Source organism: Nicotiana tomentosiformis, chromosome 1, assembly GCF_000390325.3.
Source record: "Nicotiana tomentosiformis chromosome 1, ASM39032v3, whole genome shotgun sequence".
NCBI lineage: Eukaryota > Viridiplantae > Streptophyta > Magnoliopsida > Solanales > Solanaceae > Nicotiana > Nicotiana tomentosiformis.
In genome coordinates, this window is record NC_090812.1 from 27,423,947 (window position 1) to 27,496,035 (window position 72,089).

Genomic DNA, 72,089 nt, shown 5'->3' on the forward strand with positions numbered 1-72,089 from the left:
AACAAATTTAACTAATTAATTCGAAGCTAAAGCGTGAAATAAGGAAAAACGCCCAAAATGTCTTCGCGGGCCCACGTCTCGGAACCGAGTAAAAATTACAAATTTTGAACACTCATTTACTAGGTGAGAAAATACATGGGAAAGCAAGATTATTGATCAAAAATAGCACGAGGGACTTACCTCAAGAAATGCCTCGAAAATGCTCTCAAAAATTGCCCTAAATCGAGTTTGCAAAGTCAAAAATGACAAAAATCGCAAAGCCCTTCGATTTTAACCACTGCCCAAGTATTTCTGCACCTGCGGAACCCGGGCTCGCACCTGCGGGTGCGCTTGTGTGGAAAAAGTGCGCATCTGTGCAATTCACTTGCCCCCCTGCCTTCCCACCTGCGACAAAAGGGCCTCACCTGCATGTGCGCGCCTGCGGAAATCCCCTCCGCTTCTGTGTAACTTGCGCACTTGCGAACAGTCTTGCGCATTTGCAGGCATCGCAGATGCGGCCTTTTCCCATGCACCTGCGACCCCTGACCAATCCGCCCAACTCCTCTTCTACGCCAATTTTCTCGCACCTGCGGGCAGCCTTGCGCATGTGCGATTACAGCAAAACTAGCAAAAGCACCAGATTTTTCCAAATTCATTGCGTTAAGCATCCGAAACACACCCGAGGCCCCCGGGACCTCAACCAAACCTACCAACAAATCTTATAACACCATACGAACTTAGTCGAGCCTTCAAACCACATCGAACAACACCAAATCATGAATTAAGCACGGATTCAAGCCTAAGAATTTAAAATTTTCCAAATTCTACAAACGACGCTGAACCACATCAAATCTAGTCCGAATGATCTCAAATTGTACACACAAGTCACAAATGACACTACGAACCTACAACCACCTTCGGAATTCCATTCCGAGCTTGATATCAAAATTTCCACTATCGGCCGAAATCACCAAAAAACTAACTTTCGCCAATTCAAGCCTAAATCTACTACAGACCTCCAAAACACATTATGGACACGCTCCTAACCCTAAAATCCCTCAACGGAGCTGACGGAGTCGACGGAATTCCATTCTGGATCTGTCATCACACAGTTCTGACTACGGTCCAAACTCTAAGGCTTAAACTAACTAGGGACTAAGTGTCCCAAAACTCTTTGAATTCCATAACCAATCACTCCGGCAAGTCTCAACAGCGAAAACAAACGTGGGGAAAATAGTTATTAGGGGATCGGGGCTTAAATTCTCAAAACGACCGACCGGGTCGTTACATTCTCCCCCTCTTAAAACAATCGTTCATCCTCGAACGAGTATAAAGACATATCTAAAACTGTGAAAAGATGAGGGTACTGGTTGCGCATATCCTGCTCGGTCTCCCAAGTCGCCTCCTTGGCTGACCTCTCCACTGGACATTTACTGAAGCAATATTCTTTGACCTGAGCTTTCTGACCTACCTGTCCAAAATGGCTACTGGCTCCTCAACATAAGATAGATCCTTGTCCAGCTGAAATCCAATATATGAGTCGGATCACTGTGATACTTTCGGAGCATAGACACGTGGAATACCGGGTGAACTCCTGCTATGCTGGGAGGCAAGGCAAGCTCAAAAGCAACCTCCCCAACTCACTGCAATATCTCAAAAGGACCAATGAACCTCGGGCTCAGCTTTCCCTTCTTCCCAAACCTCATGACGCCCTTCATAGGCGATACCCGAAGCAAGACCCGCTCACCAACCATAAATGCCAAATCACGAACCTTCCGGTCTACATAACTCTTCTGCCTGGAGTGGGCTGTGCGAAGTCTCTCCTGAATTACCTTCACCTTATCCAGGGCATCCTGGACCAAGTCGGTACCCAACAATCGGGCCTCGCCTGGCTCAAACCATCCCACTGGGGACTGGCACCGCCTACCATACAAAGCCTCATACGGTGTCATCTGAATGTTGGACTGGTAACTGTTGTTGTAAGCAAACTATGCAAGTGGCAAGTATTGGTCCCCTGACCCTCCGAACTCCATCACACAGGCACAGAGCATATCCTCAAGAATCTGAATCGTTCGCTCGGACTGCCCGTCCGTCTGAGGGTGAAAGGTTGTGCTCAGCTTCACCCTAGTACCCAACTCCTATTGTACGGCTCTCCAAAATCGTGATGTGAATTGTGTACCTCTATCTGAAATGATAGATACTGGAATACCATGAAGGCATACAATCTCTCTGATATAAATCTCAGCCAACCTCTCAGAAGAATAAGTGGTCAACACTGGAATAAAATGAGCTGACTTGGTCAGCCGATCCACGATCACCCAAATAGCATCGAACCTTTTCAAAGTCCATGGAGGTCCAACTATAAAGTTTATGGTGATCCGCTCCCACTTCCACTCTGGGATCTCTAACCTCTGAAGTAATCCACCCGGCCTCTAGCGCTCATATTTGACCTGCTGACAGTTGAGACACTTGGCTACAAACCCAACTATATCCTTCTTCATCCTCCTCCACCAGTAGTACTGTCTCAAATCTTGGTACATCTTCGCGGCACCGGGATGAATGGAGTACCGCGAGCTGTGGGCCTCCTCGAGAATCAACTCCCGAAGCCCATCTATATTGGGCACATAGATCTGGCCCTGCATCCTCATCACACCGTCATCACCTATAGTCACATCTCTGGCATCACCTCGCCGAACCCTGTCCTGAAGAACTAGAAGATGGGGATCATCATACTGGCGCTCCCTAATACTGTCAAAAAGAGAAGACCGAGCAACACACAAGCTAAAACCCGGCTAGGCTCTGAAATATCCAACCTCACGAATTGACTGGCTAAGGCCTGAACATCTAAGGCTAAGGGCCTCTCAGCTACCAGAAGATATGCCAAACTCCCCAAACTCTCTGCCCGGTGACTCAAGGCGTCGGCCACTACATTGGCCTTCCCCGGGTGGTACAATATAGTGATATCATAGTCTTTAAGTAGCTCCAACCACCTCCGTTGACGCAAATTAAGGTCGTTCTACCTGAGCAAGTGTTGCAAACTCTGGTAATCAGTGTAGATCTCACAAGGAACATCATACAAATAATGACGCCAGATCTTCAGGGCGTGAACAATAGCTGCTAACTCGAGATCATGGACCGGATAATTTTTCTCATGCACCTATAACTGTCTAGATGTGTAGGCAATCACCCTACCATCCTACATCAATATCTCTCCAAGGCCAATCCTTGAGGCATCATAATAGACAGTGCAGGACCTCGAACCTGTAGGCAATACTAGTACTGGGGCTATGGTCAAAGTTGTCTTGAGCTTCTGAAAGCTCTCCTCACACTCCCCGGTCCACCTGAACGGAGCACCCTTCTGGGTCAGTCTGGTCATAGGCGCTGCAATTAATGAAAATTCCCCCACAAAGCGACGGTAATACCCTAACAAACCAAGGAAACTACAGATCTCCGTAGCTGATGACGGTCTGGGCCAACTCTGTACTGCCTCCACCTTCTTCAGATCTACCTTGATCCCATCACAAGACACTATGTGGCCCAAGAATGCCACTGAATCAAGCCAGAATTTGTACTTAGAAAATTTTGCATACAATTTCTTCTCCCTCAAAGTCTAAAGCACGGTCCTCAGGTGTTGCTTATGATCTTCCCGAGACTGGGAATATACCAGGATATCGTCAATAAACACAATGATGAAGGAATCAAGATAAGGCCGGAACACACTGTGCATCAAATGCATAAAGGCTGCTGGGGCATTGGTCAGCCCAAATGACATGACAAGAAACTCATAGTGACCATATCTGGTCCTGAAAGTAGTCTTTGGGATGTCCGGCTCCCGAATCTTCAACTGATGATAGCCAGAATGCAAGTCAATCTTGGAAAACACCCTGGCACCCTGTAACTAATCAAATAAATCATCGATGCAAGGCAAAGGATACATGTTTTTCACTGTAACCTTGTTCAACTACCGATAATCAATACACATACGCATAGAACCATCCTTCTTCTTCGCAAATAAGACCAGAGCACCCCAAGGTGATACACTGGGCCTGATGAAACCCTTATCAAGTAACTCCTGCAACTACTCCTTCAACTCCTTCAACTCAGGAGGAGCCATACGATAAGGAGGAATAGATATGGGCTGAGTGCCCGGCAACAAATCAATGCCGAAATTAATATCTCTGTCAGGCGGGATGCCCAGAAGGTCAGCTGGAAACACATCTGGAAAGTCCCTAACTACTGGAGCTGACTCAACTGTAGGGGTATCAATACTGACATCTCTCACATAGGCCAAATACGCATCACACCCCTTCTCAACCATTCGCTGAGCCCTAAGAAATGAAATGACCCTGCGAGGAGTATACTCTAAGGTACCTCTCCACTCTAATCTCAGCAAACCTGGCATAGCCAGTGTCACGGTCTTAGCGTGACAATCAAGAATAGTATAATGGGGCGACAACTAGTCCATGCCCAAGATAACATCAAAATCTACCATACTGAGTAATAACAAATCGGCTCTGGTCTCAAAACCACTAAGAGCAATCAAACATGACAGATACACGCGGTCCACAACGAGAGAATCTCCCACGGGAGTAGATACATAAATGGGGAAACTCAAAGAATCCCGAGATATCCCCAAATGTGGAGCAAAATAAGAAGACACATGTGAATACATAGAACCTGGGTCAAATAATACTGATGCATCCCTATGACAGACAGGGACGATACCTGTGATGACTGAATCTGAAGCAACGGCCTCTGAACGGGCTGGAAAGGCATAGTACCTGGCCTGGCCTCCCCCTCTAGGGTGACCCCAACCTCCCCGACCTCCACCTCGAGCTGGCTGAGGAGGTGGGGTGGCAGCTGGTGCTGGAAGAATGGCCGGAGGACCCGGTGGAGCATGTGGAGGATGATAAGTCTGTAAAGGTGTACCCCTCCTGGCTCTGGGGCAGTCTCTAACCATGTGACGAATTCACCATACTCAAAACAACCTCTCGGAGGACGCGGTGTCTGAGACTGACTCGGACCTGTCCTGTTGGACTGGCCAGTAATAGCACCTCGAGTAGGAGGCATACTGGATACTGGCTGTGCATAATAGGGCTCCTGAGGTCTAGGAGGAGCTGGAATACTACTGGCTGCTGGAAGAGCTGAATGAACAGGGTGACTCACAAAACCCCTACCATAGTGTGCTGCTGGCGCACGAGCTCCTGAATAATGACCAGTCTTTCGATACCTCTTGGCCTCTCTCTCCTCTCTGTCCCGGGTGAACATGCCCTCTACTCTCCTGGAAATGCTCACTGACTGCTGATAAGTGATGTCCATCTCCAACTCCCTGGCCATACTGGTCCGAATACTGGGGTGGAGTCCCTCAATGAAGCGACGAACCCTCTCTCTGACTATAGCAACCAGAGCCAGTGCATGGTGAGCTAACTCACTAAAATGGACTGCATACTCCGACACAGTCATAGCACCTTGACGCAACTACTCAACTCAGCATGCCAAGCATCTCTGAGGATCTGAGGAATATACTCACGCAAGAACATCTCTGAAAACTGAGTCCAAGTGAGTGAGGACACCTCGTCCGGACTACTCAACTCATAGGCACGCCACTACTGATATGCCGCTCCCCTCAGATGGAAAGCGGTGAAAGAAACCCCACTCGTCTCCATAATGCCCATAGTGCGAAGAATACGATGACACACCTCAAGAAGACCCATAGCATCATTTGAATCTAGTCCGCTGAAAGTAGGTGGGTGGTACTTCTTGTACCTCTCAAATCTGAGCTGCTCTGCGTCAGAAGCAACTACCCTGGTCTCATGCTGAACCGGAGCCACTGGGGGCATAGGAATATACTCTAGGGCCTGATCAACCTGGACCCTCTGCTCAGGAGTGCGGGCTGCGGGAGTCTGTGCCCCTCCCCCGGCCTGAGATGTAGCGGGAGCTATCAGAAATAGTCCAGCCTGAGCCAGAGTGCTGAACATGCTCATGAACAGAGCTAAAGTTTCCTGGAGGGCTGGAGTAGCAATAGGGATCTCCGGTGCTGGCCCTCCAGCTGAAGCTGCTAGGGGCTCCTCTGACACAGCTCTCGCAAGTGCTCGGGCTGCACCGCGTGGTCGTCCTCTACCCCGACCCCGGCCTCTGACGACTCTGAAAGGGGGCTTGGGTGCCTGATCGTTGGTCCTCCCGGTACGGGTCCTCACCATCTGTGAGAAAGAATAGAATAGAATTTTAGAATTTTTGATGTCAATAACTCGCACGACAAGGAGATCAAAGAAATATGATTGTTCTTAATAGTTACATATCCTCATGAAGATAAGTACGGACGTCTCCGCACCGATCTGCGAGATTCTAATAAACCGGTTTGTGAATCACGACACCTATGAGCCTAGAGCTCTAATACCAACTTGTCACGACCCAATTTCCCCTCCGTGTGACGTCATGACGGCACCTAGTCTCTACAACTAGGTAAACCTAACATTTTGCAGAATAATGAAATAAAAATATAGATTTAACCAACTATTCAAAAATACACAACAAATCCCAAAACCCGAAACATCGTGAATCATAAACTACAGAAGGAAAGATCTAGTGTCTCTATACATCAGAGTCTAATAAGGAAAAATACAGAAGATAATGGACATGGGAAAGAGTAAAAGGGGACTCCGAGGTCTGCGGACGTGGCAGATATACCTTAAGGTCTCCAAAACTGTCCCAGCTCACTGATAGTGCGGCTGATAAGGTGCACCTGGATCTGCACACGAAAAACAACATGTGCAGAGAGTAGCATGAGTACACCACAATGGTACCCAGTAAGTGCCAAGCCTAATCTCGGTCAAGTAGTGACGAGGTTAGGTCAAGGCCCTACCGGAGTAAATATAATAAATTAAACAGTAAAAGATATAAATAAAATTTACAGTAACACAGTTAAAGAAATTCTCGAAAATTTAACAATTAAGAGAGTCATCGGCTCAGAACAAGGTAAACACAATGGGAAATCTCCTGAGATACCGTCCCGTAGTTCCGAATGAATATGCAGTACAGGGGGATCTCCCAGAATATATCTGTAGTCCCAAAGTAAATATGCAGTGCTGGGGGATCTCCCGGAATACGTCTGTAGTCTCAAAGTAAATATGCAGTGCTGGGGGATCTCCCGGAATACGTCCGTAGTCCAAAAATAAATATGCAAGATAGGGGGATCTCCCGTAATACGTCTGTAGTCCCAATTTAAATATTCAACGCAAGATGAAATGGCAGGTAAGGCATCGAATTATACAGTTCATACAGAACACAGATAAGGAAAGTAGGGACTTAACTAAGTATGGCGCCCAGAATGTCAGATAGGCAGTTAAAACACGTAAGCATGCTTCTCTAGTCTAAGCTGAACAATTAAGCGAATTAGTACAATTTAATAAGGGAAAGACAGTTTATGATTTAGAAAGGAAAAACGGAATTTTTACAATAATAGCCCGTGTACGTATTCGTCACCTCACGTACACGGCACCCACACCTCAATTAATATCAAACATCCTAAGGGGAAAGTCCCCAACACAAGGTTAGGCAAGCCACTTACCTCGAACCAAGCTCAATCAATCGGTCACAATGCCTTTCCCACGAAGATCCGGCTCCGAATGGCCCAAATCGACCCAAAAGCAATTACATATCATAAATACAACAATAATAGACTCTTCTAATTAATGAAATCAACATTTTAACAAAAATTTTGAAATTAACTAAAAACTCGCCCGTGGGACCCATGTCTCAGAATCGGGTAAAAGTCACAAAAATACAAAGACCCATTCGCTCACGAGTCTAACCATATAAAGTTTGCTCAAATCCTACCACAAATCCCCTTCAAAACTCGAAATCTTTGTTGAAGAAGTTCTTCCAAATATTTTCCCAATTTCAACCCCAAAAAAACGAAATTAAAGAGGAAATTAATGATAGATTAGTGGGATATAACCATAAAGGAGTTAAGAATCGTTACCCAATCGATATCTCTGAAAATCCCGCAAAATTTCATCCAAATCCGAGCTCCCTATCTCAAGTTTTTAGTAAAATGGAAAAACCCCTGTTTTTGGAAACTTTAACACTGCCCAGCGATTCCTTAATCGTGATCGCGGAAATAGCCTCGCGATCGCAAAGAACAACTTTGCTGCCCCAGAAATTACTCTACGCGATCGCGTAAAACACCACATGAACATGATGCTCTGGCTCCCCTACTCAGGTGATCACGAATATCTGCACGCATTCGCGATGAGCACAGCGCGTGGTCTAGCTTTGGTACACTTAACCCTACGCGATCGTGACCTTGTCTCTGTGTTCGCGAAGCACCACCTCACATCACTACGCGTTCGCATGCCTATGTCCGCGAATGCGAAGAACAATTCCATCCTCTGCCCAGCTAAGCCTACGCGATCACGGATCACCCCACGCAATCGCGTATAAGGAAACCAGAACTCACACACCAGAAAACTTCGGCAACGTCCTAAGTCCAAAAATCGATCCGTTGGGCGTCCGAAACTCACCCGAGGCCCCCGGGACCTCGACCAAACATACCAACCAATCCTAAAATACCATATGAACTTAGTCGAGCTCTCAAATCACATCAAAACAATGCTAAAATCATGAATCACACTCCAATTCAAACTTAAAGAACTTGAAACTTCAAAATTCTACAACCGATGCTAAAATCTATTAAATCACGTCCGATTGACCTCAAATTTTGCGCACAAGTCATAATCAACATTACGGACCTACTCTAACTTCCGAAATTGGAAAACGATCCCAATATCAAAAATTCCACTACCGGCCCAAAACTCCAAAAATTCGACTTTCACCATTTCAAGCCTAAATGAGCTACGGACCTCCAAAACACAATCCAGACACGCCCCTAGACCCAAACTCACCTAACGGAGCTGACAGAATTCCATTCCGGAGTTGTCTTCACACAGTTCCAATTACGGTCCAAATCCTAAGGCTTAAGCTCTCATTTAGGGACTAAGTGTCCCAAAATAATCCGAAACTCAAAACCAATTATCCTGAAAAGTCACAATAGCAGAAATAGATATGAGGAAAGCAGTTAATAGGGGTTCAGGACTCTAACTCTCAAAACGACTGACCGGGTCGTTACATCATATTTCTCCGGCACTTCGTGCCTACATTTCTTTCATAACCGCACGGACAACTCACGTGTCAATAATATAAACCGCTCAGCAATAGCCACAGACTCACAATTTCAACATGAATCAGACTATTATCAAGTTTCCCGAAACAAAAAGACAAGTTGCACAAGAGATAAAAATAAACACAAGGAAAATCACAACATCACATGAAAATCACTAGCACAATAACCCCACCTCATCACATAAAAATTACCAACACAATAACTCAATATCATCACATATCATCCCTGACAATAGTCACCCTTATCTCTCTGATAGCTACCCTTATCACTCCTATAAGAGCCTCCCTTATCCCTCCGCCCTGATAATATCAATAGCTACCTTTATCGCTCCTATATCCACTCTTATCGCTCATATAGCCACCCTTATCACTCCTATAATAGCCACCCTTATCACTCCTATAATAGTCTCCCTTATCACTCTGTTTAATAGCCTCCCTTATTACTCTGCCCAGACAATATCCCAACACACATAACAACAGTGAAATGCCACTCTTATACCCCACAATATCCCACATAACAATATCTCAAATCACCCAACAATTTACACGGACTATTATCACAAAAACACAACACAATCAACTCATATCACAAATTTCCCATGGCCACAACCAATTCCAAAAATGCAACAAAATTAATAAATTTCACAAAAAATATCTCAAGGCTCCACACAACATATATAAAACCTCCAAAAATAACAACAGAGATGGAAAAGTAACTCAGCGTAGGACAACGCCATCTTTAATCCAAATTTTTGATAAATATATTAATGCCTCAATTTAATTTTTTTAATTAATTATTTGCATATGGAAAATCCATAATGTGATTATTTCCAAGAAATATCAAATCAACAAATATACGAAAAGCACATAAAAATCCAAGTGGCAATCACCCCAAATTATCATATAAAATACAAACTCGACAAACAAGGAATGAGGTATGACAAATCAAGGATTTACTAAGTTCCAACAATTTTCCAATTTAATACATAAGGGCATCTACGAATTTCAACCGATATAATTTGCACATATAAACCAAGTACGTACTCGTCACCTTGCGTACATAGTTTTCAATTACATAATTTTCACATAAGACTCAATGCTTAAGGAGAAATTCTTCCACACAAGATTAGGCAAGATACTTACCTTTACGGAGTTAGGTCGATATTCCAAAATAGCCTTCTTGATTGAATTGATCTTCGAACAGCTCAAATCTATCCAAATTAATTGTATAATTTCATTAATATTCATCGGAGATAATTCCGGATAATATAACGTCAACTTAAAAATTGACATAAAAAAGTCAACAAAAGTCAACGCGGGGCTCGCCTCTAGGAACCCGACAGAACTTTCACGAATTCTGAATACCCATTTCGATACGAGTTCAACCATACCAAATTTACCAAATTCCGATAAGAACTCGACCTCCTAATCTTAAATTTTCGTTCTTGAAAAATTTTGTAAAAATCTTGATTTCTTCCATTTAAATCCGAAATAAATGATGAATATAACCATAGAATCATGAAGTATAATCATTTTCGGATATAGAACACTTACCCCAATCCATACGGTGAAAAATTGCCTCAAAAATTGCTTCAATCCGAACTCAATAGCTCCAAATATGTTAAAATGGCCGAAACCCCCGTTTTTAGAATCTGTCCAGGTAAGTTGCATTTTTCATTTGAGACTTATAAATCGCATTTGACACATGCAATTTTTGCCTCAGTCCCATAAAAAATAGCATTTCCAACCTTTGGTAAATTAATCATACCTTTCTGTACAAATTTCGCAAATGATGAATGGTTTACCTTTCTGGAAACTAGACACCAAGGGCTACAACTTTCATGTTTTGATAATTTTCAGATTCCTTATAGATTTCGAGATATAATCTTCCAAAATTAGCTATTCGCATCAGTAATCTCGTGATGCACACTGCTGTAGCCAAAATATGCAGTACCAGCCTTCAGTCAGTCAATAATAACTTTCTATATTAATGTCCAAATAACGAATGATTTATCCTTCTAGAAAATAGAATCAAAGGGCTACAGCTTTCATGTTTTGAATATTTCCATATTCCTTTTAGATTTCAAGATATAATCTTCCAAAGTCAGCCCTGCGCATCAGAAATCTGGCAATGCACACTGTTGTAGCCAAAATCTGCAGTACCAGCCTTCAGTCAGTCGATCATAACTTTTTATAACTTATCTGGAATATTAACTTTTTATCATAACTAGAATCAAAGGCTAAAACTTTCATGTTTTAAAACTTTCCATATTCCTTATAGATTTCAAAATATAAGCTTCCAAGGTCCCAACGCGATTGCACCAGTTGCTGCCAAAAACAGCTTCTGCCAACAGAAACTCCAGCAGCTTCAACAAGGCGCCAAACGATCTGAAACTCATCCGAGCTACTCGGGACCTTGTCCAAATATATCAATAAGACTCGTAACATAACACGGACCTGATCGAGGCCTCAAATCACATCAAACAATATCAAAACTATGAATCGTACCTCGAATCGAATTATGAGTTTATGAATTTTCCAAATTCTATAATTTGCGCCGAAACGTATCGAATCAATCCGGAATGACTTCTAACTTTGTACGCGAGTCTTAAATGATATAGTGGAGATTTTTCAATTTCTAGAATCGAATTTCGACCTCGATATCAATAAAGTCAACTCCCGATCAAACTTTCCAAAAATCTTTTATTTTCCAACTTTCGCCAAAATATGTCAAATTATCCTACGGACTTCTAAATCCAAATTTGAGCATACACCCAAGTCCGAAATCACCATACGAAACTATTGAAATCATCAAAATTCAATTCCGGAATCGTTTGCTCTAAAGTCAAACTCCGGTCAACTCTTTTCATTTAAGCTTCAAAAATAAGAGTTGTTCTTACAATTAAATTTCGCATCTTCCGAAAATCAAACTCGATCACACACACAAGTCATAATACATATTACGAAGTTGCTCGGGACCTTAAGTCGCTGAACGGGGCATAAATTCTTAAAATGACAAGTCGGGTCGTTGCATTCTTGTAATGACCCGACCGGTCGTTTTGAGCTCTAGCACGCCATTCAGCGGTTTGAGACCTTGAGTAGCTTCACTATAGGTATTATGACTTGTGCATATGGTTGGAATTGAATTTCAGGAAGTTCAGAGTTAGTTTGGGAAGAAAATTCTAAATTCGGAAGCTTTAAGTTGGAAGAATTGACTAAAATTTGATTTTGCATAAATGACCTCGGAATCAGGATTTGAAGGTTCCAACAGGTTCGTATGATGATTTTGGACTTGGGCGTATGTCCAGATCGAGTTTTGGATGGCCCGGGAGTATTTCAGCGCCTATTGTGGAAGGCTGGCATTTTGAAAGAATTTCATAAATTTGGGATGAAGTGTATTTCAATTTTATCGATGTACGTTTGGGATTCCGAGTGTGGGAATAGCTCTATATGATAATTCTGGTATTAGGAGCGCATCCGGAAGTCGATTCGGAGGTCCTAGGTCATTTTGGGGTCATTTGGCGGAAGTTAGAAATTTGAAGGTTTTTGAGAAGTTTGACTAGGAGTGGACTTTTTGATATCAAGGTTGGATTCTGATTCAGAAAGTTGGAATAGGTCTGTATTGTCGAATGTGACTTGTTTGCAAAATTTGATGTCAATCGGACATGATTTGATAGGTTTCGGCATCAAATGTAGAAATTTGAAGTTCTAAAGTATATTAAGCTTGAATTGGGGTGCGATTCATGATTTCGATGTTATTTGATATGATTTGAGGCATCGAGCGGGTCTGTATTATGTTAGGGGACTGGTTTGTGTGATTGGAAGGGGTCCCGGGGGCCTCGGGTGTGTTTCGGGGTGGTTTCGGACCAAATTGGAGCTGTTTTGGACTCCTGTTGCTGGTGCCTGGTTTCCTTCTTCGCGAACGTGAAGGAAGTCCCGCGTTCGCAAAGAGGAATTTATGGGGCTGCTGGGTTTGGCCTTCGCGAATGCGAGCCAGTGGACGCTAACGTGAGGCAAGAATTGGGCAAGCCTTCACGAGCGCGGCTAAGGCGACGCGAACGCGAAGAGGAAAGGAGGGAGTTGGGCCTAAGGCCATTTGTCCTACGCGAATGCGAAGAGGGGTGCGCGAACACAAACGCAAAGGGGCGGGTCAGCTGGCCTTCGCGAACGCGATCAAAGGGTCGCGAACGGGAAGAGAGATTTCTGGGCAGTGAGTTGTTTTAAAACGGGATTTTGGCCATTTCCACTTCATTTTCTCCATGGGAGCCGGTCTTGGAGCGATTTTGGAGGTCCATCTTCATCAGCCATGTCAAGGTAAGTGATTCCCACCTATTGCAAGTTAAATACTCGGATTATATATGGATTTAGAAATGAAAATTTATAGAAATTTGGGATTTTGAAGAAAAACCTAGAAATTGGTATTTTTGGAATTTGACCACGAAATTGGACATGAAATTTAGAATAAATTGTATATTTGAGTTCATGGTGATATGGGTAAGGTTTATCTTCGAAAAGTTTTGGAATCCGGGCCCGTGGGGCCGTGGGTAATTTTATCGACTTTTCAAGCGAAGTTAGGAATTGTTATAAATTGGATTATAATAAGTAATAGAGTGTGTATTTATGGATTTTCACATTTATTGTCTAGTTTTGGAGTGTTGGGCTTCGGTTTGAGATATTGGAAGGGCTTGGGAACCGGTTATGGAATTTCAGAGCGAAGTAAGTCTCCTTTCTAACCTTGTAAGAGGGAATTAACCCCATAGGTGAACTAAATTATGATGTGCTTCTATTTGTGGGGACTACGTACGTACGAGGTGACGAGAGTCCGTACGTAGCTACTAGCTATGCCTATGTCCGGGTAATTTTAGGCTTATATCATGCCTTGTGGGTATTGTTATTGACTTATGTTTATTGTTTGTCTTGAGAAGGAGCGGGATTGAGTTTGCTTATTAAATGTTTTGAAAGGAGTTGAAATTGAGGAAAAATTGGGATCTTAAAAGTTTTCATTTGAATTTCGTATTTTGAAAAGAATGCAAGAGTACTATAATAACTTAAGAAATCTATGTGTAACCGCGTCGCAAGTATGATCCGTGAGCGGGGTAATTCCTTAAATTTATATTTGACCATATCGCATGTATGATCAGCGAGCGGGGTAATAGATGCATCTATGGTTCGCGATGTTCGACCCTCGGCATTGCACAATTTACATTTATGTTGGATCGGGCCGAATGTCCTCGGTGGTATTTGTGTGTGATAATAGAACATGAAGTTCCTTTTATAATTGGTATAAATTCTTTATTTGAAAGATCATTTGTTTTAAATGAAGGAAGGGATTTGGGTTCTTAAATATGGTGATGAATTGTTTAGTTATTTCTTGTTCTGAGATTTTAGTGTTATGTATATCTTGCCTAATTAGACTTTCATATTATCATATTGTTGGCCCTTAGTAAGTGTCGAAGACGATCCCTCGTCACAACTTCTTCGAGGTTAGGCGGGATACTTACTGGGTACGCGTTGATTTACGTACTCATGCTACACTTGGTGCACATTTTTGTGCAAGTGTATATATGTCTAGTGGCCTTGTGGGCGCAGAGGCGCGGTATTGCGGTGACTTAGGTGAGCTGCATTCCACGTTACGAGTCCGCAGCCAGCAGAGTCTCCTTCAGAGTATTTATAGTTTCCTGTCTAATTTGTATCCCGGATAGATGTTGTATTTTATTTTATATTCATAGTTGATGCCCATGCACTTGTGACACCGGGTTTTGGGCGATTATGGGTTGTACTGTACTGAAACTTTTAAAGATATTATTATTTATTTTGTAAACTTCATCTTTTACTATTTAATTAAAGGAAATATGATTTCAGAAATATTAGAAATGAGAACCAAATTAAGTATTTATTTTTAGCTTGACTGACAACGGTGTCTGGCGCCATCACGACCCTTATGAAATTTTGGGTCGTGACAACATGGTATCAGAGCACTAGGTTCACTTAGGTCTCATGAGTCATGAGCGAGTCTAGTAGAGTCTTGCAGATAGGTACGGAGACATCTGTACTTATCTTTAAGAGGCTACATAACTGTTAGGAGCACTTCCCTTCATGATTCCTCATAGTGCGATTCGATTCCTTTGAGGCTTATGCCTTCATTCCCTTCCTATTCAGTCTTATGCGACGTGAAGCACTTGTTATAAATTGGGAATCGAAGAATTTTAATGGTACTACAGATGTGGTGCAGGATGTTTCTCCCTGTGTATTTATTTGGGCTATTATCGTCGCCTCGCAGAAGGCCAGTCTACCGTTGCAGCTCAGTATCAGCATTACCTAAGGTTTCGAGATTTGTCATTGATTGTTATGATGATTCGTGCATTGCTATCGCACCGTGTTTGTGTAATGGAGGGATGCTTGTCTATGCGTCGAAGCAGTGAATGACTTGGAAGGAGGTTTACTCAGTGCAAGATTCAGAGATCCAGTATTTTATTTCCGGCGAATGAAAGGCAATCAGACTATGAATGTTTAGGTTTGGGTTGACGGAGTAACGAGACTTGGTATTTCGAGCATGGTGGAATTTTCATCTGCGATGTGGTGTCGTCTCCCTGGATTGAATGTGTTAAGTTCGCCGGTGTTATGGTCTTCATCAATTTGCCTTCGGGCAGGGTGGTATGAAACAGTGCCGGGGAAGTGGTTGTCAGAGATCTCAGTGTGCGGTGGTTCGGGACTTAATCGGTTGTCCGGGTGTTGATGGCTCAAGGAAGATGATTTTCGAAAAAGTTTAAAGTTGGTAGCGATCTGTTGGGTTCAGGTGCTACAAAAATGGATTTTTGATTTAATACAACAACTGGGCAGCGAAGGATGAGGAAGAATATGTGGGAGGTGTCTTGCGGTGGTTAAACTTCTAGAAGGCCAAGTGTGAGAAACAGAAGTCGGGTAGTTGCTTAAAGGAGAGTGTCACGCCTCAACCTCGGGGAGCGCGACCGGCGCTCAACCGAGTGAACCCGGTCGAGCAATCCTAGTAAACCTTTCCTACCCGACTCATTCATGACCCAAAAAGGGATGCGTCACTATTTGTAAAACAGGGGAGAGATCAGTTATATAAATATATAAACGTTGCTAGTTCATTTTTCATTATATGCATTATGCCATAGTTAAGTTTTCAAAATACAACTCGATCCAACGACTGCCCCAACATACATACATGACCCACAAAAAAAAATCTACGGAGCCTCTAAGGATACAAAAGAGCAACATGACAATGCCGGCAACAAGACCCCGGTAATAAGACCCCGGCTATACCTCAAAATGTGAAAACTTATACAAAGAAGGACTACATGACCCCTGGGAGAAATGGGGCTCACCAAAACTGCTGTGAGGAGATAATGAGAGCACCACTATCTGCGATCGGCACTATCTGCAATGGAACCACCTACATCCATTCAAAGATGTAGCGCCCCCAGCAAAAGCGACGTTAGTACTGTCGAATAGTACTAGTATGTAAGGAAAACACTAATCTTAGTAGAATGAATAGTGAAACAAAGAGAAGGCAGTCATAATAATCGATAAGTACTTCATAGAAATGCAAAGAAAATACCAAGTAAGGATCACGTAGTTTCCAATTCAATCTTTCTATATTTTTAGATTAATAATCTTTAATGCCAAGCCACAACTCACAATGCCATCGTGTTTTTACACGGAGTCCGGTCTCGGCCCGACCAGCTAAGCCATCTCAAGTGAGACATATCCATATCCACAATGTAATTCAATAATTCCAATACAAATGCCATCATGTGTACAGCATGGCGTCCGATCTCGGCCCGATCGGCTAAGCCATCTCACTTGAGACATAACCTCTTTCAACTGTCCACTCAATTCACATTTCTTTCCCATCTTCATCACATGGCACAAACAATTTTATTTATTAAGTAGTTCTTGGCACTTGAGCACATTTTACAATTCAAGTCTTTCCCTTTTTATTTGTTCAAATAACATCATCATTCATGTCGATAAGTACCATCACATAAGGCATTTCACACATAAGGGAAGGAGCTTGGAAAATCATAATTACGTTCTCAAATAGCATGATGACATGGTAACCATCTAAAACAACGAGGGAACATGAATCTTTCAATCAATCGCACTAAGGCAAACAATTCTAGTATAATCAAGTTGGAACTTACACCAATTATTCGGACACCGGGAGTTCGATTCTAAGAAGAAGAGAGTTATCCATACATACCTCAATTGCACTTCTTTAGACTCTACAATTATCCGGAACCCTTAGCAACCTCAATCTATTTTTGTAATATACAAATTGAACCCATAATTAGGAAAAATGTTCATAGTTCTAGTTCACTTTTTATTTTTCCCACACTCTTTATAACATACATGCAAGATGAACCACTCTCATACCCATAAAGTATTACCCTAGTACCCCATTATAGCTATGTTTGAAATTAAGAGCCGGGGTGATGAAATCTTACCTTTTTGGATGAAGGAATTGGGTGCTCTACTTGAGTATTTCCATGATTCGGGGTGATGGTTGAAGATTGATTGATGAAAATTAGGCCCTCCCTCTTGAACCCTCTCTCTCTCACTCTAGACGTATCAGAAAATGAGCTCAAAATAGACCTAAGGGTTGTTTTAACGGAATGGGGGTCGGGTTTTAAATTAAGAAAAATGGTGCCCTGACACAGGTCTACGGTCGCATATGCGACCGCATAATGGTTATGCGGTCCGCAAAGTGACCGCAGAAATGGCCCTCAAGGGCCTAAACTTTCGGCTCAGATATGCGACCAGTATGCGGTCCGCGTACTTGTTCTGCGGTCGCATAATGCACCGCAAAACTCCCTCCGCAGAAACCCAAGAGGAATTATGCGACCAATATGCGGTCCGCATATCGATTATGCGGTCGCATAATCGACCGCAAAACTGACCTCAATTTGGCCAAACTTACTGCTTCACTCTACGGCCATTATGCGATCCGCAGAATGATTATGCGGCCGCATAATGGGCCGCAAAAATGCGTTCTTCTGCGAAATATTTTCCTCTCAGTCCGTAGGGTACTGTTCAAATTGGCACCACAAAACCCCGAGTTTTTAGTTAAAATTTTTACGGGTCCTTATAGAGAGGGTTTGACCAAAGTAGGAGAGTGGTAGAGTAGCATATGGGTTCTGTGGTAGGATGACTATACGCCTTGGGAAAAGTTTAGAGTGATTTGGAACTCATGGTGGACAGTGACTAAGTCTACGAACTTAATTTGGAATATTGGCTGCTATATTAAGGAAGATTGGGTGTGACAAGAGGGAGTTGCTTAATAGGAAGCAGGATACAACATGACTTTGGATTAAAATGTATTGTCGCACCTTTAGTTGATGTCAATGGGGAGTGAACGGGCTTGTACGACTGGTGAATGAGCACTGGCTCAGGATGGCTTAAGGATTTCATAGTAATTGTACTTGGTGCAGCGTTGTTGGAAGATGTCGACATGGAATTTCCATAGGTGGGTTATTTCTGGTGAGCATGTTAATTGTTGCGTGGTGTTGATGAAACTCTTATGAAGAATTTTACTGGTTATCCGGTAAAAGGTCGATCATGTAAAAGTGGCTAGTGATTCAAGCTGTTCATAAAATGGTTAACAGGAAGATTTAGAGGAATATGGCAGGTCTATTGCGCAAGGTCACGTCAGTAAGGAAAAGGGAATCTTGGTAGGTTCCAGAGTTATGCAATGGTAGCTTCAAGCTAAGTGGGAGGGCCCCACCGTCTATGATTGGATTGCATGGTTATCTACTTGTAAGGTTTCTGGTTATCGGCATGTTGGTGGGTTATTACGACTAAAGAAAGAGAACATCAGTGGTGATTTGATCCAAGGATTTGAGGAATGTGTGCTACAATTGGTCTTATTGATTCATGTTCAGGAGTTGGGAAGACTCGCAGTTTATGCTTCGTTTAGAGTTGAGTTACAAGGAACGTGATTTAGCCGGGTGTTTCTTTGAGAGGGTGTACATGTGCTAGCAGGGCCTTGGAGTTGATTATATTTGGGACCGAGTCAGAATGGGTGACTCTCAACAACAGTCCTGGTGGATTCAAAAGTTAAGTGCGGTACCTAAGGATTTCGAGCAAGTAGTGTGGTTAAGTATCGAGCTTTTGCAGTAGATTATGAAATGGGCTTGGAGTGTTCTATGTTATCATCGGTCTGCGGTGCAGTATTGGAAAATGGGAGAAAATAACTTGGATTCGTAAATGAAATATCAGAATGGGTATACCAGTTGAAGATGCGAATGTGCGCACAAGGAGGGTATAAGATGGTTTGTGGGTTTTGAGACGAGCATGGTCTCGTGAAATAAGGCCACTCAGGATGAGTGCGGATTTGGGTTCATGATGTTTTGAATGGAGATATTATTATTTCTAGGGCAAGTCCCAAGCAAATTAGAAGAAGTGGCTCGGTTGGTTATGGTTGAATCAGCACGGTTATGGCGACGACCAGTTTCTCCAGCGTGAAGTTATACATGTAGTTTGTGGTTGTACACTTGGGCTTGAGAGCCACCACAACTTGGTTGATTTGGGAGGTATTCGATTCGTATGTCTTTGTTGTGTAAAGGGATTTTCGGAAGAGTTATGGCAGTTTAGATTACGACATGAGGGTGTATTTTCAGCGGTTTGGTAATTTAGTTGTGTGTTGCATTGGTTCTTCTAAAATGAGCTAAGTAAAAGGTTTCTATATGATGAAGTGTTTATTCTATTAGTGGGTTAGGGGTTATTATAGAATTCTGGTACTCTCACGTATTGGCATGTTAGGTGCAGTGAGCGGCATGGGAAATTGGAAGCTGAGGATTAAGGTTGCGATTCGGTGTTGACAAAAATGTCATGAGCTCGGATGATCAGAGAAGGATTCAGATGTTTAGAGTAAGCTGGTATTGTATTTAGCATCACCTGAGATCGGTGTCCTATGTAAGAGGCTTTGTGTACTGACTTGCAGCTTCTTGATTTACTTTACAGCATTAGTGTGGCTTGTGGTATGGATGTGCAGGCTTGTGACCTGGTGCGGAAGGTCGTGGGAGCGTATCCCACGGGAAGATTGTACAAGTGTGTCATGTAGTAACTTGATCGGTTAAAGATTGGAAACCAAGTATGGGGAGTGTGGTACTATCGCTAATGTGAGAATTTATACCAGGAGGTAGCTCGGTTCATTTGGTTGTGGAATGTGAAAGTTTGTTCCGGACTTGACGGTTGTTCTTATGTATCGTGAATAGGTAATTGTGGGCCCTTGAGACACTACTTAGTCAAGCATGGTATGATCAGAATCGGTTTGAGGTCCGTGGATGGATCTAAATGAGAATGTGGGATCTATATCAGGCCGGATGTGCTCATCTCAACATAGCGTTGTTTTCGGGAGGGTCTTCGAGCCTTGGATGTTATTCCTATCGTCATCTATCCCGTGCAATCTATATTATACTAATTAGGTTGTGAAGTGGTTTGATTATTCGCACTCGTATTGAGATCTCGTATGATTTGTGGTATTATGTGAGCAGGATGGCTCTCAAGATACATGTCATATATCGCACCTTAGTGGTGCTTGGGTTTTGTATCGCGTGATGCTACCCGTCTCCCCGGGATTTGTATTATGAACTTGGCGTGCTTATGGTCGATATTCGGGCATTTCGTCTGTATGAGCATTATGGCTCGATCTGTGTCTTCTTTAGATTATTATGGTTGGATCGGGTGGCACGCCGCCATGGATATGTTGATTGGATTGGGTGGCACACTGCCACGGGTATCATGGTTGGGTCGGGTTGCACGCCGCAACGGTATCATGTGTGGATCGGGTTGCACGCCGCAATAATGTGTTATTGAGTACAGTTTTCCATATTTATTATTGCGTGTTTTGCTTCTCATTTCCCGAGGAAGGTTCATAACATCCTTTCGGTTGTTTAATTAGCTATGTGGGTTGAGTAACTCTTTCCAGAGTTCGTTTTTCCTTATGTACCATATTCAAGTTTGTGGATTGTTGGCACATTGTGGCATCCTATGAGACTTTTGGCAGTGTCTGAGGTGGCTTATTGCCTAAGCATCTTGTACTGGGTGAGACGAGATTATTGGACCTGGGATCAGTGCGATCGAATTTATATGAAGTATATTAAAGAGTAAATATTGCTATTCAGTCCAGAATGAGGTAGTGGTCCTTGTCGGGAGGAGAGACTCAATAAATTGTGTTTCGGCAGGTTGTTATGAGTTCTACACATCTTCTCTGTCATGGCAATATTGCAAGAGTTGGAACAGGATTTATATGAGTCATGAGGTGTGTTATGAGCATCGGATTCGTGGGTTTTCGACTGTTGTTATCAGAGGATGTTATTACGATCATGTAAATTATGCGTTGCATGGTAAAAATTTAGTAAGGGTATATAATCATGCGTTAGTACATTATGTAGTGATAGATATGGTGTTCGTATGTTGGAACAGACCTGGTAGGGAATTTCAGATGTTGGAATTTGGCTCTAAGGCTTATTTGACTAGCAAAAAGGGAGAATTTTCAGGTTTGCTCGAGCAGATGTGCTCAAGTGGGTTATGATAGCATGGGTAGGTACACGAGGTGTTAAACAGTGATTTCAGACATCTCCAGAGCAGTTCTTAGCACGTTCGCAGACGAACGTATGTTTAAGTGTGAGAGAATGTAACGACCCGACCGGTCGTTTTGAGCTCTAGCGCGTCATTCAGCGAAAATATTTAATCAAATATTATTTCGGTTTTTACATTAAATATATATATAATTTTTGTTATATTATAAAACCAATTGCCTTGGGCGGAAAAAATAATTTCAAATATACCGATCGATTTCGGTCGGTATATTTGAAAAAATTTAATTAAAAATTATTTTATTAGATAATATGAACTATGACCGGGTCTTGGTCAAATATTGACTAATTTCTGACCGATATCGATCGGAATTTGTATATATTTGTTGTGGACCACTGTTTCCGTTGTCAAAAATATTTTCTTTATATTGACTAATTTCCGACCGATATCGGTCGGAATTTATATATATTTGTTGTGGGACCACAGTTTCCGTTGTTAGAAATATTTTATTTGCGATAAATTTACTTATTTTCCGACCGATTTCGGTCGAAATTGTGTGGACGGATTTTGCTATTTTTCTAGTAGTGACTGGCATAGGGGGAGCTCAACCAATACATTACCAATCCCGATCCACATAAAACGTCGACCCAGAATCATAATACAAGCAGAGACGGATCCAAAGTTTTATTTTTAATGGGTTCAAACCTTCTAAACTATGGATTAAGGATTTAATATTTACTGATATTTTCAATATAACCCGTAGCAATGGAGAGAAACGAGGATATATCCTTAACAGAGTCAAGCAAAAATTTAACATAAAGTAGGAATAATAAGCCACTTCGACAAATGAAAACTCAGATTCTAACGAAAACATTTAACAGCCAAATACTAGAAAGTGAAATACTTTAAATTCGGACGTCGCCGAAGAAACCTTCAAAAGACATTTGATTACTAGCAAACCATGCAAAAGAAAGAACCACATTTACCTAAAACGCTTACTTAACTTATTATAATAACTTCATATTTCCATAAGAAGCTTGTGACCAATCTTGTAAGAAGCATACGCATCAATGCATGCATATTCAACTTGGCTTTCACTAAGAACCCTTGCCTCCCAATTACTCTGACAAACATGTTTTGGCTTAGGCATATAAAGACCACATATTTCACGAGCAAGATCTTTCAACCCTGGGCGAGAATACCTGCCTGGCCACTTACTCTTAGCAATATCACGTATATCAGCCCTTCTATTACAAACCAACCCATACTCATTCTTTAGTTTAAGTATATCTTCAGCAACCTCAACTCCCACAAATATAAAGTTAGGATTAGCCAAGAATGTTTTAAGGGTTTGTGGGATTTCGTCCAAATAAAACAACTGCACTATTAGACACTTGTCATCAATGCAAAGTTGGAGTGTGGCTGATTTATTGCTTGTATATGGAATAAAAGTAGGTCTCCATTCGTTGTCTAAGCCAACAACTGTGTCTTTTCCAGCATATTTGGAGAGCATTTCAGTTGCCCATTCATTGGCAATTGCAGCTTTGTTAGTCACTGTTGTTTCAATTGTTCGTCCACCAAATTTGATTCGGTATTGTAAAGTAGTTGTGCCAGAGCTGGTGCTACCATATGATGAGTACATTGTTGTTGTATTGTGAAAATAAATTAGATTGATGATTTTTGATAGATGGATCGTATGACTATTTATAGCACATTTACATGCGTTTAATTAATCTTTTTTTGAAAACTCAGAAGTTTTTCTTATTTATTGTACTATTAGGAAACTGGGAACATCATTAATCACTTAGACGTACATTAGTTGTAAGATACCAAGAAAATGAATGGTCTATCAAATACTGCATGCATGCATGCCAAAAGTAATTAGGGACGACTGATGAGTTTTTCAAAACTTATCTCTCCCATTAATGTTTTTACAGGTTTTATTTTTACTGTTTGTAATTTTATTTCAACTTCCAAGAGAATATAATAGAGTTTCTCTTTAAATCCTCAATCTCCATTGGATATTGTTTGGAATGACCTGAACATAGCGAAGACTTAATTTCTACGTGCGAAACCAAGAACTCGAGAATATATACTTTGACTGCTAAATAATAATAAAATAAAATAAAGTCTTAAGTGTGAATGTCAAAAAATCAGGTTACACGTGCTATAAGGTGTAGAGTCCTCGTATAACGTACAATATCACGTAATTAAGGCATCTAAAGGTGCTTATAAAGATCTTGAGTTACTTTACTCGTTGTCACAAGGTTTTATATTGAATACTCTATTGAGTATTTTTATTACATGGGTTGATAAATGGGCGGGTCAAGTCGGATGTTGTCTGGTCGAGAACGAGTAGTGCAAAAACAAATAAATTATTCTATCGGACGACTCATATTTAATATGTATAAAAAATGGGTTAACTGACAGATAATATGAATATCTATATTATCCATGACTTCTTGAATATGATCATTTTTGAAAAAATTTCTAGTCTCTTAAACTTGAAAACCCCCTAATTTGAGGCTTTGCAAATGTAAAAGTTAAACTTATTAGTTATCCATTGGTTATCTATTTTTTAAGTGGATAATATGATTCTTATCCATATTTGATCAGTTTTAAGTTCATTATCCAACCTATTTTTTTATGGATAATATGGATTGGTAGTTTTTTTCTTTTAACCATTTTGCTACCACTAATTATGTGGCCGGTATCAAAACATGTACTTAGTTTGGCCCCAAAAAATAGAAAATACGACATGTACTTTGCTTAAGAAGAAAAATCAAGCCGATATGTGAAGAGATGTATATTTTAGATTAGAGGTTCATATTATTCAATATTTACTAATTTGTATCTTTGCATTGATTGGTTAATTTTGGAAAGCAGTGTAATAGTATTATTTATTATTAAAGGAAGAATTTCCTTATATTTATGATTAAATTGGAAAGGGTGAACCTAGAGTACCCGGCCCATTGAGATAAAAATAGGCCCAGTACTTGGGCCTGACCGTTTAGATGGAGGCTGGACAGGTCCCTCCTCCTTGTTATCCAGCCCGAACACAATAAAAGTTTGTACTATGTTCATACTTTTTTTTTTCCGTTACTATGTTTATACTGCAGCATATTATTTTTGAACAACTTTTCCACTTCTGTTACTGAATACTGAGTTCATGTTAAATTAATCAGGGAAATGACCTTTTCTCAGAGATACTAATGAAGGGGTGGAGTACGAGGACTCATTTTGGAGTTTGGACACATAACAAAACGGATGACAAAATTGTCCTATTTCGAATATTTTGAGGACCAAATAGCTCTTTTTATTTGACTGGAGGTCCGTTGGTAAAAATAAACTACTTGGCTAATTATATAGGTAATTTTGGACTAAAAATGAAACAAAGTACTTATAAAATTGTCCTAAATGGATTTGCTCGGAGCAAAATTGGCCATTTTCACTTAAATTAAATAGAGATGTCTTGTGGCGTGGCATGATTTATTAATTGGGACATAAGGACATGAAATATGATCCCTTGACCTGGGACAACCTCTACATTAAGATTTATTGTGAAATCCTACAATTGTCAGTCCACACGTGGATGCGGTACTGTGGAAAATGACAAGTCAAAATAAAATTAAAATTACATAATTTGACATATCTATGTCGAAGTGGAAAAAATAACACCGAGTGCGTACTAATTGATGTTCGTGTTATTACTAAAAAAAAAAATATACTCCATTAAGCTTACCAGTTACCCTTTACCAAATTTTTTGAAGAACTTCTTGAGATTGTACCAGCTATAGTATTCCATCCATCTCGATTTCTATGGAATTCGTTTTATGAAATTTTCAAATACTATTTAATTTTTATTTAAAATAGTACTACTACTTTAATTTATGTAACATGTAGTTCAAGTTTCTAAATCAAATGTATTTAACGTGATATTTTCACTTTCAATTTAATTTTTTTCCTGCTACCATTAATAAATTAAACTAATATAGCTCTTATATCTTAAATTTTTGGTATTTAATCAAACATTATCAGCGAGTCAGCGACTAAGAGTAAGGACCAGTAAATTTGGCAAATATAACGGACCACTTAAAAATTCCAATCATTGTGGCATGTGGTGCCGCGGTGTCAAAATCAATGGCCTGTGTGTGACAAACAATTATCTCTGCCCAGTTCATTTAAATAATTACGTAGATTAAAAACTACAGTTTAATTAACCGAATTATCCTTTTCCATAGTTTAATCAGCCGTTGGTTTTAAATTGATCATACATCTATGAATTCCCTTAAAGTAGGCAACTTTTATGCCAAACTTAGGCTTGTAACTTTGAGCTTGCTTGGCTTTGCATACATCTCACTGGTCCACAGATGTTGAAAGTGAAAGATCTGTACATTTCCAGCTCCTAATTAACCCTACCTGAAAAGAGTGATAAATATTGAAAAAGATGCATGATTATTTAAAAGTGCTAAGAACTAGGTTTTAAAGTTTAAGCAAAAGTTACTGGGTTATTTGATTGAAATTTCTACCTCTACCCTTGTTTATCAGCATGTATATATTGTGCCGCCTACTGCTGCATGCCCATACTGCAACATTATATTGCCCCTGATGAAATATTTATAAGACTTCTGAAAATTATATTATCTCGTCTGCAGGATTTCACAATATTATTTACGTGTCTTAACTTATCATATTATCATCAAAGAAAAAACAAATTAATCTCGTCATTGTTATCGTGCATACGTGGATTTTTCAGACATTACTTAATAAAAAGAAATCTATTTCCACTGACACGAGGCGCGAAATTACACCCAATGAATGGTAGTCACCTGAATATCCTTCCCCCCAAAATTGTACTGTACCTATAGATTAAAGGAAAAATGGTCAAAAATATCCCTCCCCTCTGCTATGCGAAAAGGATTATTTATATCCTTCGTTATACTTTTGGTCCACCCTTATCCCTCACATTACAAAAGTGGTGCGAAAATACACCTCCTCCGTTAGGGCCCTCCACCATGGCCACCATCATCCCACGTGGACTGACATGCCATCTCACCGTTCCAACTCCATTTTACCCCTCCCTCCATGTTCTCTTCTTCCACCACTATCTCCCTATTCACCCAACCATTACCCAAATATAAATATTTAAATGAAAAAGTAAGATTTGCTGATTACTAATTTCTGGTGATTCTTAGAGGCATTTGATTTTTCATGCCAACTTATACTAATTTGTGCGAAAAATTCTTCTTGTTTTCTATGACGAATTTAACTTTCCATTCTGCCTGTGATTCATAGTTTTTCAGTATGCCGAAGTCGTGAGTACACTAGTACTATAATTTTACTTTTTATCCATGGTTTGGTTGTGACTATAGCCAGATATGAAAGGTTTTAGCTTTTTACTATTTAGGATTTGAATTCAATTATTATATGTTAGTATATGGAACTTTTTGTAATAGTCGCATCTTGTTCTAGTTTAAGGGTTCTTAATGTGGTATTCCAATGGATAATTTGCTAACAGCTGATTAGATTTCGCCTACTAGAGGAGATGGTGGTGGAAGAAGAAGAAGTAGGAGGAGAGGGTAAAATGGGGTTGGGATGGTGACGTGGCATGCCATGTGGCATCCACCTCAGCGAAATATCAGTCTGTGTGGGATGATTGTGGCCATGGTGGAGGACCTTAACGGAGGAGGGGTATTTTTGCATTACTTTTATAACGTCCGGGGTAAGGGTAAACCAAAAATATAACGGAGGATATAAATAAATAGTAAAAAGGTATTTTTGACCCTTTTCCCTAGATTAAATTACTCCCTTTTTTAAACGTATATACTAAATATTTTGAAGTGATTCCTACATGTCCATAATAAATTGCTATCAAAAACCGTAGAGGTGACAGCAATATAATATTATTGTCCTTAAATATATGGGGAGGCATCACAATCCAAGCGCACGTACGTGTTAGCTCCTACACCAGAGAAACTAAGGATGGATGAGAGTGACCCTTGTCTGCTTCCACCTCACCATTGTTTTGGACTATATCACCATATGCAAAATGTAATGGACAAAAGTGATCTTGTCAATTCAGAAAGAGAGAAAGAGAGACCTCTGCTGTACGAAGCGCAATTGAAAAGCCAAAAAAGAAGATATCTCATTATCAAAACAGCAAAATGCTTGGATTCTTTTGCACCTACATGCAACCCCGTGCGCATGTGCACCTCTTCATTGGCTTGGGCCCCTAACGATTTAACGCTCATCAGAAAACAAACCAAATGGCCAACTCCTATATACAGTTTTGTCACAATTACATTACGACTAGGGGTGGAGCTAGGTGAGCGCAACCCCTCCTCCCGAATATTATACTGCGTAACTGCGTATAATTAAGGTCAAATTATTTTTCATGCATATATATTTTATATATTGAATCACCCTAACTTTTTTGCGTGTTTATTTTTTTTTGAATTCCTCGATGAAAATTATGCTTCCACCATTGAGTATGACCATTAATTAGTAGTAACAACGGCCTAAGTTCTATGCCCAGGTCAGAAAGACCAGGCAAGTTGGAAATATTTTTGTTCCTTCAAATTTTAGACCAAAAAAAAAAAAGAGGAGAAAAAACTCGATAGGGTACTTAGATTTATGGACCAAAGACAAGTCATCGGATAACCATTCTTTCCTACGCCTTTATTGGTGAAAATTTGTTTTATATCTCTACTAATTAATGCACCACGGGTCTGCGCTCAATCCGTTCTTATTTGCCCTGACGATGAATGCACTAACACACTATATTTAAGGGGAGGTGCTATGATATATGTTGTTCGCTGATAATATAGTTCTGATTGATGAGACACGAGGCAGCGTTAACGAGAGGCTGAAGGTTTGGAGACAGACCCTTGAGTCTAAAGGTTTCAAGTTGAGTAGTACTAAGACAGAATATCTGAAGTGTAAGTTCAGAGAAGCGTAAGGGAAAGCGGACATGGACGCGAGGCTTGACTCATAAGTCATCCCCAAGAGAGCAAGTTTCAAGTACCTTGAGTCAATTATCCAAGGGGATGGAGAGATAGACGAGTATGTCATGCACCGTATAGGAGTGGGCACACAAGAAAGTGCCACCGAAACTTAACAGCAAGTTCTACAGAGCAGTGGTTAGACCGGCCATACTTTATAAGGCTGAGTGTTGGGCAGCCAAGAATTCTCATACCCAGAAGATGAAAGTGGTAGAAATGAGGATGTTGAGATGGATGTGCAGACACACTAGGCTGGATAAGATTAGAAATGAAGATATTCGGGAGAAGGTGGGTATGGCTCCCATGGACGACAAGATGCGAGAAGCGAAGCTTAGATGCTTCGGGCACGTGCGAAGGAGAAGCATAGATTCCCCGGTTAGAAGGTGTGAATGATTAACATTGGCAGGTACAAGGAAAGGTAGAGGGCGACCTAAGAAGTATTTGTGTGAGGTGATCAGGCAGGACATGGCGCGACTTCTGATCTTCTTGGACATGGCTCTTGATAGGAAAGTGCGGAGGTCGAGCATTAGAGTTGTAGGTTAGGAGGGAGTCGAGCGTTTTTCTACGTTGTACCTGTCACGAACCAAATTAATCCTCCGTAAGGTGTCGTGACGGCACCTAGCCTTTACGACTAGGTAAGCCTAATATTACGAAAAATGTAAAGAAAATACAATATTTTAAAGATAAACAGCATATTGTGAATAACCAAACGTAGTACCACTCGGCATATACAAAATAATTTCTCAAAATCCGGAATATCACTAAGTCACAAGCTGCTATAATCTATGTAGCTTTATACAAAAGTCTGAAGATAATAAGGAAAATCTCTAAGCGAGGGAGTAGAAGGGGACTCCGAGAATCTGCAGACGCAAGCAGAAGTACCTTGAAGTCTCCTAGAATCAGCAGCACGCACTAACCCTGAGGCTGATAGCTCGCACGTGGATCTGCACACGAAAACATGTGCAGGAAAGGGCATGAGTACACCATAATGGTACCCAATAAGTGCCAAGCCTAACCTCGGTCGAGTAGTGCCGAGGTCAGGTCAAGGTCCTACCGGAGTAAATATAATAAATTAAACAATAAAAGATATAAGTAAAGTTTACGGTAACACAGTTAAAGAAATTCTTGAAAATTTAACAGTTAAGGGAGTCCTCGGCTCGGAACAAGGTAAACACAATGGGGAGATCTCCTGGGATACCGTCCTGTAGTTCCGAATGAATATGCAGTACAGGGGATCTCCCGGAATACGTCCGTAGTCCCAAAGTAAATATGCAGTGCTGGGGGATCTCCCGGAATACGTCCGTAGTCCCAAAGTAAATATGCAGTGCTGGGGGGATCTCCCGGAATACGTTCGTAATCCCAAAATAAATATGCAGTGTTGGGGGATCTCCCAGAATACGTCTGTAGTCCCAAAGTAAATATGCAGTGTTAGGGGATCTCCCGATATACGTCTGTAGTCCCAATTTAAATATGCAACGCAAGATGAAATGGCAGGTAAGGCATCGAGTTATACCGTTTATACAGAATACAGATAAGGAAAGTAGGGACTTAACTAAGCATGGCGCATCGAATGTCAGATAGGCAGTTAAAACACATAAGCATGCTTCTCTAGTTAAGCTGAACAATTAAACGAAATATTGCAATTCAATAAGGGAAAGACAGTTTATGATTTAGAAAGGAAAAATGGAATTTTTGTAATAATAGCCCGTGTACGTACTCGTCACCTCAAGCATACGGCGCCCACACCTCAATTAATATAAATATCCTAAGGGGAAAGTCCCCAACACAAGGTTAGGCAAGCCACTTACCTCGAATCGTTCAAATCAACTCGATATCACGTTCTTGCCACGAGTATCCAACTCCAAATGACCCGAATCTATTTAAATTAATTGCATAATATAAATATAACTACAAGTAACTAATTTAACTAATTAATTCGAAGCTAAAGCGTGAAATTCGGGAAAACGCCCAAAAAGTCTCCCCGGGCCCACGTCTCAGAATCGGGTAAAAATTACAAATTATGAACACCCATTCACTCACGGGCTCACTCGAACAAAAATCATCTAAATCTGACGTCAAATTCCCATTCAAATCTCAGATTTTCAATTGGAGAACCTTTTCTCCCATTTTCAAACTTCTACCCTCAAATTCCATAATTAGACAAGGAAAACAATAATGGATTAATGAAATATACACGAATTAGAGTTAAGAATTGTTACCCACTGATTTCCTCTTCAAAACCCTTGCAAAATCGCCTTCTCCCGAGCTAAAATTCGAATTGGTAAAAAATGAGGAATGAACTCTCGAATCCGCCTCTTCAACCCAGCGATTTCCGCACCTGCGCTCATGGGGATGCATCTGCGGTCACGCACCTGCGAAAAACATCATCGCAGGTGCAAAGGTCACTTATCCGGGCTGGGGCCGCATCTGCGGGTAATTCCTCGCATCTGCGATCCAAATCGACGCATTTGCGCATTTCACTAAGGCAGCCAGGCTCCGCACCTGTGGGCTCGCAGGTGCGGTCAAACTTGCGCACCTGGGCTCCATCACTAGCCCCACCAGTTCCGCATCTGCGCACTCTCTCCGCACCTGTGGCTCGCGCACCTCCTTCCGCACGTGCGAAATACCAGAACCAGCAAAGGCACCAGATTTTTTCCTAAGTCTAATTTCATTCCGTTAAGCATCCGAAACACACTCGAGGCCCCCGGGACCTCAACCAAACCTACCAACTAATCCTATAATATCATACGAACTTAGTTGAGCCTTCAAACCACATCGAACAACACAAAAATCATAAATTAAGCACGGATTCAAGCCTAAGAATTTAGAATTTTTCAAGTTCTACAAACGACGCCGAATCACATCAAATCTAGTCCGAATGACCTCAAATTTTACACACAGGTCACAAATGACACTACGAACCTACAGCCACTTTCGGAATTCCATTCCGAGCTCGATATCAAAATTTTCACTATCGGCCGAAATTGCCAAAAAACTAACTTTCGCCAATTCAAGCATAAATCTACTATAGACCTCCAAAACACATTCCGGACGCGCTCTTAACCCCAAAATCACTCAACGGAGCTAACAGAGTCGACAGAATTCCATTCCGGATCCGTCTTCACGCAATTTCGACTACGGTCCAAACTCTAAGGCTTAAACTCACAACTAGGGACTAAGTGTCCCAAAACTCTCCGAATTCCATAACCAATCACTCCGGCAAGTCCCAATAGCGGAAAACAAACGTGAGGAACACAGTTATTAGGGGATCGGGGCTCTAACTCTCAAAACGACCGGTCGGGTCGTTACAGTACCGGAGGCGGGACTATGCTGATAATGTTTTGCCTTGGGTTGTTAGTGGTTTATATAGTTTTTACACTATTTTCTATAACATTATTATTAGTTATTGTTATTACTTTTTCGTCTATTTTCTGTTTCTTACGATGTTGATATTATTTTTTTGGCTTCTGTTGCTGTCAGTGACCTATTGTCTATTGTTTATTTTCTTCTTCTTGAGCCGAAGGTCTTTCGGAAAGAGACTCTCTATCCCTCTAGGGTAGAGGTAAGGTCCGTGTACACTCTACCTCACTAGGTTGTTTTCGTCGTCATTAGTGTATCTCTACTTACTAATTAAAATCAGCTAAATTTTTTATGAATGTTTTGGAAAAGTTATCTAATAGAAAAAGTCTGTTCCTGTTGTTCTGGTTTTAATTTATCGAGCAACGTCAAGGCTTTTTCCTGCAAAAGTGCCAAACAAATTCCATCTTAGAAATTTAGTAAGAAGGAAAAAAGCCCCTTTGCCTGAAGTAAGAGGACGTTGTTAGTTTTGCTATTGTTTGACCCAAAATTTATTAGATCTAGGTTTAACAATTAGATTTTTTAGTAAAATAGAGTTAATTTTAGTCAATATTAATATCCAAAAGAAGTGTTAACCGATTTTGTACGGCAAGATAGTACGGGTATAATCTAAGTAGCAATAAATGATGACAACACTATAACATTCAATGATCCGAAAATGAAGGAGATATCATTTAATAACAATAAATAGTAAAGAATGACATTTAAGTAAATAAAGGTATGTGAGTCACTCGAAAAGGGTGAGATTCTTTAGTATTCTTTCTGACAATGATTAATGATTGATGAACCTTTGAATATTCGGATTCTCCTTGGATTGTGAGAGAAAAGTTAGACAAGAATTTCAAGAAAATGATGTATTTTGTATTTGTATAATAAAGCAAGAATCCTTAGAGAATATCAATGTGTTATCTTACAAGTGAGTGTTCAATGTCCCCTATAACTATGTCTTTTTATATTTATAAGGGAACATATGCCAAAAAACCCTTAATAGTATAGATGCAAAGAATATTCACTAGAATATTCTCCTTAGAGTCATTCTAAAACTAGCCGTTATTACTCTATTTAAGACAAGTGCTCGTACCTTGATCATGCCTCTTGTCGAAGTCATATTGGTGACACGCGGCAGCCCTTGATGGCCGTTTTAACGTTGATATGGTTTAATCATTACTAAGATAATTTTTAGCTCATACAACTATAAACACAATAACGATCCAATCCTTAAACTTTATCCCAACAAGATCTCAATGATTTTGAAAAATCAAGAAATTAAAATTAGAATTAGGGAGGTGGGACTTAGATAAATGCAAGATTTGATGTGATGAAGAAGTACAACTCCAAAATGTGAAGCGAACCCACAAAGAAGTTGGTCTTAACTAGAGGGCATAATCCAACCACCTTATCCATGGATTATTGGATTATAGTAAACTTCTTTTAATTGTCTTCCCTACACCAAAAGGATAATTAAGCAGAAAAGAGGGAGACGGTGGGGAATTAAAATAAATGATAAAATTATCAAACAGTGTGGTGGGATCAATAAAATTTTTTAACCTTAATGGAACGTCGATCAAGTTATAAGAAGGAAGAAATTCCTGATAAGTAACGTTTTTCTTTTTAATAAGTCAATATATACGGGGCACTCATTCAATTATATAAGGACAATAGGTGCTGAATACCTATTAATTACAAGAAAAGTATGAAAACTGACGAAATTAAATTAGTTATACATCAAAAATTGACGTTAATTTCTATTGGTCCCATGCGCACTAGAGGACAAATAATTGATAGAAAATGCTTTTGGCAGGTTGCAGTGTGTTAGTAAATTTAGAATAGACAAGTATTATGGCATGATGTATTAGGACAAGGTGGTGAAATTTGATCCCTCGACTTGGGACAAAAATTGACCCTTATAACATCTCCATTTCGATTTGTTGTTGGCTCTTAAATTGTTCTGTCTATAGTACTCCACACGTGGATGTGTTAACGTGGAAAATGACCTTTCACGAACATATGTCAAAAACTACAAAATATATATAGTTAGAAGAGAGATTTTATTTTTGTGTTGATTTTTCATATATGGGAGACCTATAATTCATCTGTTCCCAAATATTGCCAATTGTTTCAAAATATTATGTTATAAAAAACAAGAAAGTCATTTATTACATTTATTAAAATTTACCCTTACTGTTCTAATAAGTGAAATGTTTATTAAGCTAAAACGTTTAAAGTGAATAAAATACTCCTGCCCACTCCCTCCTAGCTCTTACTGTTGCCTACTTATTTTCCACTTTCTCCTAGCTCTTCTTATCCATATATTTAGGCTAATAATACTTGTTTTCTTTTTCGTTTTTGTTCTTTCCCTGTGATTTATTCTTGAATATACATGCAAAAGAATGTTAAGTAGATGGACAAAAATAGAGAGATTTCGTCCTCAAATTGTATTCACTTTTAGATAGGCATCACGTTATTATATTCTATATGCACTTTTATCTCCAGATGGTTTGTAGTATTTGTTTCAAGATTCAGTTTTTCTTTCTCTTCCCCTTCAACTTGATCAGTTGCCTAAGATTTTAGAGAACTTCTTGAAATTGTACTAGCTAGTCATATAATTAAGCTCCCCCCTCAATTTCAAATTAACTTTTTTCAAGTTTTATCGACTTTTGCAAGTTTCTTAAATTCGAATCTACTTAGCTAATCAAATTTTTGTTTTGACACGAGGTTTAAATTTCTCATTCAATTAGCTAGATTTTTCAACTAAATTTTTAGATTTTATGAACTCCAGAGCATGAGAATGGTGTAGGAGGAATGGACGTGGTCCTAATCCAATGATTGTGCCAAAGTGGCATTGAGGTGTCAAAATCAAATGTATGACTGGAAAAGCAATGCCTAGCTAGTGACTTCCCAGCTTGGATTTCACATGTAATTCATACCAAACGATATTTCCTACTACTAATTGTGTGCAATTCTCTCTATCTCAACTCAAAAGATCTTCCATTTCTTTACTTGTTAGAACCATACATGCATATACCATCGTCTTATATATTATCCATATTCAGTGTTCCAGCTAACCTTGAATAAATTATAAAGGGTTAGAATTTGATATATAAACTAAATTCTCCATCCAATTTTTGTTGCTATACTTTTCAGTGAAATCATATTGAGTAGTCAAAATAAACAAACGTAAAAAAGGAAAGAGAAGAAAGGAAAAAGGGGATTCAAACTTCAATCAAGAAAGGTGGAAAACACAAGAAGGTGGCCCACTGGGGAAAAAAAAGGAAGATGAGTGTCTTAGTTGAAGTCACATGGTAGCATGTGGGATTGTAGTGTTTGGATATGTTGCTGAATTAATGGAAAAGCCAAAGATATTATGTATATTTGTTAGGCTGAGAGGCCTACACGAACCAAAAGAAAAAAACTAAATCACTTTGTCTAAATATATTGTTCATGTCGACTCGATCTATCCAAAATAAAATTGTTTGCACCTGATATTTATATTAAATCATTTAATGCAAATATATGTTATGTGCATAAATCCTTTAAGTAATTATAATTAAATAATATATATCTTCACTTTAGTTTGTAACTCTTAAAATTAAAGTATTCGATTTAGTGTAAGCACTAAACGTAAATATTTTCTTGACGCTAACCTTGTCTTATTAAACTTTAGGTACTACTTTTGTGTTGCTCACACAATCGACCTATTTTTTGTCATGATTGTAGTTAACATGCATCCTTATCGGTTTTATGACCCTTTGTCACCTTTACATTATTATTTTATCCTAGATGTACAGAACAATTAATAAATGTGCAATTGTCTCCGATCCGATATTGATTGATCGCAAGGAAGAAATTGTTATGAGATTTAACGGATAAATAGTTGATATAATGAAGCAATACTTCAAGTTTAAAATTGTATAGGTCAAAATCTGGCGTAGAATATTTAAGGCAAGATAACGCTAAAGGAAGAGTCTCCAAGCCGTCATCGGTCGAGGTAGACCAGGAAGTAGCGAGATTCGTGGCTGATATGTCAACAATGGTCGAGGTCGAGCACCGTTGACGAAACTGTAACGGCTAATTTTCAAAATAGGATATTAAAAAAAATATTCTAATGGATATATTCTGCACTTTTACTATTAAGGTTTGCTAAGAAAATATTTCGTATAAATAGAAAAGGAGACAATGGTGGAAGGCATGTGACATTCATTATTTGACAAAAACAGACTTTTGATTGAAGATTCTTCTTTCTCTCACAAACAAACAAACACTACATTTTCATCTAGATTCTTGTTCGTATTATCTCACACCCTTCCATCAGATCCGAGAATAATTCGAACATTCTGGGATTTGTTTGTCACTCATCATTGTCAGGAGGGTTAATCAACTAGTTCATAATTTATTGGGTGAATCACTCCGTCTATTTACTGTTATTTATTGCTAGTTGTTGTTATATTATTGCTCATACTTTTTGGTATAGTTAATGCAAACTATTGTCAATCCTCCACCATATCTGACCGACAATAGTCACATTTTCGGAAATAACATATAGAGATATTATTATTAACTAAGTTTAACCCATTATTATACAAATTCAACTGTTTAAACCGAAAATTACACTTTTTGATCAAACAAAAATGAAAAAGAAGCTCAGAACAAATAGAGCAACTCGGTCGTAGAGGTTAGAGTCTCTCTCTCCAACTCTTCAATCCTCTCATCAAGTCGCTCTTCTTTAAGCCTTTTCGTTTCCAAGTTATTCTCTCGCTCAGAACGGAGAGTCCGGATCACTACCTCAAGAGCCTTCGCCTTCCTTGAAGCCTCCGACCGAGCGAACTCCGCCTTCTCAAGATCCTTTGCCTTCTCGGCGATCTCACCACTTAGAGCATTCGCTCTGAGTTGACACTCCTCAAGATGGGCACGCAGCGAAACCACCTGAGCTTGGAGGTTGCTGCATTGGGCTTCGACCCCTTTGATGAATTTGAGCTCTTCCTCTTTACCTCTCAACGCCCTTCAAGGACGTTGCATTTCTCGATGACCATCACCAGCTCGTCGTCCTTCTCCTTCAACTCTTCACGAAGGGCTTGCAAGTTGCCGCCCCCGCCAAAACGCCTGCGAATCTCCCGATACTTTCCCCGGTACTCAAAATATTTGCGCTCCAACTTCTCAAATATATTCTTACGCCCCTCCTCCCCTAGAGAAATTTAAATCTCTAGGATCATGATCTATAATCATAAGAACAAAGAAAATCAAAAATGAGAACTCTCTCACCAGCAAAGAACACTGAACAAAAAACACTACAGTTAGAAAGACGAAGCCCTGAAATACTCACCCTGAGAGCGAGACCGGCTATGCTCCTCGACAGACTGGCATTGTAAAGCTCTTTGAGGGTTTCACCTTCCACTTCGGAGCAAAGAGGGCCGAAGGTAGAGATTACATTCTCCGTATTTTTCAACAGATCACGATCCATATGGATCGCAATGGTACTCGTAGACCCCTCCAACCTCACCTCGAGTTGGGTAAACCCCTCCTTCATCATCCTCAGTCCAGCGGCGTCAACGTCTGAGCCCGTTTCATAACCATATTCGTCAATGCCTTTATATCTCCTATCGGCCAATAAAGGAGTATCACCAGCTAGCTGCGAAGTCAACGTCCCCTCCTGCCGCAAAGTATCAGAAGCCCTCGCAGTCGGCCCTTCGGCCTCCGTCATCGCAGAAGGGCAAGACACGTCTTCGTCAGCCTCCACCGATCTCGGAACCTCAGACGCAAGCTCAGCGTCATCTTCAAGGACAATGGTCGCCGTCTCACGAAGGACAAAATTATCCATCACAGAGTCCACGGTCTGGGTAATCCCGTCGCCAATGTCCACTGCCTCTTATGAGGCACCAAACCCTCATCACTTGGAAAGTATTCCTCATCTTCATCCACAAGGCGGTACAAAGGGGAAGCTGAAGGTTCCACTGCCGAAGTATCCGCAGATAAATAAGAAATTGATGTTGAAGCAGCGACAGGTGGAGCTGAGGAGCGAGCAGGTACAGCCGCGGTTGTAGAAGGAATAGAAGCCGAAGAGGTAGCAATTTTCCTCTTATGGAATGCAGGTGGGGGAGCTCTCGGCCTCCTCGAAGGCCTTCGGGCTGGAGTTGAGAGAAGCGTAAAAGAAAAAGTCAACCATAGTGAACCACAAAAGGTGAGTAACCAAGAAGCCAAAGCAAAGAAACTCACCAATCAAGGATGGAGTAGGCCTAAATTTCTTGAGAAATATCGGCCACTCACGAATCCTCGCGATGTGAGGGAGGAGCCGGCCGACCTAATCAAAAATGTCCCCGATCAAAGGAGGGGGCGAAGTCTTAGCTGCATAAGAAAAGAGCAAGAGATCAGAACCCGCGATTAAGAAAAGTAAACCAAATGCCTCAACACAGAAAGGTTAGACGCTTACGAGTATAGTTCCAAGTTTCAGGGAAGTCGTCTGCGTTGGCCACCACGTCCTCAGTTCTGACAAAGAAGAAGTTGTGCCAGAATTGGAAGCTAGCCTTGTTATCCATCTTCACCACCAAGCACTTTCCCTCTCGGTGGCGAAGGTTCGGCATCGTTCCCCTATAAAAACTAGGGGCGAATAAATACGTCAGATGCCGAAAAGTGATCTCGACCCCGGCCAGCTCTGCAAACTTAGTAAGCATCATGATGAACCTATAGATATACGGTGAGAGCTGAGCCGGGCAAACGTCATAGAAATGACAAAACACCTCCGCTAGTGGGAGAGTGGGAAGAGTGTAACCGGCATGCAAATGGTAAGCGTACAACGCACAGTATACCCGGGGCGGTGAACTTATACCACATCCTGTCTGATATGGCCAACTCGATGCGAGCGGAAATGCCGAATTTAGCCCTAATCTCTAATAAATCGGCCTCCTTCATTACCGAGTCGGAGATTTTGGGTTCAGCTTCTGGAACCTTTGTAAAATCAGACCTGACTTTCTCACCACGAGGAACTATCTCCTCCATCGTAGGGAAGTTATCATCCTCAACGGCAGCGAAGATGCTCTCCGTGTGAGGAGGAAAAACCATCGGTAAAGGAACCGGGTAACTTTCCTTGTTGGGACCAGAAGATACGTTAGACATAGTTCTAACGAAAGAGAAGGTATTTAAAGTAATGAGGAATTAAAAACAACAGGGATCGCTAGGGCAGGGAAAGAAGATGCATAACAATGGAATAAGAAGAAGAAGGCACAAAGTTTCGATATGGGAAATCTATAAAACTTGAGTGTGTGTCTTCACATCCCTATTTATAAGAGCTCAGGCATCGAAACTGAGAAATTAGGTCATCATTACTTAGCACAACTATCAAAGCGACAGATCCAACCAACAGACGCACGTAAAACAATGCAACGCATCGAGAAAACGTACCATAATGACGTATTACATCATGACGTCACTTTGATCCAGGAACAACGTAACCCCCAAAGTTGCGGCTCATGAAAGGCCACGATGCCCACTCGTCTAATCATCTCGACCACGACGAATAGAATCCGCTTATCAAGCACGCCTAAGGCCAACCTCAATAAGCGGAGGGACTAACTGTCTATGTTAAAATCTGCCCTAGAATATTTAAGACAAGATAACGCTAAAGGAAGAGTCTCCAAGCCATCATCAATCAAGGTCGACCAGGAAGCAACGAGATTCGTGGTCGAGATATCAACAATGGTCGAGGTCGAGCACCGTTGACGAAACTGTAATGGCTAATTTTCGAAATAGGATATTAAAGAGAATATTCTCGTGGATATTCTCTACACCTGTACTATTAGGGTTTGTTAAGAAAATATCTCGTATAAATAGAAAAGGAGACAATGGTGGAAGGCATGTGACATTCATTATTTGACAAGAATAGACTTTTGATTGAAGATTCTTTTCTCTCTCACATAAAGATACAAACACTATCTTTTCCTCTAGATTCTTGTTCGTATTATCCCACACCCTTCCATCAGATCCGAGAATAATTCGAATATTTTGGGATTTGTCTGTCACTCATCATTGTTAGGAGGGATAATGAACTAGTTCATACTTTATTGGGTGAATCACTCCTATTTAGTTAAATATCATTTATTGTTATTTATTGCTAGTTGTTGCTACATTATTGCTCATACTTTTTGGTATAGTTAATGCAAAGTGCTGTCAATCCTCCACCTGACCAACAATAGTCAGATTTTCAGAAATAACATCTAAGAGATATTATTATTAACTAAGTTTAACTCATTATTATATAAATTCAACTGTTTAAACCGAAAATTATACTTTTTGGTCAAACAAGAATGAAGAAGAAGCTCAGAACAAATAGAGCAAAAGGATGGGCCTTGAGGATAATGCTGTTCAATATATAACACACTAAAGTTTGGTGTTGAAACACATATTTATAATCGAAATTAAAGAGCTCTTGAGTACTTAAGTTTTCCAGCAAGACGTGTTTAGTAAAGCAATTGTATAATCTTGTGTAACCTATTCAATTAAAATAACATGGTTCTTGGTTTATCTGTGCAGTTTCAACTGAAAACTATCTAAGAATCTTGATGGATAATGATAATGACAATTAATAGACAAAATGCTTAAACCACAAAATTTTGTTGTAATTTCAAGTCAAGAACCTAATCCGGATGGATAATGATAACGACAATTAACTTCGTATTTACCATTCATTACGAGAAGAGTTACAAACAGATTTATGGTATTTGAGCTCTAATCACTAGAAAAACTTGAAAAAAGGTAAACCAGTTTAGATGAAAATTATAAACAGATCCATTATTCAAAAGGAGAAATAGTCCTTCAAAATTTATTCATAGTTCCACTTCATCGCTCTTTTCTTTTTCGTAATTTACTTTTAAATTATGAAAAATTAGAAGGTCGCACTTGTAGTGATTTAGTTGATAGTTAATATGAACAAAAATGACAGTATAAAGGTTAATGGCGGCACACGTGTTAGTACTTTTGACTGTAGAAAAGGCATTACTTTGAGAGCATGATAACTTAAGACCTCAGAAGACAATTATCCCACGCTAACAGCTCTTTCAATGATTTTGTACCACGCAAGTTTTGAGAGGCATGCTCTCTAATCTGTATCATCTAAGCAAAGGTTTATTCCTTGGATCACAATAACACACATATATATCATACTTAATAATTAGTGGTAACTTCTAATATTTGGTTTTAGAATTTTCAATTATGTTTGTGAAAAGCTGAGAGGATTTTGTTTAGAAAAAATTGCATATAGCTTCCCTTGATTGCGCCGTATGTGGAGTAATTATTATTATTGATTTACTTTTATGTAAAAAAGAGTTTTGGTATTAACGGGTAAGTGTGAGAAAATATATTCTAATTCATGCCATCTATACGCATAAAGTGAGTATTATTGATAAAGATAATGGACATATATAAATATGGAGAGGACAATAGTTTATGTACATGCTACAAGTAGTAGAGGGTGGAAGATTTTCAATGACTAACAAGGAGAGAGTATTTTTTTAACACCATAAAAATACTATACCTGGTGGGATATTTATCAAATTATTCCACATTCTTATTGCATTGTGTCCTTATAGTGTCATAAAAATATAATATCTTCCTGGATTCTCATAATTCTTCAATCATGATATGAAATTAAACAGATTGGTTAGGGTAAAGAGAAGAAGTTATGATGGGATATATATCATCTACTCTTATCTCCTAACTCCTTTGTCGTAAACTCTTTATGTGTCATGTCCTAAAATAGGAAAATTTAGGGCAATCTTTTAGAAATTGAACCCCTAGCTCTGCCCTATATAACATGCATAAAGGGCGGAGCTATTTCATTTAGGAATAGTGTTGAGCCCCTTGAGGTTTGAGAAGGTGGTTGATACACTCCTTTGTAGTGTTAAGATTTCATAAAATTATGCTTGTTGCTTTTTAGACATGAGTAAGTGTTGATGTTCAAAATTAAAGGGATCGATTACCATTTACTATTGCACCAATAATGTCTCTTGATTTTTATCATAAAGGGTTGCAGATATCACTTTTAGAAACCTCAAAGGCATAAGTGTCACATTTCAAACTCAAAGGGATTCAAGTGAAAATTAGTATGGTAATAGTTAACAGAGAAAGCATTCACGTTACCGAAAATAAAGGTAGGGGGAATTGGGAAATAGGGATTAGCAATAGTAGGTGTTTCAACGCTTTAACTCGTATATCACATGGGTGCTGAGATAGTGGGTGGGACTAGGGGGGCAAAAGATAGGTAAAAAGGAGATTGAAAATGGAGCACATGAAAGTGTGGCTCTCTCTCTTGCTTTTGTAGACTCTTCTTTTGGCCTATTCTCCTTCTCCTCCACTTGCCAGCTTTCCCTCATGTGCATTTGTGGGGTTTTGTTAGCCTTAGCCGCCCCTATCCCCTGTCCTTTTATTATGAGTCAAATTCTGTAACTGAAATTTGACATTTCAATATAGTTCGATCAAATTAGACGAATGATCAGTTTATACCAGTAGCAACAAAAATCCGCTCAATTCCAAACTACTTAAAATCAGCAATATCGTTTCTTGCTATTCGTATATCATATCCCTACAATTTAATCAATTTCATTACAATATTCACTAATTAAGTTCTGTATACACGATAATTAACAAATATTGTTACCTAATTATATTGATTAAATCGTACTACGCTTAGTGAAAGAGAGAGAAGACGGCACTAGCTAGTAGCTAGGCCTTCATCCATTTCCAGGAGAAAAAAAAGGTAATTTTCCGTCCGATATAATTACCTTATATGGCGAGTCTACGCATACCTTATCTTTTCTATTTACTCACCTTCAACTTCTGGAAACATTTATTAGTTAATGAATTTATTAACAAATAAATTGAAAGGGAATCAAACAATTGTTTGTTCGATTACAAAAGATATTAGCTGGCATGTATACTTAATCAATCAATAATTGATGAATAAATTAATTAACAAATAAATATATAATTTTTATCCATAAGCAAGACATCAAGAGAAACAATAAGTAAATACTAAGAAATTCAAAGAAAAATAAAAATAAAAAAGGTAAACACAGTGGAGGTGAGGTAGAAGTTTTGAGAGCAAAAGAGGATAAAAAGAGGGGACGTGTATACAATAAAATACACCAACATAAAAACTCTCAATTATTAACAAAAAAAAGTTTAGAAAAAAATTAAAAAGAATTTAAAAAAAAAGAAGAAAAAGACACCTCGGCATCGTAACGAGCCACTTAGCCGAGCCGATCGGGGTGAGATGCAACTGATCCGGCTCCACCGGCGGTAAGGAGGCCGGTCAGAACAGTCATGGCTCGGATTTGCATCTCTAAAGCTGCTATGTAATCGGTAGTTTCTTCTAGAAGGTTTGGAAACGGGAGTTTCTGACAACCGGGAACTAAACGGCCGAGAACACGAACTTTCCGCTGCAAAGCCGGTAATCGCTTCTTCGCCGCCAACGGTTTCTTCGACTTTATATTGATGCTGTTCACCTTAGCTTTCTTATGCTTCTTATTAATTTGGCTAAGTCTGAGGCTGAGCCGGCCAGTGAGAATCGCTCTACTCCAACGACTCCTTCCTTTCGCCGTGACGGCGAGGACTCTGTCGGCGGTGTCCCTGACGGCGCGTCCGGCGATAACCGGTGACGGACTATCATCACTACGGCGGACTTGACGCAAAGCCTGGAGAAGTTTAGAAGAGTAGATCTGCTGCTCGTTTTGAGTTCTCCACCTCGATTGATCAAGGCTAGCGGTTGGCTCACTTTTGCCGTTATCTCCAATTTTTCTTCTCTTTTTGCGCTTGGATTCTCGGGAAGGGTTGGAGTTTGCATCGGGATTCGAGAAGGTAGAGGATGACGCCATCAGAAGGAACAATTTTCTGATACAAAATTCGGAATGATTCTCACGAATTGTACTTCTGTTAATAGATTCAAACTGCAGGAAAAGAAAAAAAGAGGCGATGAGATTCTGAAACAGGTTAAAAGCTTTTTCTGAAACTGATTCTGTGTGTAAACTTGCTAAATCAGGTGAATCAAAAGCAACGCTTTTGTGTCCGTACATAAACACCTATACACATAAGGTAGTAGTAACATGATACTCGTTTGACAGAATGAATACAAAAGTGACTCAACTATATCAAATTCAATTCTCAGGAATCTCCGTTTTAACAAAAAAAAATGAAAATCAGAGCAACAAAACGAGAAAAAGAGAGCACAAGTTGAGTTGCAAAACAATACCTGAGTAGTGAGTGCGGCGGCTGCGACGGCGGTAGGTGGCGGAAGGAATGAATAAAACGTAGAGAGAGAAAGAAATGGGGGAGGAGAGTTGAAGGAAATTGGGAGGGGGAAGGGGTGAGTTTTGTATAGGAAAAGAAGAAGGGGACAACCCACGCGTCCTTTGTTTATTGCTTTTCCCTTTTCCCATTTCTCTCTCTTTCATTTTCGTGCACCGAGGTTCTCTCTTCCCGCCCTTATTCTTTACTTTTCTTTTTTCCTTTTTCTTTGTGATATTATGTTTTTTCCTTATTGTAAATTTGTAATGTTAAATTTCATAAGAATTTCAAATTACGAATGCATAGGCTTCACGTGGAAACTTAGATAGCTATTCTACCTTCGTATTAAAAGTCTTCAAGTTTAAGGGTTGTTCGGTGACAAAGTTTTAAATTTAATATTATACATATTTAATAAATTAGAAATATCAAATACATAAACAAAAAATATTAAGTTTGGAATGCGTGTAGCTCGGCTTGTGCCTCAACCTTTGAGTCAAAGGCTTGCCTTCGTCTTAAAAAAAGAAGGAAAAAATGTTCCATTCTTCTTTTATTGAGGATTATACATGACTGTTTCTTGAAAATAAAATTTTCTAACTATATAATATAGGGAAATTTTCTTAGATAGTGGAAAAAGAAAAGAAGAAATACTATTAGATAGGAAATACATATAAGTTTTACTGTTTGAATTAGAGAAGAATATTATTGTCATTTACTTCTGTCCATTTGTTGAACTGTTTTTAATTCTCCATATTAATTTACTGTGTCAGCACATGCATAAATGCATATATCGTATATGGCTACAATATCCATCTGTCTCTGTGTCGTGAAAAAGTGAATTGACTGAAACATGCATCATACTCCATTAATAAGCAAATTATATGAATGAATTAAGTTAATAGTAGTTGTCGCTTGGGACCCATAATTGATAATTTTTTTATGTTACCATTCCTCAATATTAATTAAATGGTGGTTAACCATGTTTCTTATCCGTTCTTTTTTCTCAGATATTAAATAAGTAACGTCGTTTCTACTTCAGCTAGCAGGAAGAGTGATTTATCAATTACCGCACCTTCTTTTTGTCAAAATTTATTTGCTTAGAGTTAGGAATCATGATCTAATAAGCTTATACGTTCAAAATCATCTTTGGTTTCATGTTGAATTCAATAAAAAGAAGATTACAATTAAACATTTTTTCTTGCCATTGGAAACTATTTTATTATTTCTATTTACTTTTAGTTACCCAAATACTTTTTTTCTAATAAAACTACATTTACTTCAACGAAAAGTCAATTTATTTATTATTGGAAATGCTCTCTTCTAAAGTTCTAGAAGAAATCTATATAGTGACTCATCAAGTATACAATGCTTTACAAAATGAAAGTAAAGCTAATTAATTAGTCTATCGACATTATCCACCTTGCACTTGTACTTGATTTATAAAGAATAAATATATAACTAGAAATGGATACCCCTTGGGAGTAGGCATGTTAGTTGAATCAAGTTATCTTGCTCACCAAGGTAGAGTAAGCCTGAAAAAAAGACTAACTAGGTCAACCTAATCCTTCATTTGGTGTAATGTAATTATTATTTAAGAGACTTAAAGAGTTGTTTTGGTGACATTACATATAAATGTTCACAATCAATGTCACTTTCCTATAAGGAAATTGATGTTTAAGCATTTTATCACATATCCTATTCGTTTAGATTGTGACCAATAAGAACCTATCAAACTTGACTTTTACCTTTCACCAAACAATGCCAAAAGATAGCCATGACTACGAAAAAGAAGAAAAAAAATCACTACAAGATGAGGACTCATAATATGTCAGACAAAAAAAAAAGAAAATTCATTGAATCTATTCTTGTTGATTGAAATGGGAAGGAAAAGTTGTGGGGGAGATATTGGTAAGGATTTGATACACGACGTTATTATTATTACACCACAAAAAGTGTAATATGTCTTAAATTCAAATCTAGATCGTGAGTATCACTTGCAATTTAATTTAAGATATTTGATATCACTTCAATTAAGTCATGGATGGTTTTAAGTACTAATAGTGAGATTCGTGATATGTGACCATGAAAAATAAAAATTGAAAAAAGACTTCTATTGATAGTCAACCTACTGCAATTAAAGGCGGAGATCGAATTTGAAGTTATTGGGTTCGGAATTCTAGCCTTTTTATATTACTGTGTTCTAAAGTAAGAATTTGTACTTATTCAATTTTCTTTATACAAATATAAGATTTGCACTAAAACTATTAGGTTTGACCGAACCAGTTATCGAAACTCTAGCTCCGCATCTGACTGCAACTTGCCTCTTTTCTTTTTAGTTTGGGTACATTAATATGAACAAATTTGCATAGGAATTTTTTTTTACTTCCAATCTATAGATTCGAGTAATGTTAGAAATAAGTTGAGAATATTTTTTATACTTGAAGAAAGGAAAAGGGGAAAAAAGAGGAGGGGGGGGGGGGGGAATGTGCTATATAATAATCATATATAAACAAATAAAACCATTCATTTGTTAAAATTGTCATGTGCAAATGATGTGGAAAAGGTCTATTGAACAAAAAGGAGGGTGGTGGCAGCCGTTGATTGGTTGTCATATGGGGTCAACTGGAATTTGCTTTTAATTATTCTCAGCAATGATTATATCAGTGGGTGATGCACAAATACGAAATGATAAAAGGAAGGTGAGGGAAAAAGAGCATGTGGTTGTTTTCATGGCAATTTCTATCAAATTCTTGGCTTTTGCTTTGTTTTTTATTGCCTTCTTTTTATTTGTTTTTCAATGAATTTGATGCCTTTGGAGTTTGGACTCATCCATAATCCTGTTGTCGAATGTGGATAGGTTTCATCCACATAAATGTTCTTTCTATAGTTTCCTATTTTCCTTTCTGTTCTCAAAAAATTAAAGATGAGAAGTGTAGGCAAATGGTGGGAGGGGATCATGGAGTACGATAAAGTTGTTTTCGTGCGACCTAAAAGTCATGGTTTTGAGTCGTGGGAACAACGACTAATGTCTACATCACTCCCCTTGAGGTGCGGTCCTTCCCCGAGCCCTGCATAAGTATGGAATGTCTTGTGCACCAGACTGCCTTTGCATGTAGGTAAATAGTGAGGGAACTGAACGTAATAGAGGAAAACACACTTTTGTGAATATGCTTTGACGGTGTAAAAAATTCACACAATTAAATTACTTATGAATTAATTATAGATAAATATCTCAATAACTAAGTAGTTGATATATAACTTAATGGAAATTAAAAACTTGCTATTAGGGTTTAATTTTCCGATAAAATAAGAAAATAAATTTTTACGCTATCAGAAATAACTTAAATGCTACAAACATACATATTCTACTTTATATCTAGATGTTGGAGTGGCATTCTCATTCTCATTCTATTTGTGACAATTCCATTACGTATGAATAATTGTAACTTTTGGACTCTCCACAAAGCAAGCAAATCTCATTCTCATTCCAAAATTCTTTGATATTCCAAAATTCTTTGATATTCCAAATTGACCGTTAATAGTTACTAGTTAGTTGAAAAACTAGGTGCAGCACGCCGATTTATATTTGCATTTACACTGAACACTGATCAGTTTTTCCATTTTTGTATGCTACTATAAAAGTAGAGAAAGTAATCTCTTATTTTGCATTTTTTAGTAACCAATAACGTAAGCATAACAGTTCCCTTGATATTTCTAAGAAATCCAGGATCTTTAAAAACAAACCTTATCATAATCTCTATAATTAAGATATACTTAGGAAATTAAATTTCAGTTTTCTTGAAATAGAAGTAGAATGCATGTATCTTACAACTCATAGCAAGCATCCTTTAAATCCTTGCGTAGATATAGGTATAAATAACCAAAAGAGATAAAAAAGGATAATGTAAAATACAAAAACTGGACAAAGCCAATTTATTAGGCACAGTGGCATGCCAGAGTGTTTTGCCTCTTTTAGTGAGACATGCTTCAATGTCATTAAACTAATTAGAAATTTTCAATTGTAATAGCAGTGATCAACAGCTATCACTCACATGCTTCTAGATTATCAATAAAGAAAATAATTTCTCTTTTAAAATTATTTTCACTATATATATGTCTCTATAGGAAAGATCGAACAGCTGGTTTGCAAACTTTAGTTACAGTTGGAAATCTACTACAATGCATATGTTTTTAATGTAATCATGGATAATAAGGTGAGAGCTACTGGATAATTTTAAGTTTTGCCCATATTAAATTATTTCCTTTTTCCCCCTTCATTATCGGAAGATAGGACTTTACTATACACGTTTTAGGCAAAAAAAATTTACTGCTTTGCATCATGGTTTATATTTTACTTTTATTTGTCTTATGTATTTGATTTGTACAAGAAAAGAAAAAGAGAATTTACACATTTTCTTAAACAAGATGGCAAACGAATTAGGACAGTTTACATTCTATATGGTATAAAATCAAATTAAAAAAATTGTTTGAGATAATCAGAACAATTACCGATTCAGGTGCCCGAGTATGTAAAATTGTACTAATGACCACGCTTTTAAAAGTAAACTGTGAGTTCAATGTAATCTTAAAAGCCAAAATTTGAGCAAATTATTAATCCTCTCTTTAATCATGTTCAGCGCCTTGTGTTAGGCAGAAATTTCCTAACACTTTCACAAGAAAGCCTACATGAGATGGTATCTATACTTTTCTTGCATTTGGTGAATGGCTAAACAACTCCCACATGCTATCTCTTAATTGTTGTTCTAATTAAATCATTGGTTTCATGCTAATATTCTTACTTATCCATAACTTTTGACCTTTTCGTGCTTTTGAAGATTATAACCATGCTACTAAATAATACTAACAACTGATTAATACTATTTATTAATTAGCGTTCTTTCTGCGCTCTTAAGAACATGCTTTGACCATAATTGTAGTTCTAAACAAAATTCGAGTATCAAGATAACATGGTTAATTGTGACCCGATAATTGTTTAAGCATAGCTGTGATTAGAATACTAGTTTTTCATAGTGTTTGAATTTGAGAGACAAACTACTCCCCTTATCCGTGGTGTCACGGGCACTTCATTTTCCTGTTAATCGGTTTGTTAAGCTTGATTACAAATCCTAATTCCTAACTACCAATTCATGCTTATTTTTAGAAAATTAGTTTTCACACAGTTCCAGATCAACTACAAATACAAACATAAATAATTATATAATAAAAACTGGAAAACCACCGAATTATTTGGGTTGAAAAAAAACCTCCTAAATTTGAAAAATAAAGGGGGTGATGCAAAGAATACAATTAGTGGTACAAACGAATGTTCACTTAATGGTGTGCTTTGCAAAGAGATAGACAGATGTTAGGCTTGAGAGTAGCATATGCATCAAATTAGTGCAATAAACGCGTTGTAAGCTGTCAATTAACAAATATAATATGAATATAAGCTATTCTTCTTTGCATTATTTTGATTAAGACGGTTCCTATTTATTTTTTTTCTTTGTAAAAGGACAATATTATATTATAAATCAAAGACTAACCAAAGGTCTTTAAAGCAATAAAAATATATCAAAAATCCCTTGAACCCAAATAATTGAATCTGCCAGCAATGATCATCCGACCAGTAAACGACAAGTGCACACGACTGAGTCCCTTTCCTTTATCCTTTGCTTATCATGCAATTAATGATCATGTTGTTCGTTAACTCGTGACTCATGATTATGACATTATTAAAGTAATCAATATTATCAACTCTTTTGAAATACATTATAATATTATTTTGTAGGATGAGATGGTTCTATATCTTGAATTGAATGCAAAGCACAAATGTATAGCGACATGATCATACATGAAAAAACTTACTTGCATCCGGTGTTTGAACCAAAACCAGTAAATAAATGACGTGTGACTTTTATACATCCATTTATCAATTAATCATAGCTATAATACGTATATTTTGTAACTCTTAACGGTTAAAATGTTTAGTTCAGTGTAATCACAGAGTGCAAACACCGAACTAAACATTTTATTTAATATACATACCTGTGTAACTATAAACAAGTTTGTGATAAATGAATCACCTCTCCGGTATCTGTAAGCTACTTGGGGATGTTTTTGGCTTCACATCAAAGAGAAGTGTGATTAGGGCAGGGGCAGAATCCGGATTTACCTCTTGAAATGGTACTTCAAAGGTCAAAGACTGGTACAAGCAAACCTCATCTTCTTTGCAGTAGTATACCTGAAATTGGTTTTACATGTTTTAAATTAGGCAGTGGCAAAAACTGAGTATTCAAAGGACCACTACAAGTGAATCCAAATCATCCTGTTCTTGTTTAATATTTAGCTCATACGTAACACGTCTCAAAGTCGTAGGCAAATTTAACTGTAAAATGCTCGAAAAGTGATGATAATTCACATAACATCGTCATAGCGAGGCACATAGACAACCACATTATCTGATCCTGTCATAGCATGCATTGCTTCTGTATATAACTATCCTTTTCATGAGCTGTTACTAACAATTGCTAATAATAAACATATATAGCAAGCCAGTGTCAATGACAAAGCACATGCTACAGAGGTCAAATTGTCATATGGCAAATTTGAAGCAACTGTTGCTTCATTTTGCTTGAAACATTGCCTGGTGTCTGCGTGAAACATAATAACCAGCTACAACCCTTCTATTCATAAAATAGGCGACAGATACACTAGCCTGTGGCTTAGCGAAGCAAATGCAAGCCAGAGACTTGACTAAATTAAAGACAAACTTCAAAGATACATTCTACAAATAACGGTACCTTGCAATAAACTCTGCCGGTGGATGTTGAAGCAGAAGATCTTCTGAAGTGTACTACTGCTGAACCTTCTGGGCTGAGATTTCCTTCCAAGGAATCAACCTCAGCTGCATCATCGGGATCAAAATCTATGCTAAATTTACTCTGCGCTTCCTGCATTTTGGTAAAGGCAGAAAATTCCATGAGGCAAATAAGCAAAGGGACATCATTGAGGTAGTAAATTCAACGGTAGGAAAAGACTGTTCCCTATTTTTATAATCAATTTATTCATGAAAGAAAGAAAGAGAACCTTTGAGAAATGGTACCCTTCAGGTACTGAGATGCTTAAGGTCAATGTACCCTCATTGGATGAACCACCATTAACCACAATAGTCTGTGAGTCAGCTCCAGAACGTCGTCTAAGGCGCTTCAAAGATCTGGATTTAAGTGGCGGCTGCACTCCTTTCAACTCCAGAGTAAGAACTTCAACTTCTGAATTGTTCAGGTCTAAGTATCTTATCACACTGTTATTCGTATCTGCTATGTATAATCTTCCTGAAAAAGATAACATAGAACAGAGTCAAACACAAGTTTCAATTTTTGAGATACATACAATTACTATTAGTTGAATAAAAATATGATGAATTCAATCCAGATTACTGATCAAAATTCAGTATGTATCACACAATGCAGCCCTAGATCTTTCTTTAGGTCTATCAAGAGTCGGATAAGAAAAATCATAAAATTGAACTAAAATCAAAAGTATGGTCTAACTCAAGACTTGGATCTCAGATCTGGAATACCATTACCATCGCAGGATACAATTTCTTGGTTCAACTTGTCAATGAGACTAAACAATTGAATACATCGTAAAAAGTATTAGTCAATCTTAAACAATTGATACTCAAGTGGTCAAAAGTGTTTATCATCCCAGCCTTTCTCCCAACTTTCTCCTCTTTGGCTTTTTCTGCTGTCAATACACAGTTTTCTCACTAACACACCAAAGAAGTGTAGGAAACGGTTGCCTTGTCTGACACCAATATTCTTTAGAGCATAAGTGGTACCATGCTCTGTCAAGAGATGTGATACGCCTTAGGTGCAGATTTTCATGCACCAAAATCCCAAGTATGCCCCTCCCTCCCTCCCACCCATCCACACAATTGCATCTGATCTTCGGACAAATGTGAAAGAGAGGAGCAGGTCAGTTAAGATTTGTTAATGCAGGAATGCACACTTCAGACGTGTCCAAGAAGAACTGAACATTGCCATAATTTGATTTCTTTCACAGAAAGAACTCTTCCCACAGAAGGATAGCACTTTAAACTTTCTTTCATCATAGCTTTTTACTCTTGTATTTCTCAAACCTGTTCTGAAAATGCTTTCTTGAGCCGAGGGTCTATTGGAAACAAGGTAGGGGTAAGGTATGTCTACACCCTACCCTCCCTAGACCCACTGGTGGGATCACACTGGTATGATGTCATTGTTGTTGTTGCTTTAACAGGAATTTCTGCTTGATCAATTATAAACGACATGCATAACTAGCACTCCTACAATTTCTTGCTGGTGCAGCTTAAGATGGGTTTACGAAAATTGAACGTGATAATGCTCCTGACTAAATTGAACTTGAAGGAAGGAGCAATTAGGTAATATGATCTGAACATATTGTAAATGACACAAGGAAAACAAGAATAGTGCTCTTCAAAACGAAAATGCAACATTTGTCAAAGTGCTATAATGCTATTTAAATCATGAGGTCAACTTTTTGAGGATATCGTGAAGAAAAAAAAACTTTTGAGGAGACTGCTAATTTCGTTGACGTCTCTCAAATTAATCGCAACACATAGAAGAGAGAGAGTACCATTTTCTGCTTCAATGATTCCAGATGGCTCTGAGAACTGCAGGAAAAAAAAAAAAACAGAAAAGAGAATCACCAAAATTGAAAGTCAGAGATCCACTAATAGTAGAAACAAAGCAATTTTAGAATGACAGGTTTAAGAATCAAAAAGAATATTCTCCCTTTAACATGTAATGTGAAGCTTAATGGGACAAATCAGTAACTAGTATCCTACAGTATTTAACTTAAGAAAAAATGATATTCCCTTTTTTATAAGGTAAAATTGTGTTGATGTATGGTAGCAAGGAGTCTTTCAATATACAAGAAGTACACAAAGGTAGTTAATTAGGTTTGTACAATTCAAGGAACCATTTATGCTTTTTGTGAACTCTTGAAGCAAGTTTCAGGTCCAATAAGTGTAGATGATTGGTGCTCTTTGCAGAAATAGCAAAGTCAGTTTCTTATTGCATGTAGTTGGGGTGTCTTTTATCTCTTTATTCAACACATCCTCAACTGCTCAGCATTCACCACGCAGCCTCACCCCCTACCTCAACCACCCAAATTGAATACAGTAATGCACATACTTTCAAGTGAAGAGAGTTTGAGAGAACAATTAGCAGTACTGTAGTCTTAACGTTTTTACGAAGTATCAACTTGTTTCTTTCATAAAGTTACATATAAAAGTAGATTAAAAAGAAATTTGTTATGCAGGCAAAGAATCAAACAGAATGGCGCAAAAATTACCATCATTTTAATATCAAGGATTTGACGTCCATTCTCCTGTAACTACAGTTACGTGGATCCATCCAATAAATTAATAACTTGATTGGGTCATCCAAGAGGTAAGGCCTCCTCCTATCGACCCTAACTTTCATTATTGAGCTAAAGGAGTCCCCTAGCCCTTCAAGTTTACACGCTGATCCCTCTCTATTGTCACTATCATCAATATCAATCTCATCAAGAAGAAAACCTTTCGGCTTGTTATCCAGGAACTTGTTCAGAAATATCTACCAGTACAAGTAGCTTTTATTGATTGGCTACAGTGCTTACATTAGAAGAAAAAGCGCAAAGACCTTTCTAAATATGAGACTCTAACATCGATCAAGTTCATGCTTATCTTTTGTACAGAACATCTTAAAGCTTTTCCTGGCATCTAAAAACTCGGATACTTCATAAAATGTCCAAAAATTTCAGAAACCTAAGTGGACAGGTATCTGATACACTTATCCTTGCTGGATTACCTAACGGCACTCTTAGGTCTTACTAAAGTGTTTCGATCATGTCAAACAATGCAATGGTCCATGACAAATTTCTTTTGTTTCTCCTTTTCCTTGCTCCTTATGCATTAGATACAAGTCCTCTTGAAAATAAACAAAGAAAAAGATGAGGAAAAAGAACAGAAATATCAACATCTGTAGCCAAAGACAATAGCTCCACATGCTACTGCTGATTTGTATGAATTTTTTTTATTTTTTTAAATTTGTATGAAATCTAAGGCAGAAAAAGGGGTGAAAGGATGTTGCACTTGTACAAGGGCCTTATAACTTTTCTTTTTTAAGAAAACAAGGGTCTTATTACTAAAGAGGTTATTTACACATGCAACCACAAATTTAGCAAGATTAATATGCTAAAGATTTGCCAGAAGCCTATTATGTCCATCATTTTGGAGAAATGATATGGTCTATGTGGTGATACTAGTTACTCAATTCTATGCTAATGTTATCGAGTGTGTATGTAGACATAATATGTGCTTGGGTGCAATGAATGTCAATTAATGTAGCACTAGTATCCGGGACACAACATAAGTATGAAAAGATATATGAACTCTTTCCAACCTGAGCTGCAACTGCCGCTCCATCTTTAAAACCAGCTTGACCAACACCAGCTAATGTAGTCACCCTTCTACTAACTGGATCTAGTTTCTTAATCTGGCAAGTTAAACAAAAAAGGGAAGCTTCAACTTACTTAGAGATGTTTCTGTTACAGTACGAAAACAAGTAGTTCATTGTCGAAACATAAGTTACATAAAATAGATTCTTTGAACTTGAAACAGCAACTAGCAGCATATGAAATATCTCAATTCAATCTCACTGGCCGATTGAAAGAAGAAGCTCCACATATGCCATCTAAAAGCAGCATATGGCCACAAACTTTTAAAACCTAATATTTCGCTGATGGTCTTCATATCTGCCTTTAGGCACCACAATTTCAGCAGATAAAAATTTATTTACACATCTCAATTTTGGGTTAAGCATACTTATCTTTATTGGCTTTCAATCGTAAATTTATTCAAAAGCAGGAAACCACGATCTACACTGTATGTTGTATCATTGTTGACATATGCTGTCACCTTGATATTAAGTGTAAGTCAAAATGCTATTTAACACTCCTATCAAGTGTTATCGACTAGTCGTTGCAACTAGATCTTTCACCGCCGGGTTTCAATCTCACCAAAGGCTCTTCCCTCTTCTATCTTCTCCTCCCCCACTTTTCACAGATCCACCCCATCCAAGAAGATTTTTTTAGACCAAAAAGGTGTGAGTTAATATGACGAGCTTTGGTCAAGTCCAAATAACTTGAAACAAGACTCTCCAGATTATGTATTAAAAAGAGGAGCAAGGGGTCTCAAGGGCCTATTTCTTCCTTCTTTCATTTGATGGACAATTGTTAATAAAACCATATGTGATTCATGCCAAAGCCCATCGAAGGATCTTATGATGAGGGTAGAGAGAGAGAAGGATAACAGTAATTTATATGGAGACAGGGAATGAAGAGTATGTTTTAACTATCGCACATACATTCATGTCTTCCTACCAATAACGAAACTAAGAATGCAGTTAGGCAACCAAATCTGATAATACCATCAATAATGCATTTAATGTTTCTTCCTTTAGAGGTCTATCTTCTAGAAGCATATCTGTTTGGTCTTTTCCACTTGAATCATACGTTGATAATAGTAGAAAAATATATTAAAGTAGTGATTGAGAAGTTAGTTGACAAAGAAATATACATCATAGTTTAAATTAAGTTAATAAAGCAATTACGTTTCTTCTGAACTAGTTAAAGTAAAATAAGATAATATTACTAGGAGAAGTGTGTAAAACATCATAGATGTCAAAAAAAATTGTCACATATGGAGCAAATATTTACTGTCAAGAAGTTTGTTTTTTAAGTACCTTGTGATTATAAGAATCTGCAATATAAATTTGACCAGCCTTTCCACATAAAACACCTAATGGATGTTGAAGAAGAACTTCAGAGCCTATTCCGTCATGGTCTCCGAACTGCACCGGTAAATGTTTCTTTAGCAAGTTTTGTTCTGTCACAAATGTAACTTAAGCATACTAGAGAAATCAAAATCTCAAGTTTTGGCTTCAAACAGAAATACCCTAAACAAGTTTTCCGCCATAATTGGATCACCACCAGCCAGTAATCTTGAACCTCCAGTTCTTAGATCAACTGCCCGAATGGAGCTACTCTCACTATCAGCAATATATGCCTCCTTTAGATCTGAAAAAACAAGTAAATCAATTGGTTTCAAAGGGAAAAGTAAAAACAGTATACCAGTAAGTAAGAAAAATCTATTACTTGTTATAAAAAAATTACCGCGTGATAATGAAATCCCAGAAGGTTGTGCAAATGATGTGCTTGTCGAGCTTTCCCATGCCAAGAAAGAAGATACATAACAGTAGTAAGAATTTCAGCAAGTTCGTCTAAAGTGAGTGGAAAATGATATGAAATGTTCTCACAACTAGCACATATAAAGACAAGTCATACAATGAGAGAAGCTCAAAACTCAAAAATTAAGGGTACAAAGCTGGGTTCTTCTTTCTAAATTACATTAATTGTTTCCCTGTTTGCTTTTGATTGCAAGCCCCTGCTGATTCATGGAGATCAACTATTTTCACCATATGTTACTAAGAAGTTATAGCATAAGTAGCCAACAGAGAAAAATTAGCTAGAGCTAGTAAATTTTTTACTAGAAGGAGATCCAGAGCACATATCAAGACCAAAAAGGAGGTGTGTGTTCTTACTTAGAGAAAGATGTTTTTTGTACTCTTCACGTCTTAACATATAAGTTAGGTCATTGATAACATTGGAAGTCCAGAGGAAATTGGTTCCACATTTGTAATGGGAACTTTCAGAAAAATTTGAGGTTTAAATGCCAACCCAGCTAAATTCACATGTGCTTTGACAACTAGTCCTATCTTTGCGTATACCACTCCAAAAGCTCATTCCATAAAACTCTTTCTGTTTCCAAAAAAAATGACAGAAATTTAGGAAAAGCCTACTCAGGCAATTCAAAAAGAAGAAACATATCCATGTGATCCTAGAAAGTGAATACACAGATAGGATTACAATGCATGTGCAAAGCAGTGAATAAAAAATCACGAATTTCTGTTCGATTTTGGTCTTTGTTTGTTAATCAGTGAAAGATCCAATTCTCAGTTGGCTTTCCCTCGCTCTAGATTAACATATGGATCTCTCTTTCTTTATCAAAAAGAGGAAAAGGTACCTTTTCTTCAAAAAGGCTTGGAAAGTAGTTTAAAATAGAAAACTCCTCAAAAGAAATCAGCTACACTTCATTCTCAAATAAACAACTAGCACAAATGATCAGCATTCTGCTGCAACTCCGCTTAACCTAACATACAGGCAGATACCAAAATATTACCTTGAACCATTCTGATTTCTCTCAAAACCATTCCCACTGAAAGCTCTTGTAACTCCATCTGATGTCTCGTGCAGCCAGATCTGATGCTGACCGGCCATTGCAATGTAAACAATTTCATTCCCAGGTTCAAAACAGACATCCCAGGGAGAGTTGAGAAGCTGCAAACATGACCAAAGATGTTCAGTTACAAAGAAAAAAGGATGATTGACCAGGCTGTATTTGAAACAGATCTAAGAGAAAGATTGGATTAGAGAACGAAACTACATCATCATGGGAATAAGCTTGAGCTAACTGGCACCAGTTTTATCACCAAGTTACTATTTATTTACAAGTTTCCAGACATCATAAATTTGATCCAATCTTGCCTGTGCAGTTCCAGTTCCTCCTCCTTCATAATCAGAACCTTTTGTTCCATTTCCAGCAAGGGTCCGCACTGTCTCATTCACAAAGTCAATGACCCTACAGATGTAAAACTCAATATGTTGTAAAACTGAAAGGTTCATTAAATTTTCCAGGCAAAGAACAAAGTGGTAATCTCATAAAAAACTATAAGCTCATCATGCGAACTAAAAAGGAAAATTGAAGGGACAACTTTCATCTGTAAAAAATACAAAAATTGGGAAACAGAATGTCTAACCTAATGTTATCAATGCTACAAGGAAATGGGGGAGGTATGTTCAATGCGGTAAAAAGTTTTTAGAATGACTTAATCACAGTAACTCTGATAATGGCTTGAATAACTATAAAATGGTTTCATCTAATGAGCAAACAGCATCAGACGCCTTTAGACTTCTCTCCTTAGAATCATATTCCAACATTTCGATGGACGATCAGAATCGTCTACACCTTTTAACCCATTAGATTAATGACTAACTGAAAATATTTAACAAGAAATATGTATTTGGTTCTTACTAACTGTTTGAAAGACATCTTTTGAATTTGAATAGAAACTGTAGGGCTGAAAAAGACAAATTTTTTGTACACCAGCAGAATAAAATGGAGTAAACTAAGGATTTTCATTAATGCGTAGAACGAGTGAGTAGCTAATACATGAAATAGTGAACCTGTTGCCTTACAATTCTCACAATAAACAGCAAAACCTAGTGAAGCCATAGTTTCCCACATACCAATGGTTAACCACTTGGTATCTTTTTGGGTGGGCTACAGACAGATTAGTCAAAACCAAACTTATAATTAAATGAAAAGGAGTATCGCATTAAAAAGTACAGAATCAAAAAGATAGGTATGGTTATCAACATGTAAAGTTACAAAAAATTGAATTATTTAGATTCTTCCATCGTAATCTTCAGTTGAAGAATACTGATTCCAACTGTTTTTCTTTTGACAGGCGATGTTGAGTGAGAGTTTTATTTTGAAGCTCCAAAACATTCGGTCTAAACTAATGATCAATGAATTTTATCACAAGTATCAAGAACTCAGATACATCTGAAAATCAAATTTAGCATATGATATGGAAACAATGATGTTCTCCATTCAGACTACCTTTCGCCAACTACTTTATCACCCTGTATTCTACTACGAAATATAAAATATGTAACTCATATCAACATAACAACTCCATGTATTATCAAACTATTTCATGTAAACTGAGACAGGATACCATTATAGCGCAAAAATTTCCCATTTTAAGAAAGACAAAAACACATTTTAAATCCATCACAAAAGTCCAGTTTTTTATCTTATAATCACCGAGGAGCAAAAACTTCTTCATGCAAACAAAAATAATGAGATTAGATTCCAATATACCCTTTGGTCAATCCAAGTTTTTCCCCGTAATAACGAGCATAAATAAACCCACAACGTCAATTTTATCCTCCTTAACCTCTCCAAGATGAAGGCATAAGCATCTAATGGGAGGAAAATATGCATGGAAATGGAGAATCCATAAAATAAATAATAGATGAGACAGTCATTTGTATGAGAAGTAAAAACATATATGTCTAGCCCAATAACAGACATGCCTTGCCTCTTCTGCCAGTACCTTAAAGCATGGTTTTCAGTATCTGCCACATATAAGAGGTTTTTCTTCGCATTGTAAGCCAAACCCTGTACAAGATAATAAGATGTACGATCTGAGATCTTTACAAATGGGAAAAAGTGAGCAATCCAGCTTTTTAAGAGAACAAAAAAGTTACGACAATTACCTGCGGCCGATTGAATGTGGCATCATCAAAGTTACCGTCACGAAGACCCTCTGCTCCTGTGCTTCCAACTTGGACTAGAAAATTTCCTTCTAGATCAGTTACTACCTGTCCACATGTGAAAATTGTCCGGGATTACTAATTCTACCATTCAGCTCACAAGGAGAAAGTAGAAAAGAGGAAGGCAACTAACAATAGTATAATCATAAGGGTAATGCAGGTCACTCAGACAGTACGGGACATGCAGGAAAGTTCTGATTATGGGAAAAAGTATCAGAAGAAAATCAGGGCCTCATTTGTGAGACTGGGATGGAGTAAGAAAGGAAGTGTACTGTAACAGAATGAAAAATTGAAAATATTTCCTAGAAGAGAGCAAAGAAGAACCAGAACGTATATAGAGGGAAACACAATTTCCTAATCAACTTCTGAGTCCCCCACAAAGAATGAACAAGTTCTGTAAGAAAAGCAGAAGCGTAAAAACAAAATCTAAAGCAGTTAAACACATAACGTGCAAACCCTTCCTTATCCTCCCCTAGCATTTTTTCTATCTTCCTCGTGAATTTTCATTCTAACATATTCTTTCCCATTTAATGCTTGTTTCCTGTGCAAATTTCAGGTTTTCCATTTTCAATTGTTTCCCCAGATGATGTATGCCAGAAACTGTTATTTCTCTAGCAGGGAGAGAGTAGGTTTCAGCACTCTGCATCATATCACTAGGGTACAGGACAGCCCTAGCAGCGTCCAATCTTAATTCTTTGTTCTTCTATCACCAAATTTGGATAAAGAGGAGACTGCTAAATCTCTCAACCTTATTTTTTATATTCCAGTTGGACATCACCCAAATTTCCAAACTACCATTACTATACACTCACTTTAGCAATATTATCCCTTGCATTCTCAACTAAATGTATAAAGATTGATCTTATCTTCGCATAGCCCTAAACTTTTCATCATACTTTCCTCTTTTAATTTTCTGTAGCTTCCTCTTGTAAATATTTTACAGCATTTGTTGCTGATATCAATGTACTACCTTTAAATATTAAAAAAGATATTCCTCTTTAAATTCTCATTTCCAACAGTAATTACAGAATTGGAAACTCCTGCAATCCGAGTGTTAGAAATAACTCGCTTTATTAATTATCATCAATGCATTTTGAACTTCAAATTTGATATTGTTCAATAACCCCATGGTCAGTTCATAACTCCAAAAAAGCAGCATACCCCAAAAAGGGTAATCATAACAACTTGATGCTACAGACACCAACCACTTTCTGCAGTTCATGCATTTGAAAATTCTCAAACTAATAAAATAACCATACAGAGAGAAAAACATAGAGGAGAGATAGGAAGAACCTACTATTCGGTTATGATTGCTGTCTGAAATAAATAGCCGGTTGTTGAGGATATCAACTGCCAGCTTACCAGGGAACTTTAAAGGAGATGTTAATAAGCGGGGATCATTATCTTTCTCCAAGCGCAAGGGGATGGGTGTGCTATCCAAGAGCTTCTTCCTATCATAGAACAGAAGAGCAGCCTCGACTAAATAATCAAGATCCTACAAGCCAAAGAAAAAAACATCGAAATGACAGCTAGTTCTTGTCAATAATTTTCACCACCAATTGCCGGAGACCACATTGATTAGAAAGAAATATGAAAGAGGCTATTTGCAATAATCAAATAACAAAAGAAACTCTCTGTTCTCATCTGAAAGAAGTTTCAAGGCATAAAATAGCTAGAGAAGATAGGGAAAACGGAGAAACTCCAATATGTAGCTGCCATAAGAATGTCTTCCATGAAGTTGCACATTAGAAAACAGGAGATTTGAAGAGAGTGAAACGCAGCATGTTATCTCAGAAGTTTTCTTTCACAATGCACTTTGAAAGGCATTCAAGAATTGAGAGTATTATATCAGTTGTCAAGTTAATAAGTGAACCATTTTCCATCTTCTCATCAGGAATGCGTTAGATAATTCCAGTATATACACTACTATTGCATGAAACAAAAGAAAAAGGAAATCCATAAGAAACCTTTCTATGACCTTCACCAGCTACTTGTGCCAAGAGTTTGCCATTTGGCCCGACAAGAGCAAATGTTGGCCATGAATTCACACCTAATTCCCGCCATAAATTCATTTCTCCATCATTAACAACCTGATCATTCAAAAGAATCAATTAATTAAAAATCCATTTCTTGCTATAAAATACAACATATAATCCCTCAATCCTAAGACTAACCCTCTAAGGGATTGTACTAAATGGAAGAGCAGAGAATTTTTTTTAGAAAAAGGAAATGAGTAGACTAGAAAGATAGAATCAATTAAAAATTAAAGCTGATATTTTGACATGATATCAATGTCAAATTTCAAATTACCCAATTCACCAGAATTTCAAACCTGAATTATAAACTTCAGGTATAAACAAGAGCTTCAATTGGAAAAATGAAATAAATAAATTGTTAGACAATCCTTAATAATTAACAATGAATTAGCATGTACTCCCTGCTGCAGAGTTTATGGAGTCCCCGAGGCTCAGAAGGTGCCTTTGGATTAGAAAATGGAGGAAAGGATGGGAGAGGTTGCCAAGACAATGTACAACAATTAGAAAGGCAATCTTAACATAGCCAAGCATGGTGTAGATAGCAGCGCTGATTCTATCTTAATCTACCAAAAAGGAGTAATATATAACCTAATATAGGTGAAGTGGTTTCTTGGCAGAGAAGAGGTTCTAAAAGGCTCTTGACTAATATATGTGTCAACATCATTTAGAAGAATCAATATTCCTAATTTAGACGTGATTGCCATTTTTGAAATGTTACAGAAGGCAAACTAAAACTCTACCACTGATTCATTTGGTTGAATTAGCTTGCAACTTAGAGTACTTTATAAGCATATCCTAGCTAAAGTTTGTGCAAGTTGGTTATTAGGATCTCATGGTCAGCAATCATTTTACAATTCATCTGGTATCCTTTATGTTCTAGTTAGAAGAAACACATTCTTGCGCCCACCGGAGAAGGTACCAAAAGTACCAACTGAAAACCCAGGTTTTCCAATAATAAGCAGAATGAGGATGCTTTAAATTTTGTGCACGTTAATGTTGTTTCCAAATGTTCGTGTCATTTCTTCCATCTCAAAAACAAATTAATTTCCATCTAAAAAAATGTTCATGTCATTTCTTGGGCATCTAATAGATTCAAGACCCAAGCAGGTAGATTGTGCTAATTGGGAAGAATTATCACACATAAAATCAGTAATACTCCAGCTCATGAATAAGTACTTACTGGATGAGTAATTCCATAGCGTAATACAGCACTGCGGATGGCTTCAAGGTCCTTCTCATTATCAAACTTTGCCGAATGCACCCCCACAACCACAAACTGCAAAACTAATGTTTGATGAATCAGCTACTGCGATTTAGAAGTGTGTATGCAAACCTTCAGAGGTATCTGTGGATAAGAAATACTAAATTGATAACAAATATTAGCTTCTTCTCCTGTTTTTTGGATAAGCAATATTGGCTTCCTCTTAAAAATCCTAGAGGTGAATATAGATCAAACAACTGGATGACACTCGTGACCATACTCCGTCAGCTCAAACCCAGTATGCAGATCTGATTATGAAAGGGGCATGAAAAGAACAATTATCTTCTGTTCATTTCACGCGTATGAGACTAGCAATTATTTGAGGTCGTGCTATCTTTATTAGTTTCAGGTTCTTTATTTCTTTGTGTATTATGCATGTCCTATATTGGTTTGACCCGTCAGTATTAACTCAGAAAGTTAATAAATTAGCCCAATTAAAAGCTAAAAGCTACTAAATCTCCTTCTTCTTTGACAGCACTTGCAATCTGCAAAACTCATTTCATGCCTATTCTCAGACTAGTGTGGGTGTGCCCGGGCTGAACCCGGGCCCAATAATCATAGCTAAGGTGGTAAAGTTTTTTTTTTGTCCTTCAGAGTTGCTTAGCCGTTAATTAAATAAAGTTGATTGGAACATTTGAGGGATAAAGCATCTATAAAAGATCATAATGAACCGTGGGATAATTGATCAAAGATAATTAGAAGTCAGTTGGTGATTTAGAACTTTTGACTTTGTAATCAAAATGTCACTATTTGCATGATCAAAATGGATATTCTTTCTTCACCCTTTTTTTGTAACAAAAGAACTTACTATATCCGGAAGAATTCTCTTGAAGTCAATTTGAGTTATAACATATTAATGTTTAATACAACCAAATTTATCCAAAACTAATTTAAACTTGATTAACCAATTTTTTTGCAAATGTAATATTTTAGTATATCAAGACAAATATAAAGATTTTAAGTTATAATACTTCTATTATGAAATTCACTATTTAATATCACCTTAGTGAAAAAATATAATCAGTCCACATAAAGTTGTGCGCAGATATATCGATATGGTGATAATTAAAAGACTTAATTTAATTACTAATCTAACTTAATAAAGATAAAATTACATTTAAAAACTACAAAAAAATTTACATTAAGAAAATTACCAAAATAATATTGCAAACGTATTCCTAAATTGATCATACTAAGAATTATTGTAAAGTTGTTTTCTCTTAAAGTTTTTTTTCTTCTTATTTTTATTGAAATTGTTTTCACAAAGTCCTTTTGTGAGGTTGAAATGCACATTTAGTTAGCACAAAGTCATGTTATTCAAGTAATATGACAAACGCGGGTTTCAAAATCAAAGCTAACTCAAGATTTTAGAAAATGTTTCCTTCTGTAAATAGGAAATGATTTTTTTCCTTCAGTTTAAACAATTTTTGAAATTGTTTTTCAATTTTTTTTTATAAGGTAAATTGTATTGATCAAAAGGGAGAAAACTCCCGTATACAAGAAGTATACCAAAAAGTAGAGAATTTACATCAGAACATGATTCTCTACAAATGACGCCCAATTTTATATACAAGTAGGGGCTATATGAGTGCATCAAAAAGCGATCAAAGATAAGAGACTATTCTTAAGATGTGAAAAAGGAGATTCAATTCCCTCAAAAGCTCTCCTATTTCTCTTCCCCCAAACTATCCACATGAGAGCTAACGGGGCGAACTTCCACGCCTTTAGCTTTCTTCTTCTACGGAAACCCATCCGGCTATATAACATTTCCTTTACAGTGCATGGCATCACCCATTGAACACCAAAAAGATTCAGGATTGCCCTCCACAAACCCGAGGACACAGGGCAATGCAACAAAAGATGATCAACTTCTTCCCCTGAGCTTTTACACATGTAGCACCAACTAACAAGTATAATTCCTCTCTTTCGTAGATTTTCAGCAGTCAAGATCACTCCCCTCGCTGCTAGCCATGCAAAAAAGCACACCTTCGTGGGCGCCTTAGGAATCCAGATCGAAGAGTATGGAAAAGTGGCCTCCTCTCTCACTAACATACTCTGTTAAAAGGACTTTAAGGTGAATAAACCATCGCCACGTAACCCCCATCTCCAAGAATCACAAGATGGATGGGGCATGTCTTGCCTATATAGCAGTGCCAACAAATCTTGGAGCTCCGCAATCTCTCAATCTTGCATGTTCCTTCTAAATGAGAGGTCTCATACTACCCCCCTTCATGCTCCTTGCGAATCTGTTGAACCATCAATTCCTTCTGGTTTGAAACTCTGAAGACGTGGGGGAAAGAGACCCTCAAAGTATCCTCTCCACACCACCTATGATTCCAAAGGCTGATTCTCCTTCCATCTCCCACCTTGTAAGTGATGTTGCCATTGAAGGCTTCCCAATTCTTCATGATGCTCCTCCACATGCCACACCCGAAGGGTGCTGTGATCGCCTTGGTCCTCCAACCCCCTCCCGTGGAATCGTATTTTTCTACTATGACCTCCCTCCATAGAGCATGCTCTTCTACCCCGAATCTCCACGGCCACTTCCCCAACAAAGCTCTGTTGAATACCCTAAGATCTTTTACTCCAAGTCCACCCCACTTCTTTGGGAAAGTGACTATCTGCCAATTCACTAGATGAAACTTTTTAGTTCCATCCGCCGCATCCCAAAGAAAATTACTTTGAAGCTGCTCCAGTTTTTCTGCGATGCTCACAGGAGCTTGCAACAGGGACAAGTAATAGGTGGGCATACTCGATAAAGTGCTTTTAATAAGTACTTCCTTACCGCCTTTTGACAAGTACCGTTTCTACCAGTCTGCTAATCTTTTTTCAACCCTTTCGATCACTGGATTCCAAACCGTAGTATCCTTATGCGAAGCACCCAATGGGAGACCTAGGTAATTAGTGGGAAGAGAGCCTACCTTACATCTGAGAACATAAGACAAAGCATCGATGTTAGCTACCTCACCCACCGGAAAAATCTCACACTTACGGAGGTTGATTTTGAGTCCTGATACTATCTGAAACCACTGCAGGACCTGCTTCAGGTAGGTCAACTGATCCATATCGGCATCACAGAAAAACAGGGTGTCGTCCGCAAAAAGCAAATGAGAGACTCTTCGGGCACTGGACGCCTCGATCGGAGCTGAGAATCCTCGCAAGAAGCCTCCGCCCGCCGCACGATCCAACATTTTACTCAGAGCATCCATCACTAGAATGAATAGCATGAGGGATAGGGGGTCACCTTGCCTGAGACTCCTGGAGCTGCCAAAGAAACCACACGGGCTACCATTAACCAGGACAGAGAATCTGACTGAAGAAATGCAGAACTTGATCCATCCCCTCCATCTTACCCCAAACCCCATCCGCATCATAATGAAATCCAGGAACTCCCAATTGACATGATCGAAAGCCTTCTCAAGGACCAGCTTGCATAGTAAGCCGGGTTCTCTATTTTTCCTTCTGGAGTCTACAAGTTCATTTGCTACCAAAGCAGCGTCCAGGATCTGCCTACCTTCCACAAATGCATTCTGGGAGGACGAAACAAACACGTCAAGAACCTTCTTGAGTCTAATGGATAGCACTTTAGAAATAATCTTGTAAATGCTCCCCACGAGACTAATAGGCTTGTAGTCTCTGATACAAGATGCATCTTCTTTCTTAGGCACAATAGTAATAAAAGAAGCATTGATACTTCTCTCGAAAACACCATTCACGTGAAAGTATTCAATAGCTTCCATCCACTCCCCCTTAATGGTGTCCCAGCAGAGCTGGAAGAAGGCCAAGGAGAAACCATCGGGCCCGGGGGCCTTATCACCAGCACAACAGAACACAGCCTCGTACACCTCCTCCTCCTCGAAAGCCCTTTCTAGCCACTCACTGTCTCCCTCCCCTATGTGGTTGAACTTTATTCCCCCCAAAGTAGGCCTCCAAGTAGCTTCCTTTTTGTATAAGTTCTCATAAAACCCCACTATCGCCCATTTTACCTCCTCCTCTCCCTCAATCCTCACCCCATCCATAACTAAGGACTCTATGAAGTTTCTCCTTCGATTTGCAACCGCAACCCTGTGGAAAAACTTGGTATTCGAATCCCCCTCCTTTAACCAGAGCGCCCTCGATTTTTGCCGCCAACTAGTCTCCTGAACTATTGCTAACTCGACTATTTCCCTCTTAACCTTCCCCACTCTTGCTTTCTCAGATTCATCTAACTCCCTCGCCCCTTCCCCTCTCTCTAATTCCCCCAATTCATGCATAAGCTCCCTCATTTTAACCTCTACCCTCCCAAAAACCTCCTTATTCCACCTAATAATATCTCCCTTGAGCAGTTTAAGTTTCTTCGAAAGACGGAATGAAGGTGTCCCTGATACCCCCGTAGTTTGTCCACCATTCTTTTACTTTGTCACCAAATCCTGGCACTTTCAACCACATGTTCTCGAATCGGAAAGGAGCATGCACCCCACTCCCTCTGCATCCATCTAGCAAAATAGGCAAATGATCCGAAGTCAGCCTAGGTAAAGGAATCTGCAGCACATTTGGCACCAGCTCATCCCAGGAGGACGATATCAGAAATCTATCAAGTCTAGACCTTGAATTGGAATCCTCCGCCCTGGCCCAAGTAAACCTTTCCCCTGACAGAGGAAGGTCAACGAGAAAGTGATCATTGATGAAGTCAGAGAACTCCTCCATGGCCCTCGAAATCAGACTACACCCTAATCTCTGCTCCGGGAATCTAATAATGTTAAAGTCTCCCCCTAGAACCCATGGAATGTCCCATTCCCCTATAACATTAGCCAGTTCCTCCCAGAAAGATACCTTGGATCCTTCTCCTTCCGGTCCGTACACTCCCCCAAATCCCCACTCCACCCCACTCACTCTATCTTTGACAAGAGCTGCTAAAGAAAAAACTCCCTTCTTAATCTCCTTTACCTCCAAGCTTCTATCATCCTACATAAGAAGAATGCCCCCGGAACTTCCCGCTGCTGGGACCCAGTCATATTTTACCCAACTACCCCCCAGAAACTCCTCACAATCGCATCCGATAAAACTTTCATTTTGGTCTCCTGAAAACAAACTAGGTTGGCACCCCACTCTCTAACTCCCGCTTTGATGATGGCCCTTTTGTTTGGATCATTCATCCCCCTCACATTCCATGAAAGAATCTTAACTTCCATAAGTAACAATATCACGCTTTTTCCCCCCCCCCCCCAGCCGAGCTCCCTTCCTCCCCGTCACACACCCGGCCCCTTCTCTTGTACACTACTACATCCCCTAAATTATTTTGCTTAACACCTTAACCCAACACCCTCCCTGCACCATCATAAAAAGACCGTTGCTCAATCTCCCTCAACGGTTCTAGCACCCTATCTTCCTTCCCTTCAAAAGAAACACCTAAAAACTTCCCAAAGTTTAATAGTTTATCCTCCATCCAGAAGGACATATCCCCCCTCCAATCCGTGACGAAATTGGACATGCGTCTTCTATATGTACCATTTCCTTGCACCTACCGGAGAAATACAAGACCATAGCATTGCTAGCAATAGGAACTTTAGGTGCCGGAAGGATCTCACCATTTCCTTGAAAGGCACCAACCTCTGAGAATAACACCCAGCTGCTATAGGAATGTCCAAAAACGCCAGCAGTGTAGCGTGAAGGAAGAGAGCATGGAACCCTTGACGGCATATTAACTGAAATTGTTGGTTCGGCAGTAACATCAATTGGGGCATGCGCAACAATTTCCCCAGAAGAAGAAGGAGCTTGAAGTGTAACCTCAGCACAGCTAAGCACAGGAGAAGGTGAGGGGGCGATGGAGTTGGGTCCATCAGAGGCTGGAGGCCGTGGAATAACACCACCAGCTTTAGCCGGTGCTGCCCCTGAAGCAGCGCCCATCGAAGAGGGGCGCTTGACACTAGAGCTCGGTGAAGAAATACCACTGTGTGAAGCACCATTGGCAGCAGAAGAAGGAGCGATTGTTCCCATATGCTTAGGAGCCTTATCAGGCGCAGCTTGAAATAATCCCCTTAGGATCAATTCTAATAGAATTGGGAAAAGTTGTCGGGCCCATGTATGGAGGCCCAGGCCTATACTTGCTGAAAATTTGCCCGGCCCTATGATAATTAAAAGAGGACTGGCCCATTCTGCCTTTCCAGCCCGTATCACTAACCCAGGGGCATTCACGTCTTTTCCTCATGATAAGATTTTGTCTTCTTCTCCCAAATTCAAACCCCACGTCTCTTCTCGATCTAACTTCTGATTCCTGCTTAGCCCACTGATCCGGTGAGCCCTCCCCTCCCTTCAGAGACTGATTTCCCCTCCCATCTCTTCTATTTGACCTTCCCTTTTCTTCCGCCAGTATCACAGGCATAAAGATAGGGCGAAATTCAGGGCTCAACCAAACCCTACAACTCAAGTAGCCATCTTCCACCACGGTGGCTACAGGGATTCTGCCCCCTTTCCTCACCACAATCCTCACTCGCGAGAGGTCGTGAAGGCTGCAAGTGACATCAATAAAAACTCCACAGATTTCCCCAATCTTCTTGAATAGGTCAAGACACCAAAGATGCTCCGGGAGACCCACCATGTTGACCACCAATGTTTCGCCAGTGAAACGAGGGTCGAGACACCAATCGTGCTCCACCCATCTGTCTAGGTTTAAGAAGTTCCCATCGAACCACTTGTTTCCTCTGACAAGAATTTCTGAAGCTTGAGACTCGTCGACAAATCGAAAGAGATATTGTGTGTCCCCCAGTTGCGATATTTTTAGCCCGTCCTTGACGTTCCATGCCTCTGCTGCCCAGTTCCTAACAACCTCTGGAGAACCAACCCATTTGGAGAAAGATCCGATCAGACAAGATTCCAAGAAACCCTTGCGCCTAAGAGTGTGCTCCTCGAAGGCGAGAAGTGCGGCTCCTGCCCTACGTCAAGCTTTCGATGGCATCTTCCCCCAAGTTCTAGGGCTGACCAAGAGGCAGCTTTGAAGAAAGACATGTTTTTCAGATTTCTAGATTATAGGGAGAAATAGTAACTTCTCTCTGTAGAATCCATCATATTCTAAAAGCGGTTGTCCCAAAAGCCTCGCGAAGAGGCTGACTGAAGAAGAATTTTTTTTAATTTTTATAAATATAATCCAACTCAAAGGCACAAAATTTGTTCCAAAACTTTCTCCATAATACATATTATATTAAAATGTGAATGTTTGTTTTTTAAGGATCTTCTAGCATGTTACTTTGAAATTGATTATGACTTCATATTGTTCTTATTTTTTCTTGGGATGGTCGACGGCAATATATATTTTCTTTTTTTGAAACATATCCTTTCATAATAAAAAAAATTAACTAATTTTGCAAGTACGATGGGCATGAGTTTGTGCATATTTTGCGCCTCCAATTCTATGCGTTTCGCTCCCTCAACTCTTGTGGTATCTTTATGGTACTTCACAGTCGGTTAAACTTTCTCATATGAAATCTAATTTAAATTAATTTGATTCAGATTTTTTATTTTTCATGAATACTCCTAGTCATAAGATCCTTCTCAACTCGTCACATTACATTTTTAAAAATTTGTATGTTCAAGCAAAAACTAAAACGATTTCTTTTTTTTTTGGGACAAATACCTAATTTCTTAATATTTTCTCTAATATGAACTTCAAATATTATATGAGTTCTCTTCAAATATTTTTTTTTTCATTATTTCAAATCATGTCGTTTAAACGATTTTGTTCGTAACAATATAGTCTAACCTTGAGATGGTTATCATAAACTCATAAATTTTGATAATATTCTACTGTTCTCCCAACTATTTTATAATTAAAAAAGTAAGCTTTCATTTTTTCATGTCATTTTACTACTACTATTTTACTGTTCAATCTTTGCTGCAGTGCTCTTATTGTAGGTTTACAAACAAAAAAAATTATGGATGGGCTAATTTTTGAATCTATTATTTTCTTAAAATTGTGGGTTTATACATATTATTTATTGCAATTTTATTGATTTTTTACACATTAATTTAGGTTTCGTAAACGAAATACACCGTACTGAGAAAAGGTGGGACACGCGCCCTTCTTTTAAGATACATGTGAATGCAGCGTTGTATCCTAACAGTGTGCCCAGCCTTAAATTCCACCTAAACCCTTTGGTCAACCAATAGAAATCCTTTATTTTATTGTTATTACAAATATACCCTTCTTGACCCGAAAATATCCGGATGCAGCTCTATATGCAACCGGAGGCAGCTCTCATTGTCGCTTATTAAAAGTAGGAATGATCAAATTGTTGTAGAAAGAACAACATTTCAATAAAGCTGAGACTGAAACCCTAAAGGTGAAAGGGTGAAAGACAATCTTACAGGCATATCTTTATATTTTCTTTCCAGAAACTCCAGATCTGGCAGTACATGCATACAGTTAATGCAGCAGTAAGTCCAGAAGTCCAAAAGAACCACTTTTCCTTTCAAATCCTGCGCAAACATAGAAATGTTTCAGGGAACAGGTGCATATAATAGCATAGATATATCACCTAGAACTCCTCCTTTTTCCATTTCCTGGTAAATATATGCAACTTAGAAACATACCTCCACAAGGAACAATAAGATTAAAAGTACTATTCAGCAGAATAAATATTTTCAAATTCATAATAGTATAATAGGTACTCATGGTTGTCTCACAACTGCCTAAGCCTTGAGGGGCGAGGTCAGAGTTATCCGGTACATGTGTTGGTAGGAGGTAGTAGGTACCCAGTGGAATAGTCGAGGTGCGCACGAGCTGGCCCGGATACTACCGTTAGAAAAAAGGTATTCATGGTTGTCACCAAAAGCTTTTTGTAACCAATGCCCTTGTCAGAAGATCCTTAACATTACCTCAAAAGGATAATATGGCAATCCATTAAAATATAACAACATATTGCGAAACAACACTATTATTATATTTGGGAGGAATTTCTCTCCAAGTTT

At 38.7% G+C, this 72,089-nt stretch overlaps 3 protein-coding genes and 2 long non-coding RNA genes across 6 annotated transcripts in view; 2 read left to right on the plus strand and 3 right to left on the minus strand.

Annotated features, from left to right (window-relative positions):
- Nucleotides 1-22,509: 22,509 nt before the first annotated feature.
- LOC104102951 (3'-5' exonuclease-like) lies at nucleotides 22,510-23,365 on the minus strand. The gene has a single exon (XM_009610810.4). It carries the CDS (start codon nucleotides 23,363-23,365, stop codon nucleotides 22,742-22,744), a length of 624 nt encoding a protein of 207 aa, XP_009609105.1. The 3' UTR covers nucleotides 22,510-22,741.
- A 4,325-nt stretch (nucleotides 23,366-27,690) lies between these two features.
- LOC138906459 (uncharacterized) lies at nucleotides 27,691-35,552 on the plus strand. 2 transcript variants are annotated; one of them, XR_011413873.1, is made up of 3 exons: nucleotides 27,695-28,048; nucleotides 34,861-34,997; nucleotides 35,226-35,552. It is a non-coding gene; the product is annotated as an uncharacterized lncRNA (long non-coding RNA). The 2 variants fall into 2 exon arrangements; XR_011413869.1 differs by lacking the exon at nucleotides 35,226-35,552 and having other exon boundaries at nucleotides 27,691-28,048; nucleotides 34,861-35,072.
- A 7,478-nt stretch (nucleotides 35,553-43,030) lies between these two features.
- LOC104102945 (transcription factor bHLH149) lies at nucleotides 43,031-44,511 on the minus strand. Its single transcript, XM_009610797.4, has 2 exons — nucleotides 44,314-44,511; nucleotides 43,031-44,011 (listed from the first exon to the last, which is right to left on the minus strand). Exon 2 carries the CDS (start codon nucleotides 43,937-43,939, stop codon nucleotides 43,316-43,318), a length of 624 nt encoding a protein of 207 aa, XP_009609092.1. The 5' UTR covers nucleotides 43,940-44,011; nucleotides 44,314-44,511; the 3' UTR covers nucleotides 43,031-43,315.
- Nucleotides 44,512-50,193: 5,682 nt separating this feature from the next.
- The window catches only part of LOC104102946 (protein SUPPRESSOR OF QUENCHING 1, chloroplastic), a 27,295-nt gene continuing 5,399 nt past the window's right edge, over nucleotides 50,194-72,089 (minus strand). The window contains exons 13-28 of the mRNA XM_070179786.1: nucleotides 71,487-71,597; nucleotides 63,066-63,161; nucleotides 61,817-61,939; nucleotides 61,143-61,344; nucleotides 59,793-59,893; nucleotides 59,630-59,694; nucleotides 57,993-58,086; nucleotides 57,628-57,785; nucleotides 56,562-56,611; nucleotides 56,344-56,465; nucleotides 56,132-56,239; nucleotides 54,791-54,883; nucleotides 52,980-53,016; nucleotides 51,432-51,676; nucleotides 51,146-51,295; nucleotides 50,194-50,586 (exon numbers count right to left, since the gene is read on the minus strand). Coding sequence (XP_070035887.1) covers nucleotides 50,425-50,586; nucleotides 51,146-51,295; nucleotides 51,432-51,676; nucleotides 52,980-53,016; nucleotides 54,791-54,883; nucleotides 56,132-56,239; nucleotides 56,344-56,465; nucleotides 56,562-56,611; nucleotides 57,628-57,785; nucleotides 57,993-58,086; nucleotides 59,630-59,694; nucleotides 59,793-59,893; nucleotides 61,143-61,344; nucleotides 61,817-61,939; nucleotides 63,066-63,161; nucleotides 71,487-71,597 — 1,917 coding nt within the window. The 3' untranslated portion in view covers nucleotides 50,194-50,424. The remainder of the gene's footprint in view (nucleotides 50,587-51,145; nucleotides 51,296-51,431; nucleotides 51,677-52,979; nucleotides 53,017-54,790; nucleotides 54,884-56,131; nucleotides 56,240-56,343; nucleotides 56,466-56,561; nucleotides 56,612-57,627; nucleotides 57,786-57,992; nucleotides 58,087-59,629; nucleotides 59,695-59,792; nucleotides 59,894-61,142; nucleotides 61,345-61,816; nucleotides 61,940-63,065; nucleotides 63,162-71,486; nucleotides 71,598-72,089) is intronic.
- On the plus strand, nucleotides 51,461-54,472 carry LOC138895052 (uncharacterized). Its single transcript, XR_011409283.1, has 2 exons — nucleotides 51,461-51,597; nucleotides 53,667-54,472. It is a non-coding gene; the product is annotated as an uncharacterized lncRNA (long non-coding RNA).

Excerpts from the sequence above, each read along its gene's own strand:
- LOC104102951 (XM_009610810.4), bottom strand. The coding sequence starts at position 23,365 with ATGTACTCATCATATGGTAGCACCAGCTCTGGCACAACTACTTTACAA.
- LOC104102945 (XM_009610797.4), bottom strand. The coding sequence starts at position 43,939 with ATGGCGTCATCCTCTACCTTCTCGAATCCCGATGCAAACTCCAACCCT.